Source organism: Pseudophryne corroboree, chromosome 12 (genome assembly GCF_028390025.1).
Source record: "Pseudophryne corroboree isolate aPseCor3 chromosome 12, aPseCor3.hap2, whole genome shotgun sequence".
In the NCBI taxonomy this organism is placed as follows: Eukaryota; Metazoa; Chordata; class Amphibia; order Anura; family Myobatrachidae; genus Pseudophryne; species Pseudophryne corroboree.
In genome coordinates this window covers 31,579,055-31,651,143 of record NC_086455.1, presented here as the reverse complement: position 1 = coordinate 31,651,143, position 72,089 = coordinate 31,579,055, and positions in this window count along the sequence as shown.

The window sequence follows — 72,089 nt, the reverse complement described above, 5'->3', positions numbered from 1 at the left end:
GTGGGGCAGTGGTTAGCATGCCAAATGACCTTGTTCTGCAATGGGCGACCCCAAGCATGCGAGTCAAAGGATTGTAAATTCTGCTAAAAAGTAGAAATTTGCAATCCTTACTGAATAGGGTCCACTGTGCATGGATTTCTTTTCTTTTAAACCGCCCCAAGTTAGACTTGGAGAGATCAGCAGCGATGTAAACACCAAGGAATTTCAGAGCGTTCAATCGCTCTCCCTTGGAAGAGGGGTGTATTTTTGCTGCACAATTCTCTGTTGCTCTTTGCTGTGTATTTAGGGGGTTATTCAGTAAGGGTTGCAGATTCTACTTTTCAGCAGGATCTGCAATCCTTTCTATCGCATGCTGGAGGCCACCCATCGCAGGGCAAGGCCGCCCAGCATGCTAAATGGCCTGCCCAGTGGCTGCGACCACAATTTAATTGCGGTTGCAGCAACTGTGGACGATCCCCTGACTCCACCGCTAGGCTGCGTATGCAGGCGGTTTGCCTCCATTTTCTTAATCTGAGCAGCCAATTGGCTAATTGATCTGTCAATCAGGCAGAGGTGTGTGCAGCCAATGCAATCAGATTATTGCAGTCGCATTGATTAGCGTTGAGACCTGAATAACCTCCTTAATACAACTGTCTGGAGGCTGGTTCTGTGCTGTATCCAAGGTGAAAAAAAACAACGTGAACAACTGTACTTGATGATGAAAAAATGTGGTAAAAAATCAAATACAAAAGCCAAAAAGATAAAGCAAAATATGTAGTAAACATTGCAGAATAGCATAGAGAAACAAAGTTATCTAAAGAAAAAGAAAACCTTTACTAAACGCAACCAGGCATGCAAAAAACAGACAAAGCTAAATCAAACGGCTGATATTCTGTATACTGTACTGTATATAATATTACAGAAACATAATGAATAATGAATAATATAATTTACTATGCGCACCCAGCTCCTTTTGGAATTAATGATTCATGGAAGTACATCTTTTATCTGTAATGAAATATTATTAATGTCCTCTTTCTCTTGTGGTAGAGACAGAAGTCACAACTCAGCTGGATACTATATATAATATATCTGCATAACTGTTGTTTGGGAGCACATTCTTTCTTACATCTTATTTTAGATTTATGTGTTTTATAAAAAGAACAAATTCAACACTTACAGGTTTCTCACTATTAGCATTGCAGGAAAGCTAGGAGCATACTCTACTAAATAGGCAATTATCATTTTCATGCATCAGTAGATTAATCGCTACATCTCTGAAAGTAGAAATGAAAGTCATGAAGTGGCAAAGTACCTAAGAAAGTGGTATTGGGTGAGAGTGAGGATCAGCTCATAAAATAATTCCAGTAACAGAGATTTATAATATACAGTGTGGCTATGGTCGCTCCAAAAACTTGTGGGGGAAGGTAATAGGGTGTACGAATCCGAAAGTGAGAGCTTTTGTGAGAGATCTCCATTTTTTTTTTTAAAGAGGAAATCATTTACAGAAGTATCTGCGCTCATTGGTGGTCATTCCGAGTTGATCGCTAGCTGCATTCGTTCGCTGTGCAGCGATGAGGCAAAAAAACGGCACTTCTGCACATGCGTATGCGGCGCAATGCGCACGCGCGATGTACTATTACAACGAACACAGGGTCTAGCGAAGCTTTTCAGACGCACTACTGACCGCAGAGTGATTGACATGAAGTGGGCGTTTCTGGGTGTCAACTGACCGTTTTCAGGTAGTGTTCGAAAAAACACAAGCGTGCCTGGAAAAACGCAGGCGTGGCTGGGCGAACACAGGGCGTGTTTGTGATGTCAAATCAGGAACTGAACAGTCTGAAGTCATCGCAAGCGCTTAATAGGTATTGAGCTACTCTAAAACTGCAAAAAAAAACTTTGTAGCCGCTCTGCGATCCTTTCGTTCGCACTTCTGCTAAGCTAAAATACACTCCCAGTGGGTGGCGGCATAGCGTTTGCACGGCTGCTAAAAACTGCTAGCGAGCGAACAACTCGGAATGACCCCCATTGTGGCTACATCTTGCTGCTATTGCGCCTTGTTAGAAAGGTCGACAGGGTCAAAAGATCGACACATGAAAATATCGACATAACAAAAGGTCAACCCAAAAAGGTCAACTTAATGTTTTAAAGTTTTTTTTGTATCTATATTGCCATCAAATCACAGGGAACCCCAATTAGTGCACCGTGTCCCCTTGCATGGCTTGCGTCACTTGCCATGCTGCGGGCAAGGTGCCTTGTTCCACTTGGCCCAGGTTACTATTCCCAATTGTAGTCCACGTGGATGGTAAAGTATGAAAACATTTATTGAAATGCTAAAAAAAACCAAAAAGCTATCAACCGTATGTGTGTCGACCATTTGAACATGTTGACCTATTGTACCCATTGACCATAAGCACTGTCGACCTTTTACATGTCAACCTATTGACCATGTCGACATTTTTACATTTCGACCTAATGACTGTTCACAATGAGTGGTCGACTTAATGACTGTCGACCTTGTCATGGGCGATCTATAGCCATCTCACTCGATCAGGCACTTAGACATGCGGAGGGATGCCCAGCACAGGGCTAGTCTGCCCCGCATGTCAGTGCCCCCCCCCCCCCCCCCGCAGAAGTGCAAAAGCATCGCACAGAGGCGATGCTTTTGCACTTCAAGAGTACCTCCCGGCAAGGGCAGCTTCTGCGGCTGGCCGGAAGAACCTCCACTGCCTGGGTCATAGCGGCTGCGTGTGACATCACACAGCCGCCGTGGCCCGCCCCTCCAACAGTCCTGCCACGCCTGTGTTGGCCAGACCACACCCCCTAAATGGCGGCTTAACACCACCGTCCAGCCTTCTCCTCCCGCCCAGCAACCGCCTCTGCCTGTCTATCAGGCAGAGGAGATTGCTAGGCGACGACGGCCTTGGCCGTCTGGCATGCGCCGGCGCACTGCGGCTTACACACTCAACTTGGTGGTACAGTTTTTTTTAAGAAATGACAGGGGCATGCAGGAGATGCTGTCTGTGCATTTTTTGGCATTCAGCAGCTGCATGCAGTAGACTACATTGCCTGCAAGAAAAGTTCAATCTGCCCTGCCACCAACTGAAGAAAGAGTTTCTCAGGCAACTGCTACTGCCGGGAAAAACTCAGCTTTCCCAAGAGACTCAGTGGAGATGCAGAGGAGTTAATGCTAAATTTTGATATCTGGTCGGGTCTAAAAGTATTGCCCAAAATTAGTGACACCTCTAACTTATCCTCATCTGATACAATCAACACCCAAAGAAGGGTGGAGGATTATTTTTATGACACCATACAAAATAGGCACGTCACAGAGTCCCTTTGACTAGTGGAAAGATACAAAGGCAATTTGGAAGCCCTTGTACAAACTTGCTTTGCATTAGTTGAGTTTCCTACCCTCCAGTGTGTACTCTGAAAGAGTTTTCAGCACAGTCGGGAACCATGTTAGCAATCAGCATAGGAGGCTACTTCCTGAAAATGTGAAAAAGATGATGTTCATTAAAATTTCCAAGAGGAAGACCTTTAACGGCAATTTCGTCAAAGTCCAGAGACTTCTGTAATTATGTTTTCCAGCTGGGATTATTTAATATTGTGTGAGGATGATGTACACACTGATGAGGGTGAGGAATCAAATAAGAATGACCTCTTCCAATTTAACAGAGGATTAGCTGCCTAAAGCCCATTGGTTGCTATAAAAGTGGTAATCCCTGTCGCCATAAAAGTAGCAATCCCTGTCGCTGAAGTGCTTGTTTTGTTAAACTGCGCATGTCCTTCCTTTTCAATTTCACAGATAAAGGTGGGTCGGAGGGCTCAAGTACAATTCCATCTTGCACCACCATTCTTTTCTGCCACTGCTGTCTGGCAAGGTTTCATATATGTTCTATAAACTGACGTGTGTTCATAAACAGGCAGCTTGCTGCAGTCTTTGACCTAAACTGGGTGAAAACAAAATTGTGAGCTGTGAGGTGGTATTTGACTGGAAATGACTGAAAATTAATGGTATTGAGGTTCATATTACTGTAGGAACAAAAATAGGCCAAAATTATGTTATTTTAGCAGTGTTTAACAATTTTCTCAGTATGAAAAATAGAATAAGTACTTGCTTTGAACCAAATTACCTAGCAAGTCCTGTCAGACAAGAAATGTTTGGACATGCTAGAGATGATTATAAACAACTCTCCCATTGATGGCTTGTCTTTGTGAATGTGGCGTTGGGTTAGTAAACAATGGTTTGGCTGTGTGCATATGATCAGTAGCCTTCCGTCAATGGTGAAAATACCCACCATTGCCATCAGACCATTGTTGGTTTCTAACCATCGATGGGTGATGGCCAACCCCAGGACCTGCTAGATCTTATAGAACTGCAAAGACCAGCATACCCACTGCATTCATAGAACAAAGTGTTTTGTTTTTTTGCTTCAGAAAATTATAAAGAATTCAGAAGCTGCCTCTCTGCTTTTCCATTTTACATCACTTCAAAAGGATTATGCCGTTTAAACATTTCCATGTGAGAGGGTAATATAATTTCTCACTGTTATCTCACCTCCCGAGAGTCCAACAGCTTTTCCAATTTATATTAAAATGTACCCATGGTAATGACTGAATTCATTTTTGGCAATGCTCAGAACCTCACATCACTGATAATTACTGTGTTTTGGAGCACTCATAAGGCCCCCCAGGGAACATACCATTCCCCCCAATGTGCAGTGACCATGCCGCTTCTAGTATCAACAACTTTCTTGAGCTTATAGATCAATGGGTCGACCTGGATTAGGTCAGCAGTCAATAGGTTAACCACTATTGGTCGACATTGACATAGTCAACACAGAAAAAGGTTGACAGGTTAAAATGGTCAATGTGAGACAGGTCGACACATAAAAAGGTCAACGTGACATTTCTAAACTTTTTTGTTGTCGATTATTGCATCACATGACCCAGAACCCCAATTAGTGCACCGCGTCCCCTTGCATGGCTCGCTTCGCTCGCCAAACTGTGGGCAAGGTGTCTCATTCTGCTACCACTGCACTTGGCACAGGTTACTATTACCAATCATAGTCCACGTGGATGGCAAAGTATGAAAAAGTGAAAAGAAATGTCATGTCGACTTCTCATGTGTAGCCGAATCAATTTAGGGGGTATTTATCCATTTACAAACTTTGTCCTGGAACTCAGAAGTGTATTCATATCTACTGTATGTCATTTGTTTTGTTTAGATGCAATGAAAATCATACCTGAATTTACGTCTTTTTTTACCCAGTGCTCCATTGAGACTCATTTGTCCCAATTTGTTCTGATTTTCATCTAAAGAAAATTATTGCAATGGTAAATTATTCATTTCTGAATACTTAATTTCATGTTAATAACCTTGTTTCTACACAGACAACTGAAGCTTCCGAATAAATAGAACTTGTGGGAATCTGAATTTATAAATGTTTCAATGCACTAAGTTTGCACTAAAAAAGTGAGAGATGGTTGTTACAGATTAAATTACATTATTAAAGAGATATCATGGTTTTCAAATACAAAAATATGGGTGCTGCTGCGGGATCAGTATGAATGACCGATGGATGGGATGCCGGTGGTCAGTATATCGACACTGGCATCACATCCATCATAATCCCAACAGTCCCCTAACCCTCAACCTTTCCCTACCCTAACCCTAACTTTCTCTTGTGGGTGCCTAACCTTAATCTCCCCAACGGTGCCTAACCCTAACCCTCCCTTCCACGCGGCCTAAACCTAACCCACCCTGCTAGGTGCCTAACCCTAACCCTCCCTTCCCCGCGGCCTAAACCTAACCCACCCTGCTTGGTGCCTAACCCTAACCCTCCCTTCCCTGCGGCATACACCTAACCCACCCTGCTTGGTTCCTAACCCTAGCCCTCCCTTCACCGCGGCCTAAACCTAACCCACCCTGCTTGGTGCCTAACCCTAACCCTCCCTTCCCCACGGCCTACACCTAACCCATCCTGCTTGGTGCCTAACCCTCCCTTCCCCGCGGCCTACACCTAACCCATCCTGCTTGGTGCCTAACCCTAACCCTCCCTTCCCCGCAGCTTACACCTAACCCATCCTGCTTGGTGCCTAACCCTAACCCTCCCATTCCTGCGGCCTAAACCTAACCCTCCCCAGTGCAATTACCTGCTTGATTCGGAATGAGGGCCATAGGCGGTAATTCTGAGTTGATCACAGCAGGAACTTTGTTAGCAGTTGGGCAAAACCATGTGCACTGCAGGGGAGGCAGATATAACATGTGCAGAAAGAGTTAGATTTGGGTGGGTTATTTTATTTCTGTGCAGGGTAAATACTGTCTGCTGTATTTTTACACTGCAAATTAGATTGCAGTTTGATCACACCCCACCCAAATCTAACTCTCTCTGCACATGTTAAATCTGCTCCCCTGCAGTGCACATGGTTTTGCCCAACTGCTAACAAAATTCCTGCTGCGATCAACTTGGAATTACCCCCATAGTGCAATGTATTGGGACACACAGCGGATCATGTAGATGAACACGCTACTTTCGTGGCATGTGATGCATAGGGCATTTGAGGCACATAGGGGAATATGGGCCCTCATTCCGAGTCGTTCGCTCGGTAAATTTCTTCGCATCGCAGTGATTTTCCGCTTAGTGCGCATGCGTAATGTCCGCACTGCGACTGCGCCAAGTAATTTTACAATGAAGATAGTATTTTTACTCACGGCTTTTTCTTCGCTCCGGCGATCGTAGTGTGATTGACAGGAAATGGGTGTTACTGGGCGGAAACAGGCCGTTTTAAGGGCGTGTGGGAAAAAACGCTACCGTTTCTTGGAAAAACGCGGGAGTGGCTGGAGAAACGGAGGAGTGTCTGGGCGAACGCTGGGTGTGTTTGTGACGTCAATCCAGGAACGACAAGCACTGAACTGATCGCAGATGCCGAGTAAGTTTGAAGCTACTCTGAAACTGCTAAGACGTGTGCTAATCGCAATATTGCGAATACATCGTTCGCAATTTTAAGAAGCTAAGATTCACTCCCAGTAGGCGGCGGCTTAGCGTGAGCAACTCTGCTAAATTCGCCTTGCGAGCGATCAACTCGGAATGAGGGCCATTACGCATGCGCACTAAGCGGAAAATCACTGCGATGCGAAGAAATTTACCGAGCGAACGACTCGGAATGAGGGCCATTGTCCAGTAGTATTCCCTTTTCTCAAAACTTTTGATAATCTGATTTTTTTAGTCTGGTAGGGTTTTTTTTGTTTTGAGTTTTGTGGGGGGGAGGTGGGGTTTGGGGGGGAGAAATTCCTGCCTTCCCCCGGGTGACGAAAATCCTAGTTTCTGCCCTGCAAGTGAGACAATACTCAGGTTAATGAAGCGTCATTTACCTTTTCAGTGTTGCACAGCGATTATTTTTGCCTGCAAATAATCATTTGAATGTTTCAGGTATTTGTCACAATCAATTATTTCTTACTTGGATAACAATTTCTAAATACGGATACCCTTTTGTTCACTGTTTATAAATGTATTATGCAGAAATATTTGTATGTCCAATTTTTTGGGACCTTAAGTGTCTCTTTCCTTTTCTTTTACAAGATGAAATCTGACATTATGTGAAAGTCGTAGCGTCTGATGCATTCTTGGCTGGAACTGTGTTGATTATGAACCTGTGCCTGTATTTGGCATCGTTGTTTACTGGCAGACGCATCAAGAATAATACATATTTATGCTGAAATAATGAGCAGTCTGGCTTGTGAGTCACCTTAATGTTCACGTGGCAGGAAAGCAAATGTAATACTTGGAGGTCTGCGTGTAAACAAAGCATCAAAAACAACATCTGTCCTGGTCTGTCCAAATGGCTGAGATTCACAGTTGCAGAACTCCTAGCCTGTGCCGCTAAGCTTACTATCAGAAACCACATCCTGCTATATCTGTGTGTCTGTCTCATGTGTTTCAAGAGCTGTTTTTCTGGGATAATGCCACTATTCTGGATATAGGCCCTCATTCCGAGTTGATCGCTCGCTAGATAGTTTTAGCAGCCGTGCAAACGCATAGTCGCCGCCCACGGTGGAGTGTATTTTCGCTTTGCAAGAGTGCGAACGCCTGTGCAGCCGAGCGGAACAAAAACATTTTGTGCAGAACAAGACCAACCCTGTAGTTACTTATTCTGTGCGATGATTGCTGCGATGAAGGTCCCGGAATTGACGTCAGATACCCGCCCTGCAAACGCCTGAACACGCCTGCGTTTTACCAAACACTCCCAGAAAACGGTCAGTTGACACCCATAAATGCCTTTTTCCTGTCAATCTCCTTGCGATCGGCTGTGCGAATGGAATTGTCGCTAGAAGCAATGCAAAACAAAAATGCACTTTGTACCCATACGCCGCACGTGCGCATTGCGGCCCATATGCTTGTGTAGTTTTGCCATTTTTAAAAAAAATTATCACTATGCACTGAACAACTGCAGCTAGTGATCAACTCGGAATGAGGGCCATAATCCAGAACAGAGATCCCGAACCCTACTCCAGTCAGTACAGGCAGTAGCGGATCTTGCCACGGGCAAGCAGGACTTTTGCCCGGGGAGCCGCCTTCCGGAGGGCGCTGCACCATGGCAAGATCCGCCACTACTGCCCGCTGTGTCCCTCGTCCGCTGTGTCCCCCGTCCGCCTCCGCTGCCCGCTGTGTCCCTGTGAAGGGAACTAGACGCTACGCGTCTAGTTTCCCTTCGTGGAGAGGATCTTTTGCTGTGCGGTGCGCGATGACGTCATTGCACACGGCTCAGCATACAAGCGGTGCTACTAATGTACAGGGGGCGTAACTGACCACGCCCCCTGTATTAAGCCACACCCCGTTTCCTGCCCGGGGCGCAGAGCGGGCTTGAACCGGCCCTGAGTACAGGATTACCTGGAGTATAGAAATGACATAATCCCAGAGCTCGCTGTGCTGCACTGTAGGTATCAGCAGTCCCTGTTTGTTGCCTGGGGAAACACTGTCAGAGATCTCCTGCAGCAGAGCATCCTTCACCACTGGAGACCATCTGCACAGCAAGCCACCCACAAGGAGAGGATTTCAATGAAAACTAAGGTGATTCTTAAAATAAAATACAAATGTATAAAATAAAATAACATTTTATCCAACCGACTTCCAAGTAAAATGAAATAGATTAAAAAGAAATTATTATCCTGTTCAGACATGTTTTATAGATTTTAGTACATGAAGCAGCCACATAAGAATATTTCGGCATAGTTAACTAAAACGTATTTATAAAATAAGAAAAAATTTGCTCTGGAGGTGACATAATTCTGGACCTAGACATTACATCACCAGCAGTCTTGGTGCTGCAGCAGCTGGGCAACAACTTCAAATTACAGTACATGTTCCGGCAGAAACTGCCTGCTGCCCGGTTTGCAGTTATTATTATTATTATTATTATTTATATGGCGCCACAAGGGTTCCGCAGCGCCCAATTACCCAATTACAGATTACAGTTGAGCAGCTCTTGCCTTTACTGTACTTGATATGCAGTGTGTTAGACGGGATGTAGTCACGATCCCAGCGGTCGGGATCCGGGCGGTCAGCATACCGATACTAGAATCCCGTCCGCCAGAATGCCGGTAGGGGGCTGAGCAGGGTCAGTGCTAGGGTGTTCAGCGCCCCCCTGCAAACTATAAATTTGTACCCTCCCATATTTCACAAAAGGTCAGCGCACACATTTGCTGTGCATCGGGAAAAGGGGTGTGGTCTCACAAGGAAGGGGCATGGCCACACAATAGTATCCCCATTTAAAATGACACCACACAGTAGCACAATCTTATTCACCTTATACGTAATGCGCCACCCGTAGTAGTAGCGTCCTTATATGTAATGGACCCCAGTAGTAGTAGCGTCCTTATATATTATGCCCCCCCAGTAGCAGTAGCATCCTTATATGTAATGCCCCCCAGTAGTAGTAGCATCCTAATACATAATGCACCCACAATAGTAGTAGAATCCTTATACGTAGTGCACCGCCATTAGTAGTAACGTCCTTATACGTAATGCCCCTCAATAGTAGTAGCGTCCTTATATGTAATGCCCCCCCAGTAGTAGTATTGTCCTTATACGTAATGCCCCCCCCAGTAGTAGTAATGTCCTTATACGTAGTGCACCCCTAGTAGTAGTAGTGTCCTTATACGTAGTGCACCCCCAGTAGTGGAAGCCTTCTCATACGTAATGCCCCCACAGTTGTAGTAACGTCCTTATACATAGTGCACCCCCAGGAGTAGTCGCGTCCTTATAAGTAATGCCCCCCCAGTAATAGTAATGTACTTATACGTAGTGCACCCCCAGTAGTAGTAGCGTCCTTATACGTAGTGCACCCCCAGTAGTGGAAGCGTCCTCATACATAGTGCACCCCCAGTAGTGAAAGCGTCCTCATATGTAATGCCCCCCAGTAGTAGTAGTAGTAGCGTCCTTATACGTAATGCCCCCCAGTAGTAGTAGCATCCTTATATGTAGTGCACCCCCAGTAGTGGAAGCATCCTCATACGTAATGCCCCCACAGTAGTAGTAACGTCCTTATATGTAATGCCCCCCCAGTAGTAGTAGTGTTCTTATACATAATGCTCCCCCCAGTAGTAGTAGTATCCTTATACATAATGCCCTCCCCCCAGTAATAGTGGCATCCTCATACATAATGCCCCCCAGTAGTAGCGTCCTTATACGTAATGCCCCCTCCCCCAGTAGTAGCGTCCTTATACGTAATGCCCCCCAGTAGTAGTAGCGTTCTTACATGTAATGTCCCCCCAATAGTAGTAGCGTCCTTACATGTAGTGCCCCCCAGTAGTAGTAGCGTCCTTACATGTAATGCCCCCCCCAGTAGTAGTAGCGTCATGGCCCCCCAGTAGTAGTAGCGTCCTTACATGTAATGCCCCCCCCAGTAGTAGTAGCGTCATGGCCCCCAAGTAGTAGTAGCGTCCTTACATGTAATGCTCCCCCCAGGAGTAGTAGTGTCCTTACATGTAATGCCCCCCAGTAGTAGTTGCATACTTATACGTAATGCCCCCCAGTAGTAGCATCTTTATAAGTAATGCCCCCTCCCCCAGTAGTAGTGTCATTACACGTAATGCCTCCCCTGTAGTAGTAGCGTCCTTACATGTAATGCTCCCCCCAGTAGTAGTAGTGTCCTTACATGTAATGCTCCCCCCAGTAGTAGTAGTGTCCTTACATGTAATGCTCACCCCAGTAGTAGTAGTGTCAATACACGTAATGCCTCCCCTGTAGTAGTAGCGTCCTTACATGTAATGCTCCCCCCAGTAGTAGTAGTGTCCTTACATGTAATGCTCCCCCCAGTAGTAGTAGTGTCAATACACGTAATGCCTCCCCTGTAGTAGTAGCGTCCTTACATGTAATGCTCCCCCCAGTAGTAGTAGTGTCCTTACATGTAATGCCCCCCAGTAGTAGTAGTGTCCTTACATGTAATGCCCCCCAGTAGTAGTTGCGTCCTTATACGTAATGCCCCCCAGTAGTATCATCTTTATAAGTAATGCCCCCTCCCCCCAGTAGTAGTGTCATTACACGTAATGCCTCCCCTGTAGTAGTAGCGTCCTTACATGTAATGCTCCCCCCAGTAGTAGTAGTGTCCTTACATGTATTGCCCCCCAGTAGTAGTTGCGTCCTTATACGTAATGCCCCCCAGTAGTATCATCTTTATAAGTAATGCCCCCTCCCCCCAGTAGTAGTGTCATTACACGTAATGCCTCCCCGCCTGCAGTAGTAGCGTCCTTACATGTAATGGCCCCCCCAGTAGTAGCATATTTATAAGTAATGCCCCCTCCCCCAGTAGTAGTGTCATTACACGTAATGCCTCCCCTGTAGTAGTAGCGTTCTTACATGTAATGGCCCCCCCAGTAGTAACGTCCTTACATGTAATGCTCACCCCAGTAGTAGTAGTGTCCTTACATGTAATGCCCCCCAGTAGTAGTAGTGTCCTTACATGTAATGCCCCCCAGTAGTAGTTGCGTCCTTATACGTAATGCCCCCCAGTAGTAGCATCTTTATAAGTAATGCCCCCTCCCCCAGTAGTAGTGTCATTACACGTAATGCCTCCCCTGTAGTAGTAGCGTCCTTACATGTAATGGCCCCCCCAGTAGTAACGTCAATAATGCGTGTGCACACAGACACACCTCACACACACACATGCACACATACACACCCTCACCCTACACACACGCACCCCACCATACACACAAACACACACACACACACACACACACACCATACACACACACATACAGTACATACATTTCTCTCTCACCCTCCACTTACCTAAGTCTGGCTGGCCGCCTCTGTAATTACTCTCCCTCTGTACAGCAGCATGGTTCATGTAGATCCGTCCCCTCCATCCCATTTTGCTCGGCACCCTGCACCTGTGTAGCTCCGCCCGCTCTTCAGATCTGTACACAGCCGCTGTCACACAGGTGAGGGGAGTAGACTTTTCATGCTGCCGGCGCCTCTGCCTGTCATACAGTGACAGCAGAGGCGTAGCTAGGGTTTCCGGAGCCCAGGGCAAGATGGAAAATGGCGCCCCCCCCAAAAAAAAAGAAAACACAAAAAGAAGCATGTGCGTGCGGCGGGGGGGGGGGGGGGGGGGGGGGGGGAATGGGCGTGGTCACACACCAGAAGGGGTGTAGCCATGCTCCAGAAGGGGTGTGGCCACTGAAAATGGCCCACAGTGCCAGTTACATTGCCCCACAGTGCCATATACAATGCCCCAGAGTGCCAGATACATGCCCCACAGTGCCAGATACATTGCCCCACAGTGCCAGATACATTGCCCCACAGTGCCAGTTACATTGCCCCACAGTGCCAGTTACTTTGCCCCACAGTGCCGGATACATGCCCCACAGTGCCAGATACATTGCCCCACGGTGCCAGATACATTGCCCCACAGTGCCAGTTACATTGCCCCACAGTGCCAGTTACATGCCCCACAGTGCCAGTTACATGCCCCACAGTGCCAGATACATTGCTCCACAGTGCCAGATACATTGCCCCACAGTGCCAGATACATTGCCCCACAGTGCCAGTTACATTGCCCCACAGTGCCGGATACATGCCCCACAGTGCCAGATACATTGCCCCACAGTGCCAGAAACATTGCCCCACTCACTGCCAGATACATGCCCCACAGTGCCAGTTACATGCCCCACAGTGCCAGATACATGCCCCACAGTGCCAGTTATATGCCCCACAGTGCCAGGCCCCACTCAGTGCCAGTTACATGCCCCACTGTGCCAGTTACATTGCCCCACAGTGCCAGTTACATTGCCCCACAGTGCCGGATACATGCCCCACAGTGCCAGTTACATGCCCCACACTGCCAGATACATTGCCCCACAGTGCCAGTTACATGCCCCACAGTGCCAGTAACATTGCCCCACAGTGCCAGTTACATGCCCCACAGTGCCAGATACATGCCCCACAGTGCCAGTTATATGCCCTACAGTGCCAGTTATATGCCCCACAGTGCCAGGCCCCACTCAGTGCCAGTTACATGCCCCACGGTGCCAGTTATATGCCCCACAGTGCCAGGCCCCACTGTGCTAGTTATATGCCCCACAGTGCCAGTTATATGCCCCACAGTGCCAGGCTCCACTGTGCCAGTTATATGCCCCACAGTGCCAGTTATATGTCCCACAGTGCCAGTTATATGCCCCACAGTGCCAGTTATATGCCCCACAGTGCCAGGCCCCACTGTGCCAGTTATATGTTATATGCCCCACAGTGCCAGGCCCCACTGTGCACCCCCCCGGGTCACTCACCAGCGCCTGTTGTGTATGTGAGGGGAGGAGAGCGCAGCACCTCTCCTTCCCCTCACTGCTCCAGGTCTCCGGCGGCTGTCTGTCGCCGGTTTGCTAGCCAATCAGAGCTCGCAGACCGGCAGCCAATCAGGAGCCGGTCCGCAAGCTCTGATTGTCTAACGCTGAAGACCGGGCGGACACAGCAGCACTGCTGGCAGCGCTGCTGGAAGCGCTGCTAGGGCTTCCAGTGGCGGTGAGGGGAGGGAGAGACGGTGCGCTCTCCTCCCCTCACATCTCGGGTTGACAGGGGCGAGTGGGGCATGATGCCCTGGACGCCGGCGGTGCCTCCATCTCCTGGGCCTGCCAAGGCGCCCAGGGCACGTGCCCCACTCGCCCTACCCTAGATACACCTCTGAGTGACAGGCACAGCAGCCGGCAGCAGTAGCAGGGGGGACAGGGCGGCGCAGCAGCAGGGAAGGGATGCAAAGCAGGGAGAGCACCTCTCCAACCTAGTGCCTCCCTGCACTGCATCCCTTCGCTGAGCAAGTAGCGCCGGGCCTGGGGCTAAGGACTATACCCACTCATGTGTGTCCACAACACCCATCAAGTGGGAATAGAACCTATTGCAAGTGCAGCGAGCCACCGAGACAGCAGCGTGACAAGCACAGTGAGCCCACAAGGGGCTTTGTTGAGCTCGCCCTCCTGCTTGCATTCTGGCAGACGGGATCCTGGCATCGGCATGCTAAACGCCGGGATGCCAACCGCTGGTATCCCGAACCCAAACCTGTTAGACAACCTCTTCCTTTCTTCATTCTGCCTCTCTGGCATGCTGCACAGGAATTTGGTGATTCCTGGGCTGATCTGCCATGATCTAATGCTACTAAACTGGAAACATGGGACCGGATGTAATGAAGTCCGAGTTGGCCAGAGGTGTGGGTTTCCGGCCAAACTTGGACTGTTTTCTTTTTAAAGCACAGTCATTTAAAAGACATGGTTTTGCCTTGTATATGATTGCCACTTTAAAAAAAATTGGCCGAGTTCTGCCGGGAACCCTGACCTCCAGCCAGCTTGGACTTCATTACATCCGTCCCATGGAGTCTAATGGACTTCATGTTAGCACAGAGCAAGAATGATAGGGGGCAAAATGGAACTGAGACTCTTTGAGGTATGAGGCATGGAGAATGAAACACTGTGGATAGGAGCTGACACATATAAGCAGGTTGTTGAAGGCATAACTGAAACTCATAGAGATCACAAAAGTATTGTGATGTTACTGGGATGCTGGCAAGTACAGCAGGGCAAGAGGTGTGAGTTAGCACTAGAAGGACTGGAGCTGGAGCACCCATTCTTGGTGAAGATACAGGAACACCAGGATGAGTTCAAGGAGAATATAAGTTCTTGCACATATTGACAGAACTAGTGGGTTAAATAGGGCTCAAAAATCTAGCAACAGCGGCAAAAGGGGTGGTCTTCAGTATGCCGGCGGTCGGGCTCCCGGCGACCAGCATACTGGCGCCGGGAGCCTGACAGCCGGCATACCGACACTTATTCTCCCTCGTGGGGGTCCACGACCCCCCTGGAGGGAGAATAATACAGTGTGGCGTGCGTAGCAAGGGGCTCATTTGTGCTCGCCACACTGTCGGTAAGCCGGCGGCCGGCCTCCCGGCGCCGGTATGCTTGTCGCCGGGAGGCCGGCCGCCGGCAGATCGTAGTGAACCTCGGCAAAAGAAGTCAGAATTGTATTGACAGAATATACTTTGCAGTGGCCAGATGGGTACCAGTGATTCAGAAAGCAGGATGCATTTGGGTTCGGAGAGCTGGGCTAAACCCAGCAAGCAGGAAACACTTGGAACTGGTTAGCTGGGATAAACCTTGTAAGCAGGATATACTTGGAACTAGTGCGCTGGGCAAAACCAAGGGATCAGGATACACTTGCTAAGCAAAGTGCTGAAGTAGTGTGCTAGCGGACCACATGATATAGGGCCTAATTCAGCATGGATCACAAAAGCAAAATCTATCTCTAATGGCCAAAGCCATGGGGGTCATTCCGAGTTGTTCGCTCTGTAAATTTCATCGCATCGCAGCGATTTTCCGCTTTGTGCGCATGCGCAATGTTCGCACTGCGACTGCGCCAAGTAAATTTGCTATGAAGTTAGGTATTTTACTCACGGCTTTTTCTTCGTTCAGGCGATCGTAATGTGATTGACAGGAAGTGGGTGTTTCTGGGCGGAAACAGGCCGTTTTATGGGCGTGTGGGAAAAAACGCTACCGTTTCTGGGAAAAACGCGGGAGTGGCTGGAGAAATGGGGGAGTGTCTGGGTGAACGCTGGGTGTGTTTGTGACGTCAAACCAGGAACGACAAGCACTGAACTGATCGCAGATGCCGAGTAAGTCTGGAGCTACTCAGAAACTGCACAGAGATGTCTTTTCGCAATATTGCGAATCTTTCGTTCGCAATTTTACTAAGCTAAGATTCACTCCCAGTAGGCGGCGGCTTAGCATGTGCAAAGCTGCTAAAAGCAGCATGCGAGCGAACAACTCGGAATGAGGGCCCTAGTGAGCTGGGCTATACCCAACAAGCAGGATACACTTGGAAATGGTAAGCTGGGCTAAACACAGTGAGCAGGATATACTTGGAACTGGTGAGCTGGGCAAAACCAAGGGATCAGGATACACTTGCTTAGCAAAGTGCTGAAGTAGTGTGCTAGCGGACCACATGATATACAGTAGGGCCTAATTCAGCATGGATCACAAAAGCAAAATCTATCTCTAATGGCCAAAGCCATGTGCACTGCAGGTGGGCCAGGTACTGTATAACGTGCAGAGAGAGTTATATTTGGTTGGGGTATGTTCAAACTGAAATCTAAATTGCAGTGTAAAAATAAAGCAGCCAGTATTTACCCTGCACATAAACAAAATAACCCATACAAATTTAACTCTCTTTGCACATGTTACATCTGCCCCACCTGCACTGCACATGGACACCCCCGAACTTCATGCTCCGAGCCCAGATCTGCAAGACTCGGAAACCAGAACAAGGCAAAACATCATCATACCGCTATCGGAATCTCATGTGTTTTGAATTCCATATAAAAAGCTGCGCATCACTGCCATTTTCACTCTGGACTTGGAGAGTGAGGGAGACAGACCTCTCTCTCTGTGGGTGGTTGCGTCGGGTGGGGTTAGTGTGTGCTCTGTAGTGGTTCTGCTGCATTCACAGTGGTGTACCTGTGCTGTACTGGCTGTCACCAGTGTTTCATGTGTTTCTGTCCTGGCTATGACTATGTTATACAGGGTGCAGGGGCACTGTCCTCCTGTATGCTGGAAAATATAGGCGTGCTGCTGGCCGTGTATGTTGTAAAAATTCAGGGGTGCAGTTTTTACAAATGAAAAGCACACTGCTGTATGCTGTAAAATATAGGGGTGTTACTGTTCAAATAACATTACACTGGCCCTGTATGTTGTAAAACTTTAGCGGTGCAGTTGTTAAAAATTAAAAGCATAATGATGTATGATGTAAGATATAGGGTGTTGCTGGACTCTGTTTGCTGTAAAAAATTCAGAGGTGCAGTTATTAAAAGTTAAAAGCACACTGCTGTATACTGTAAAATATAGGGGTGTTGCTATTTAAATAACGTTACACTGACCCTGTATGTTGTAAAAATGTGGGGGGTGCAGTTGTTAAAAATTAAAAGCACACTGCTGTATGCTGTAAAGTATAGGGGTGCTGCTGGCCTTGAATGTTGTAAAAATTCAGAGGTGCAGTTAAAAATTAAAATCACACTGCTGTATGCTGTAAATATAGGGGTGTTGCTGTTCAAATAACAGCACACTGACCCTGTATACTATAAAAATTCAGGGGTGCAGTTGTTAAAAATTAAAAGCACAATGTTGTATTCTGTAAAACATAGGGATGTTGCTGTTCAAATAACATTACACTGGCCCTGTATGTTGTAAAAATTTGGAGGCGCAGTTGTTAAAAATTAAAAGCACACTGCTGTATGCTGTAAAATATAAGGGTGCTGCTGGCCCTGTATGTTGTAAAAAAAATTCAGAGGTGCAGTTGTTAAAAATTAAAAGCACACTCCGGTATTCTGTAAGATATAGCAGTGTTGATGTTCAAATAATATTACACTAGCCCTGAATGTTGTAAAAATTCACGGGTGCAGTTATTAAAACTAAAATCACACTGCTGTATGCTGTAAAATATATAGGGGTGTTGCTGTTCAAATAACATTACACTGACCCTGAATGCAATAAAAATTCAGGGGTGCAGTTGTTAAAAAGTAAAACCACACTGCTGTATGCTTTAAAATATAGGGGTTCTGCTGGCCCTGTATGTTGTAAAAATGTAGAGGTGCAGCTGTTAAAAGTTAAAAGCACACTGCTGTATGCTGTAAGATATAGGGGTGTTGCTGTTCAAATAACATTACATTGGCTCTGTATGTTGTAAAAATTCAGAGGTTCAGTTGTTAAAAAATAAAAGCACACTGCTGTATGCTTTAAAATACAGGGGTTCTGCTGGCCCTGTATGTTGTAAAAATGTAGAGGTGCAGTTGTTAAAAGTTAAAAGCACACTGCTGTATGCTGTAAGATATAGGGGTGTTGCTGTTCAAATAACATTACATTGGCTCTGTATGTTGTAAAAATTCAGAGGTGCAGTTGTTAAAAAATAAAAGCACACTGCTCCTGTATGCTGTAAAATATTGGGGTGCTGTTGGCCCTGTATGTTGTAAAAATTAAGAAGTGCAGTTGTTAAAAAATAAAAGCACACTGCTGTATGCTGTTAAAAATAGGGGTGCTGCTGTTCTAATAACATTACACTGGCCATGTATACTGTAAGCATACAGGGTTGCTGTGAAAGTACAGGGGCACTGTTCTGTGTGCTGTAATATTAAAGGGGTGCTGTCCTGTGAAATGGAGAACAACAATGTGGAGAAAAAATTGTGGAAGATCAGGAACCACTTCCAGTTCCTAGTACTAGTGCTGAAACTGCTGCTGCCATCAGTCATGACATTGACGATGCAATTTCATCAACGTCATCTGCTAAGGCCGATGTCCAATATCATAGAGGGCATGTACAATCCAAGAAGCACAAATTAATAATCAGAAAATGAAGAAATTTTCTGACGAGAAACGTAAATTGGCAAAATGGCATTCACGACACGAAGTGGCAAGGAAAGGCTAAGGCCTTGGCCTATGTTCATGACCTGTGGCTGAGCTTCTCATGAAGATGGAAGCCCTCCTTCCTCTCAAAAAAAAAAAGTAAGCTTGTTAAAGCACAAGAAAATACAACTGTACATTCAGAGATATCACAAGTCCCCAAGAAGAGTCCAAGTGTGTGCGCGGTTGCGATGTCTAGGCCTGACCTTCCCAAGACTGTATGTAAAGAGGAGGCTCCTACCACCATTTGCATGCCCCCTGCAAGTGCTAGGAAGAGCACCACCAGTCCAGTTGCTGATACTGAGATTGAGGAGGTCACTGTAGACATACACCAGGATGAGGAGGATATAGTTGTAGCTGGCACTCAGGAGGAAGTTGATGATGAGGATTCTGATGGTGATGTCTGTTTTAATATGGCATTATTTTATGTCCATGGGATAAGAAAGCCCATTGTCAAGCCTGGGCAAAATACCAAAAAAAGCCACCTCTTCAGTGTGGAATTATTTCTCCATAAATCTGTACAACAGGTGTCAAACCGTGTGTTGCCTTTGTTAATCCATAATAAGTAGGGGTAAGGACATTAACCACCTAGGAACATCCTCCCTTATATGTCACCTGCAGCGCATTCATCAGAAGTCAGTGTCAAGTTCAGAAACTTTGGGTAAGAGCGTAAGCTGTCCACTGACACCTAAATCCCTTCTTCCTCTTGTACCCAAGCTCCTGCAAGCCACAGCATAAACTCCTCAACGTCAATTGAACATCAGTAGTCATGCAGTCCATGTCACTGGCATGACTGACGAGTCCTCTCCTAACCAGGATTCCTCAGGAGGATCCTTGAGTTGTACACCTACAGCTGCTGCTGTCGCTGCTGTTCTTGCTGCTGGGAGTTGATCATTATCCCAGAGGGTAAGTTTGAAGACCATTTGTACTATTTCAACTAAGCAATTGACTGTCCAACAGTCCTTTACGAGGAAAATGAAATATGACAGCAGTCACCCTAATTCAAAGTGGATTATTGAAGCTATAACAACTATGCTGGTGTTTAACGTGCATCTGGTATCCGCCATTAGTGCAGTGGGATTTAGATAGTTGACGGACATACTGTGTCCCCAGTACCAAATCCCATCTATATTCCACTTCACTAGGAAAGCGATTCCTGGACTATACAGGGACATTAAGAAAAGTGTCTTCAGTGTCCTGAAAAATGCGGTTGTACCCAGTGTCCACTTAACCACGGACATGTGGAGAAGTGGAGCAGGGAAAACTAAGGACTACATGACTGTGACAGCCCACTGGGTAGATGTGTTGCTTCCCACTGCAACAAAAGCAGTGGCAGAAGTAGCAGCATCTCACAAATGCCAACAAACGTGTAATGCACACCAGTGCCTGCAGGAATGTACTGGTGTCTGAACTGTTATGCACACCAGTGCCTGCAGGAATGTACTGGTGTCTGAACTGTTATGCACACCAGTGCCTGCAGGAATGTACTGGTGTCTGAACGGATAGGGATGCAAAACAAATGAACTCACAGACAGACTGGGGAATATGACATTACGTACACAGAAGGTGATAGGGTAACAAAATAAACACAAAGTGAACAGAGAGGCCCAGAGGCTAAGAAACTGGGTGTCTCCCTAGTATTAGGAATGCTCAGATGGAAAAAGCAAGATGTTGTGTTTTAATACGTAGAGAACCCGAAATGCTGTTGCTAAGGGCAACAGCAAAACCCTAAAGGGTTACCAACGGGTGTGGCAGTAAACTCCTTGGTCAGAGATGGAATGATAGACACAAGGAGAGTCTCCACAATCCTAATCCTCACTTGCAGTGCACAGGTTCAGCTTACTGCCACTAAACTGACACCTGAACACCTTGCACAGTGAGAAAGGATTTAGGCAGGCAAGTCTGAGAATACAGCCGCAAACTTGCTAAGTTCACAGAGTAGCAAAAGAACCCCAGTAAGTTAAACGACTGACTCCAGTCTTACTGCTAGGTCTGGATTGGCAGAGTGTAGTACCAAATCCCCAGGCCTATTTGCAGTAAGCAACAACAAATACAAAGCTACACAGTACTGGCTAACTTTCAGGAACTAACTAACCAACAAAGATTCAGCAGCATCTGCTTAACCTGAGAAGAGGGTTTATAAAGCAGGTGCTGTCCACGCCCCACTCAGACCTCACAGACTGTGAGCACAAAAACCAGCACTGGATCCCCTGCCGTGCACAGAGCCTGTAACCACTGCACAGCAAAAGACCCGAACCGGAGTATCAGCTGCGCTCAGGTTACTCCGCTAGCACTTGTCTCCCGGTTGCCATGACGACGTGGCAGCACAGGGCTGGAGACCCTAACAAAACGCTGTGCATCACCGGTTTCCGTAAGAGGCACACTACTGACAACCTCTTATGGAAACTGAGGGACATCATTGCAGAATGACTTACCACACTTAGACTCTCCTGGGGATTTGTGATATCAAACAACGCCACCAATATTGTGCATGCTATACATCTGGGCAAATTCAAGCATGTCCCTTGTTTTGCACATACAATTAATTTGGTACAGAATTTTTTTTTTTATTACAGAGGCATGCAGGAGATGCTATTGGTGGCCTGAATAATTGTGGGCCACTTTCAACATTCAGCAACTGCGTGCCGAAGACTGGAGCACCAACAAACACTTGTGAACCTTCCCTGCCATCATCTGAAGCAAGAGGTGGTAAAGAGGTGGAATTCAATACTCTACTGTATATGCTTCAGAGGATAGAGGAGAAGCAAAAGGCCATTAAAGCCTATACATCCACCTATGATATAGGCAAATGAGGGGTAATGCACCTGACTCAAGCGCAGTGGAGAATGATTTCCGTGTTGTGCAAGGTTCTCCAACCCTTCAAACTTGCCACACGTGAAGTCAGTTCACACACTGCCAGCTTGAGTCAGGTCATTCCACTCACCAGACTTCAGCAGAAGCAGCTGGAGAAATTGAAGGAGGAGCTAAGATGTAGCAACTCTGCTAAATTTGTGTATATGGGACTTGTGGATGGAGCCCTTCATTTGCTTTGTCAGGATTCAGGGGTGGTCAATCTATTGAAATGAGAACACTACATTTTGGCCACCGTGCTCGATAGTAGTTTTAAAACCTACATTGTATCTCTCTTTCCAGCAGACACAGAGGTGCAAAGACCTGCTGGTGAGAAAATTGTCAACTCAAGCGGAAACGTGACCTGTCAACAGCTCCTCCTCCATTTTCTCCTGCAACTTGGGCTGCGAGGAAAAGGATAAAATTTCCTAGCACACCCGCTGGCGGTGTTGCAGGGCAGTCAGGAGCAAATGTTGACATCTGGTCTGGACTGAAAGACCTGCCAAGGATTACTGACATATCTACTGTCACTGCATATGGTGCTGTCACCATTGAAAGAATGGTGGATGAGTATATTGTGACAGCATCCAAGTAGGCATGTCAGACAGTCCGTATGTATACTGGCAGGATAAAGAGGCAATTTGGAGGCCCTTGCACAAACTGGCTTTATTTTTCTTAAGTTGCCCCCCTCCATTGTGTACTCCGAAAGAGTGTTTAGTGCAGCTGGTAACCTTGTCAGCAATCAGCGTAGGAGGTTACTTCCACAAAATGTGGAGAAGATGATATTCATCAAAATGAATTATAAATTCCCTCAGGAAGACTTTTACTAGCAATTGCCTCCAGAAAGTACACATGGACCTGTGATGGTGGATTCCAGTGGGGACGAATTAATACTCTGTGAGGATGTACATGCTGAAAGGGGTGAGGAATCATAGGATGAGGATGACATCTTGCCTCTGTAGAGCCAGTTTGTGCAAGGAAAGATGAATTGCTTCTTTTTTGTGGGGGCCCAAACAAACCAGTCATTTCAGCCACTGTCATGTGGCAGACCCTGTCGCTGAAATGATGGGTTTGTTAAAGTGTGCATGTCCTGTTTATACAACATAAGGGTGGGTGAGAGGGCCCAAGGACAATTCCATCTTGCAACTCTTTTATTTTCTTTGCATTATATGCTCTTTGGGGCCTAGTTTTTAAAACTGTCATCCTGTCTGCCATTGCAGTGCCACTCCTAGATGGGCCAGGTGTTTGTGCCGCCCACTTGTGTCACTTAGCTTAGTCATCCAGCGAACTCGGTGCAACCTTTTGGCCTAAAAACAACATTGTGAGGTGTTCAGAATAGACTGGAAATGAGTGGATATGAATGTTATTGAGGTTAATAATACTGTAGGATCAAAATTACCCCCAAATTCTGTGATTTTAGCTGTTTTTCAAGATCCGAAACCAAAACACAAAACACGAAATACACTACTCCAGCACTGTGCTCAGAAGTGTATCCTGCTCATTGAGAATATACCTCAATATACCCCATCTCTATACATGGACTGCGCAGGAGAGCTACTCACAATAACATACTGTATCCTTGGCACAGCACTGCACACAAAGGGGTATGTTTACTATGCCTTTGATGGAGATAAAGTCCCAGACAATCAGCACCTAACTTCCATGTCACAGGTTGGGTTTGAAAAATGTCAGTTAGGAGCTGATTGGCTGGTACTTTATCTCCATCCACTTTATCTCCGTCCAGGTCTTAGTAAATAGACCCCAAAGTCCCCTGCGCAGTAAAGTCCACACATTTACACTTACCCATGGTAAGATTAATAACACCCACAATGCACACACAAATCCTATCTAACCAACTGTACAGAAGGGATCTCACAACACAACATGTGTATATGCATGCAATATAGGAGAAAGGAGAGAAATGAGTAGTGTGGGGTAAGTCCACTCCTAGTAGAAACATGATGCAACTCAGTTATCATATATGGATCCCAACCCCCCTTTAGGCCAGGGTCAGTCCCGATAATCACCTAGCCCAGGACCTTGGTTCCCTCACAGCTACACATGCAACTCCAAATCTCATGCGACAGTCCAAATGTGTAACAGACATAACAAAATATAAAATAAAAATATATAAGTTGTGGCAAATGGGGCTCCCAGGAGTCACTGAGCCCTCAAGAGCTTAAATCACATACTGGATTATCCAGCTCTTGTAATGGTTGGCACTTATTTTTAAGAAAAAACTAAACTAGTTTTGCCTTCAAACAAATTGTCACTTGGACTCCATTGACTACCTAGGATCACACTGGCTCACACAACTCACAGGTTATAACATTTGGCCCATTGACTGCATCCATCTTCCATTATCCAGGAGGGGAGAGATGACTGATTTCAGATGGTTCCCGAGCACAAACAGACGCTCAATGGAGGGCCTTACAAATTGTACATACATACATGGGGATCCGGACTGAAAGTCGACAGTAACTAGGTCGACAATGTCTAGGTTGACCACTATTGGTCGACAGTAACTAGGTCAACATGGTGTCTAGGTCAACAGGGACTTTAGGTCGACATGTTCTAGGTCGACTGGTCAAAAGCTCAACATGAGTTTTTAAAAAAAAAATCTTTTTTTAACCTTTTCATACTTCACGATCCACATGGACCACGATTGGAACGGTAATCTGTGCCGAGCGAAGCGGTAATGGAGCGAAGGCACCATGCCCGAAGCATGGTGAGCGAAGCGAGCCATGCGAGGGGACGCGGTGCACTAATTGGGGTTCCCGGTCACTCTACGAAGAAAACTACACCAAAATAACATTAAAAACTCATGTCGACCTTTTGACCTGTCGACCTAGAACATGTCGACCTAAAGACCCTGTCGATCTAGACACCCTGTCGACCTAGTTACTGTCGACCAATAGTGGTCGACCTAGACATTGTCGACCTAGTTACTATCGACATTCAATACCACACCCACATACATTTACCTACCATATGGGTCACTCTCTGACATTTTTCCAAGGACACTTTACATTTCATAATGCATCCCTGAAGTCTGGGTTGTTGGATTTAGAAAGAAGAACATTTTTCAATAAAGAGTTGAATTAGATTTTTACTTTTCTTTGTATTACAGGTGGAGTTCTTTTGTGCACATTCCATTTCATTAATGCCTCGATAAAATCTTTTATACTTTTGTGATATGCTTGTCTCTTTTTATATTTAGACAATAATTATCAGCAACCATCTCTTTCCCATGCATCACTACAGCTGAATTGTTATACAATATACAGCTCCATTGAATGATTAATAAGTTAGTGTCCATTATTAGCAATAACTCTCCTTTTTACCAAAACACAGGGGTAAATTTACTAAGATGGGAGTTCTATTCAAGATGGGATGTTGCCCATAGCAACCAATCAGATTCTACTTCTTATTTATCTAGCACCTTCTAGAAGATAATACCTGGAATCTGATTGGTTGCTATTGGCAACATCCCATCTTAAATAGAACTCCCATCTTAGTAAATTTACCCCACAGTTGTTGAAATTTAAATGTAAATATAATTAATCAAACCACATACCTCATTAAACCCGTACGTTACAAGACACTTTGTGTGCCTCTTTTAATGAACAAGTTAACTGAAGTGCCAGCTTAAGATACCACATAATGCTTGTAACAAGGAGTGCTTATATTTATTAATGCAGTGGGGCACAAATTGTACATAAAACCAACTTTTCTATTTTTTTCACAAATGACAACTCACAGTGCTTATATTTATTAATGCAGTGGGGCACAGCACATATTGGCATTTATTAAATGCAAAAGTTGTACAAAATGTGTTTTTTTTTCTCTTTTCTGTTTTTCCACCTTCACTGAAAGCATTTACAGCCACCAGCATGCACTGTGCACCAATAAAGGATTAATGCTGCCCTGTATTAGGAGCTCTGGGCTGCAATATAGGCAGTGAGAAAAAACACCAGTGTGCACCAAAGGTTGATGTTGCCCCTGTATTAAGAGCTCTGGGATGCACTGCAGGCTTACAGCACTATTGTGACTGACTGTGCACCAACAAAAAAGAGGGTTAATATTATGGTTGGAATAAAAATAATGGTGTTTAAATAAAAATAAATAATGCTGCCCTTAGTAGCTCTGGGCTGCAATGTAGGTAGTGCCAAAAACACCAGTGTGTACTGTGCACTGGGGGTTAATGTTGCCCCTGTATTAGGAGCTTTGGCCTGCATTGCAGTGTGAGTGTCTGTTATGGTAGAAAAACAAATAATGACATTAAAATAAAAATAAGTAATGCTGCCCTTAAAGCTCAGGACTGTGTCCAGTGCTCCAGTAAGGCAGATAATATTGTTGATATTTGCCCTAGCAGTCTAGTGGCTGTGCTCTCAGACTGGCGTCCGCTGGGAAATGGCACCCGAATTCCAGCAGGAGGTTCTTCAGACAAATCCAAAACACGCGAGATCCATCGCCAGAAAGATGATGTTTTGCCTCATTTTGGAATCCGAGCCACTGCAGAATTCCTGAGCCAGACCTCAGATTCCCTCAGATCCCAAATCGATGGGCCCAGATCTTGGAAAACTGAGCCCGCTCATCTCTAATTATTTATTTTCTTAAATGAAGGACTTTGCAGACATCATTACAAATGATAAAGTTCTGCTTGTTAGATGACCAATCATAGACAGTGGTTATCTGACTGTTCAATTTCTCGAAATGATCTAATCATTCTTTGACATCAATCTGGCTCCTGGGCTAAACACAACTTAACAGAGGAATTTGCTTATATTATCAGTAGTGATGTGCACCGGAAATTTTTCGGGTTTTGTGTTTTGGTTTTGGGTTCGGTTCCGCGGCCGTGTTTTGGATTCGGACGCGTTTTGGCAAAACCTCACCGAAAAATTTTTGTCGGATTCGGGTGTGTTTTGGATTCGGGTGTTTTTTTCAAAAAACCCTCAAAAACAGCTTAAATCAAAGAATTTGGGGGTCATTTTGATCCCAAAGTATTATTATCCTCAATAACCATAATTTCCACTCATTTTCAGTCTATTCTGAACACCTCACACCTCACAATATTATTTTTAGTCCTAAAATTTGCATCGAGGTAGCTGTGTGACTAAGCTAAGCGACCCAAGTGGCCGACACAAACACCTGGCCCATCTAGGAGTGGCACTGCAGTGTCAGACAGGATGGCACTTGAAAAAAATACTCCCCAAACAGCACATGACGCAAAGAAAAAAAGAGGCGCACCAAGGTCGCTGTGTGACTAAGCTAAGCGACACAAGTGGCCGACACAAACACCTGGCCCATCTAGGAGTGGCACTGCAGTGTCACGCAGGATGGCCCTTCAAAAAAATACTCCCCAAACAGCACATGACGCAAAGAAAAAAAGAGGTGCAATGAGGTAGCTGTGTGACTAAGCTCAGCGACCCAAGTGGCCGACACAAACACCTGGCCCATCTAGGAGTGGCACTGCAGTGTCACGCAGGATGGCCCTTCAAAAAAATACTCCCCAAACAGCACATGATGCAAAGAAAAAAAAGAGGCGCAATGAGGTAGCTGTGTGACTAAGAAAAGCGACCCAAGTGGCCGACACAAACACCTGGCCCATCTAGGAGTGGCACTGCAGTGTCACGCAGAATGGCACTTCAAAAAAATACTCCCCAAACAGCACATGAGGCAAAGAAAAAAAGAGGCGCAATGAGGTAGCTGTGTGACTAAGATAAGCGACCCAAGTGGCCGACACAAACACCTGGCCCATCTAGGAGTGGCACTGCAGTGTCACGCAGGATGGCCCTTCAAAAAAATACTCCCCAAACAGCACATGACGCAAAGAAAAAAAGAGGCGCAATGAGGTAGCTGTGTGACTAAGATAAGCGACCCAAGTGGCCGACACAAACACCTGGCCCATCTAGGAGTGGCACTGCAGTGTCACGCAGGATGGCCCTTCAAAAAAATACTCCCCAAACAGCACATGACGCAAAGAAAAAAAGAGGCGCAATGAGGTAGCTGTGTGACTAAGATAAGCGACCCAAGTGGCCGACACAAACACCTGGCCCATCTAGGAGTGGCACTGCAGTGTCACGCAGGATGGCGCATCAAAAAAAATACTCCCCAAACAGCACATGACGCAAAGAAAAATGAGGTGCAAGATGGAATTGTCCTTGGGCCCTCCCACCCACCCTTATGTTGTATAAACAGGACATGCACACTTTAACGAACCCATCATTTCAGCGACAGGGTCTGCCACACGACTGTGACTGAAATGACTGGTTGGTTTGGGCCCCCACCAAAAAAGAAGCAATCAATCTCTCCTTGCACAAACTGGCTCTACAGAGGCAAGATGTCCACCTCATCATCATCGTCCGATTCATCACCCCTTTCACTGTGTACATCCCCCTCCTCACAGATTATTAATTCGTCCCCACTGGAATCCACCATCTCAGGTCCCCGTGTACTTTCTGGAGGCAATTGCTGCTGGTGAATGTCTCCACGGAGGAATTGATTATAATTCATTTTAATGAACATCATCTTCTCCACATTTTCTGGAAGTAACCTCGTACGCCGATTGCTGACAAGGTGAGCGGGGGCACTAAACACTCTTTCGGAGTACACACTGGAGGGAGGGCAACTTAGGTAGAATAAAGCCAGTTTCTGCAAGGGCCTCCAAATTGCCTCTTTTTCCTGCCAGTATACGTACGGACTGTCTGAGGTGCCTACTTGGATGCGGTCACTCATATAATCCTCCACCATTCTTTCAATGGTGACAGAATCATATGCAGTGACAGTAGACAACATGTCAGTAATCGTTGGCAGGTCCTTCAGTCCGGACCAGATGTCAGCACTCGCTCCAGACTGCCCTGTATCACCGCCAGCGGGTGGGCTCGGAATTCGTAGCCTTTTCCTCGCACCCCCAGTTGCGGGAGAATGTGAAGGAGGAGATGTTGACGGGTCACGTTCCGCTTGACTTGACAATTTTCTCACCAGCAGGTCTTTGAACCTCTGCAAACTTGTGTCTGCCGGAAAGAGAGATACAACATAGGTTTTAAATCTAGGATCGAGCACGGTGGCCAAAATGTAGTGCTCTGATTTCAACAGATTGACCACCCATGAATCCTGGTTAAGCGAATGAAGGGCTCCATCCACAAGTCCCACATGCCTAGCGGAATCGCTCTGTTTTAGCTCCTCCTTCAATGCCTCCAGCTGCAAAAGCCTGATGAGGGGAATGACCTGACTCAGGCTGGCAGTGTCTGAACTGACTTCACGTGTGGCAAGTTCAAGAGGTTGCAGAACCTTGCACAACGTTGAAATCATTCTCCACTGCGCTTGAGACAGGTGCATTCCACCTCCTTTGCCTATATCGTGGCCAGATGTATAGGCTTGAATGGCCTTTTGCTGCTCCTCCATCCTCTGAAGCATATAGAGGGTTTAATTCCACCTCGTTACCACCTCTTGCTTCAGATGATGGCAGGGCAGGTTCAGGTGTTTTTGGTGGTGCTCCAGTCTTCTGTACACGGTGCCTGTACGCCGAAAGTGGCCCGCAATTCTTCTGGCCACCGACAGCATCTCTTGCATGCCCCTGTCGTTTTTTAAATAATTCTGCACCACCAAATTCAAGGTATGTGCAAAACATGGGACGTGCTGGAATTTGCCCAGATGTAATGCACGCACAATATTGCTGGCGTTGTCCGATGCCACAAATCCCCAGGAGAGTCCAATTGGGGTAAGCCATTCTGCGATGATCTTCCTCAGTTGCCGTAAGAGGTTTTCAGCTGTGTGCGTATTCTGGAAAGCGGTGATACAAAGCGTAGCCTGCCTAGGAACTAGTTGGCGTTTGCGAGATGCTGCTACTGGTGCCGCCGCTGCTGTTCTTGCAGCAGGAGGCAATACATCTACCCAGTGGGCTGTCACAGTCATATAGTCCTGAGTCTGCCCTGCTCCACTTGTCCACATGTCCGTGGTTAAGTGGACATTGGGTACAACTGCATTTTTTAGGACACTGGTGACTCTTTTTCTGACGTCCATGTGCATTCTCGGTATCGCCTGCCTAGAGAAGTGGAACCTAGATGGTATTTGGTAACGGGGGCACACTACCTCAAGCAATTCTCTAGTTCCCCGTGAACTAATGGCGGATACTGGACGCACGTCTAACACCAACATAGTTGTCAAGGCCTGAGTTATCCGCTTTGCAACAGGATGACTGCTGTGATATTTCATCTTCCTCGCAAAGGACTGTTGGACAGTCAATTGCTTACTGGAAGTAGTACAAGTGGTCTTCCGACTTCCCCTCTGGGATGACGATCGACTCCCAGCAGCAACAACAGCAGCGCCAGCAGCAGTAGGCGTTACACTCAAGGATGCATCGGAGGAATCACAGGCAGGAGAGGACTCATCAGACTTGCCAGTGACATGGCCTGCAGGACTATTGGCTTTCCTGGGTAAGGAGGAAATTGACACTGAGGGAGTTGGTGGTGTGGTTTGCGGGAGCTTGGTTACAAGAGGAAGGGATTTACTGGTCAGTGGACTGCTTCCGCTGTCGCCCAAAGTTTTTGAACTTGTCACTGACTTATTATGAATGCGCTGCAGGTGACGTATAAGGGAGGATGTTCAGAGGTGGTTAACGTCCTTACCCCTACTTATTACAGCTTGACAAAGGCAACACACGGCTTGACACCAGTTGTCCGCATTTCTGTTGAAATAATTCCACACTGAAGAGCTGATTTTTTTTGTATTTTGACCAGGCATGTCAATGGCCATATTCCTCCCATGGACAACAGGTGTCTCCCCGGGTGCCTGACTTAAACAAACCACCTCACCATCAGAATCCTCCTTGTCAATTTCCTCCCCAGCGCCAGCAACATCCATATCCTCATCCTGGTGTACTTCAACACTGACATCTTCAATTTGACTATCAGGAACTGGACTGCGGGTGCTCCTTCCAGCACTTGCAGGGGGCGTGCAAATGGTGGAAGGCGCAAGCTCTTCCCGTCCAGTGTTGGGAAGGTCAGCATCGCAACCGACACAATTGGACTCTCCTTGGGGATTTGTGATTTAGAAGAACGCACAGTTCTTTGCTGTGCTTTTGCCAGCTTAAGTCTTTTCTTTTTTCTAGCGACAGGATGAGTGCTTCCATCCTCATGTGAAGCTGAACCACTAGCCGTGAACATAGGCCAGGGCCTCAGCCGTTCCTTGCCACTCCGTGTCGTAAATGGCATATTGGCAAGTTTACGCTTCTCCTCAGACGCTTTTAATTTAGATTTTTGGGTCATTTTACTGATCTTTTGTGTTTTGGATTTTACATGCTCTGTACTATGACATTGGGCATCGGCCTTGGCAGACGACGTTGATGGCATTTCATCGTCTCGGCCATGACTAGTGGCAGCAGCTTCAGCACGAGGTGGAAGTGGATCTTGATCTTTCCCTATTTTTTTAACCTCCACATTTTTGTTCTCCATATTTTAATGCGCACAACTAAAAGCCACCACAGGTATACAATGTAGATGGATGGATAGTATAGTATTATATTACTTATGGAGGACGAGTGCACTGACGACACAGAGGTAGGTACAGCCGTGGCCTACCGTACTGCTATATATATATATATATAATATACTGTATAATAATAACGGACCTGGTGGACACTGTCAGCAGACTGCTAAACTAGTATGAAGAAAAAAAACCCACCACAGGTATACAATGTAGATGGATGGATAGTATAGTATTATATTACTTATGGACGACGAGTGCACTGACGACACAGAGGTAGGTACAGCCGTGGCCTACCGTACTGCTATATATATATATATAATATACTGTATAATAATAACGGACCTGGTGGACACTGTCAGCAGACTGCTAAACTAGTATGAAGAAAAAAAAAGCCACCACAGGTATACAATGTAGATGGATGGATAGTATAGTATTATATTACTTATGGAGGACGAGTGCACTGACGACACAGAGGTAGGTACAGCCGTGGCCTACCGTACTGCTATATATATATATAATATACTGTATAATAATAACGGACCTGGTGGACACTGTCAGCCGACTGCTAAACTAGTATGAAGAAAAAAAAAACCACCACAGGTATACAATGTAGATGGATGGATAGTATAGTATTATATTACTTATGGACGACGAGTGCACTGACGACACAGAGGTAGGTACAGCCGTGGCCTACCGTACTGCTATATATATATATATATATATATATATATAAAATATACTGTATAATAATAACGGACCTGGTGGACACTGTCAGCAGACTGCTAAACTAGTATGAAGAAAAAAAAAGCCACCACAGGTATACAATGTAGATGGATGGATAGTATAGTATTATATTGCTTATGGAGGACGAGTGCACTGACGACACAGAGGTAGGTACAGCCATGGCCTACCGTACTGCTATATATATATATATATATAATATACTGTATAATAATAACGGACCTGGTGGACACTGTCAGCAGACTGCTAAACTAGTATGAAGAAAAAAAAACACCACAGGTATACAATGTAGATGGATGGATAGTATAGTATTATATTACTTATGGACGACGAGTGCACTGATGACACAGAGGTAGGTACAGCCATGGCCTACCGTACTGCTATATATATATATAATATACTGTATAATAATAACGGACCTGGTGGACACTGTCAGCAGACTGCTAAACTAGTAGTATGAAGAAAAAAAAAGCCACCACAGGTATACAATGTAGATGGATGGATAGTATAGTATTATATTACTTATGGAGGACGAGTGCACTGACGACACAGAGGTAGGTACAGCCGTGGCCTACCGTACTGCTATATATATATATATAATATACTGTATAATAATAACGGACCTGGTGGACACTGTCAGCAGACTGCTAAACTAGTATGAAGAAAAAAAAACCACCACAGGTATACAATGTAGATGGATGGATAGTATAGTATTATATTACTTATGGACGACGAGTGCACTGACGACACAGAGGTAGGTACAGCCGTGGCCTACCGTACTGCTATATATATATATATAATATACTGTATAATAATAACGGACCTGGTGGACACTGTCAGCAGACTGCTAAACTAGTATGAAGAAAAAAAAAGCCACCACAGGTATACAATGTAGATGGATGGATAGTATAGTATTATATTACTTATGGAGGACGAGTGCACTGACGACACAGAGGTAGGTACAGCCGTGGCCTACCGTACTGCTATATATATATATATATATATAATATACTGTATAATAATAACGGACCTGGTGGACACTGTCAGCCGACTGCTAAACTAGTATGAAGAAAAAAAAACCCACCACAGGTATACAATGTAGATGGATGGATAGTATAGTATTATATTACTTATGGACGACGAGTGCACTGACGACACAGAGGTAGGTACAGCCGTGGCCTACCGTACTGCTATATATATATATATATATATATATATATAAAATATACTGTATAATAATAACGGACCTGGTGGACACTGTCAGCAGACTGCTAAACTAGTATGAAGAAAAAAAAAGCCACCACAGGTATACAATGTAGATGGATGGATAGTATAGTATTATATTGCTTATGGAGGACGAGTGCACTGACGACACAGAGGTAGGTACAGCCGTGGCCTACCGTACTGCTATATATATATATAATATACTGTATAATAATAACGGACCTGGTGGACACTGTCAGCAGACTGCTAAACTAGTATGAAGAAAAAAAACCACCACAGGTATACAATGTAGATGGATGGATAGTATAGTATTATATTACTTATGGACGACGAGTGCACTGATGACACAGAGGTAGGTACAGCCGTGGCCTACCGTACTGCTATATATATATATAATATACTGTATAATAATAACGGACCTGGTGGACACTGTCAGCAGACTGCTAAACTAGTATGAAGAAAAAAAAAACCACCACAGGTATACAATGTAGATGGATGGATAGTATAGTATTATATTACTTATGGACGACGAGTGCACTGACGACACAGAGGTAGGTACAGCCGTGGCCTACAGTACTGCTATATATATATATATATATATATATATAAAATATACTGTATAATAATAACGGACCTGGTGGACACTGTCAGCAGACTGCTAAACTAGTATGAAGAAAAAAAAAGCCACCACAGGTATACAATGTAGATGGATAGATAGTATAGTATTATATTACTTATGGAGGACGAGTGCACTGACGACACAGAGGTAGGTACAGCCGTGGCCTACCGTACTGCTATATATATATATAATATACTGTATAATAATAACGGACCTGGTGGACACTGTCAGCAGACTGCTAAACTGGTATGAAGAAAAAAAAACCACCACAGGTATACAATGTAGATGGATGGATAGTATAGTATTATATTACTTATGGACGACGAGTGCACTGATGACACAGAGGTAGGTACAGCCGTGGCCTACCGTACTGCTATATATATATATAATATACTGTATAATAATAACGGACCTGGTGGACACTGTCAGCAGACTGCTAAACTAGAAGTATGAAGAAGAAAAAAGCCACCACAGGAGTGTTTTTCAGGCAGACAAACGTATACTGGACTGGTGGTCACTGTCAGCAAAACTGTGCACTGTACTCCTGCTATAACTGCTCCCCAGTCCCCACAATTAGGCAGTGTGAGCAGTGCACTCAGCACAGATATATCATGCAGCAGTGCAGCACACTGAGTGAGAACAGATATGGTGGAGCGTTTTTTTCAGGCAGAGAAACAACGGATTAAACTCACTGGTGGTATTATAATCAAAACCCTGCACTGTACTCCCTAACAGCTGCTCCCCGTCCCCAATCCTCCCCACAATTATAACTAAGTCACTCAGTCTTTTCTACTGTAACGGAGAGGACGCCAGCCACGTCCTCTCCCTATCAATCTCAATGCACGTGTGAAAATGGCGGCGACGCGCGGCTGCTTATATAGAATCCGAATCTCGCGAGAATCCGACAGCGGGATGATGACGTTCGGGCGCGCTCGGTTTACCCGAGCCACACGGGAGAATCCGAGCACGGCTCGGACCCGTGTAAAAAGGCTGAAGTTCGGGTGGGTCGGTTTCCGAGAAACCGAACCCGCTCATTACTAATTATCAGTAACATTGCCACTTGTGCTCAACTTGGATCCCTATAATTCTGTCAGTATTTGAAAAAAAGGAAACATTTTAAAGTCTACCCAATATTACTCATATTTATAATGTATCACATCACACACACTTTAAAAGTTAAAATGAAATAAACTCAAATTTATCTGTAACCACAAATGGAAATAGTGTCTCTTCTTGCCTGGAGACAGTGACATTTCAATATGTGTATCATTCATATTATTCTGATGACCTCTATCAAAGATGCATTAATGCAATCTTAAACAAGGATATGGCATTTGCATCACAGTATAGCATTATATGTCAATTTTACTACCTGCGCATATGGTACAAATGTGAGGAAGAAGAATGTCAGCGGCTGAGTATATATTTACATTACAGAAGATAGGACTATCTAGATGTGAGAAAAATTTGCTTGGAAAATACATTAATTAAAATTTCACGCCTGCATATTCTCAAAAAGAACTGAGCTAACCAGAGAAAAATAGCTTTGACTATTAATATGAATATTATTTTACATATTTTTTATTACCAATATGACTGTAGTTATGATGATGATTATTATTACTATTATTATTATTATTATTATTATTATTATTCAGAAATGTGTTTTGGTTTTTCACCATGTTTTGGTTTTGGCAAAACTACCCTCAAGTGTTTTCGTTTAGATTTGGATTTTGGCTTGTTCTGAAATTGCTAAAAATAAAAATAAAATAAAAATAAACTGATAATCGTTGATAAAACTGATAATTATTTTTATAAAAACAGTTAAAATCATGTAATTTTTGCAATCCAAAACCCCAAATTTGGATTTAAAATATGAATTCTGAACCATGCAAAGATTCGATCCCCTGGGGATCCGGATTGGGTTTTGGTTAGGTTCAGATCCACAAAGTTAGGTGGATTGGGATTTCTGTAAATCCAAATAGCACATTATTATTATTATTATTATTATTATTATTATTATTTTATATTTTATTTACATAGCATCACAGAGCATATTTGTCAGCAACATCTGTCCCTGCCCCATTGGAGCTTGCTGTCTAAAGTTCCACACAAACGAATACTGTAATCTCTAAGGTTAATTTTTGTCAGAATCCAATTAACCTACTAGTATGTGTTTGGAGTGTGGGAGTAATAATGATAATAATAATAATAATAATAATAATAATTATTATTATTATTATTATTATTATTATTATCTGTATTTTCTGTGTTACAGTATATATATTCTGCCTGTAAACTGTTTCTGTATATATTCTGCCTGTAAACTGTAGGTCACGTAACATCTGTTGGGCCACTTAACAACAATAAGCTTAATTTTTCCTTTCAGTCCAGCAGCTGATCAGAAAGCAGAAATCAATGTCAGAGACTAAATGCATTAATTTCCTGCACAGTGGTGGCACCAGCCTGTCGGTGATTTAACATAGCGGGTAACAAGGTTTCAGTAAGTCAAAATATCATTAATTAACCCCATCCATGTGTTCATGTTCACTATATAATTCTCTTTCCAAGTTTGTGCCCTTTAAGTTTGATATGCTGAAATTTTGATGACGGCCTTTAAATCTCTACCAGGTTTAGTAAATAATTGCACAGACAGACTCTTTCATATTTTTAACTAATAAATCAGTGTTTAGAAGTACTTGTTAATGACTTATAAATGAAATGTATAACACAGAGAGATCATTAATACATCTTTATCCTACTGTACTAGGAGATACATTCCTATTATTGCTTAGCCAAGAGCGTCACAATCCATTGTAATTATGGGAAGCGGGCACCATACCGGTAGTCAGGATCCCGGACATTGCAATGCCGATGCCAGAATCCCAACTGGCGGTGAAATTAGAATGCCGGAATCCCGTTGCCACAGGATTTCCTCCCTCTATGTGTGTCCACGACACCCATAGAGGGAGAATAAATCCTGTGGTGAGTTCAGCAAGCCACTGTGCCCACAAGGGGCTTTCTAGCACTCTACCCATTGCCGGCATACCAGTGGTCAGGATGCCACTGTCGGTATACTGATGGCCGGGATCCCGCCCACTGGCTTTACATACTGATCCCGTAATTATTATAGTGCTGGATACAGTATAAAAGACATCGGAAATGTCATTTTATAAAGACCAGACTTTTGGCATATTTGCGAGTATTGAATAAAGTAGAAGTTCTAAAAATGAAATCTAAATGCCAGCCATAAACTTTGTGAAAAGTTTTGGAAACTTTCTTTAGGATTACAAATCAATATGTTACAAATAATACATACATGATAGATGTTATTACTTGTCTATATCAGACACTCACATCATATAAAAGCAGAGTCTTCTCTTTTCTTGCAGGGTCCCTTAAAGTGGTTTAATCCTTAAATGACTTCAGTCAAATAATAATAATACCCCTATTCTCGGGAAATTGTTGGGTCTTTAAACCAGCAAATTTCCAGGTCTCAGCCAGACCCCTCCAGAGTCCCGTGATGACGGCCCTTCACTGCGGACAGAAATCACTCGGAAAATGGCCACCGTGGCCATTTAGAAAGTGATTTGCGCATGCGCACTGGACATGTCCCCAAGAACAAGGCGTAGGGCGTCATGTTCCTGGAGACCTGTGCATGCATGGCATAATGCAGCGGTGGCCAACCTGTGGCTCTTGAGCCTCATGCGGCTCTTTCTTTATTCAAATGTGGCTCCCGACACTCGAAGTCACGTGACCACAACAGATCCAGAAACTGCTGCAGTACAGACAGGCAGCAGCAGCAGCACTACGGAGACTGAGAACTGAGAGAGCCAGATACTAGAGGTGAGACACCCACTGGCAAACAGAGGACACATAAGGGGCTGCTGCAATGGCACGAGGTGTATTTTCGGGGGGGGGGGGGGGGGGCTTTAGTGACACATGAGGGTCCTGGCAGGAGTGACACAGGAGAGTGCTGGCAGGAGTGACTCATGGGGGAGCTGGCTGTAGTGACATACTGTATGAGTGTGCTAGCAGGAGTGACACATGAGGTAGCTGGCTGAAGTGACACAGTAGGGTGTGTGGAAGTGGCTTTTTAAATGTATTTTATGTTGGATCTGGCTTTAAAAATTTATTTTGTGGATCTGTCTTTTTAAATGTATTTTATACCAGAGGCGTGGCCTAGCAGGCACAAGGCCACACCCCATTTTTGCATGTGCGCCTGTGGCTTTATGTCAGCTCTTTGACGTGCCTAACAAGATTTTTTGGCTCTTTGTTTCTGACTGGTTGGCCACCCCTGGCATAATGCATCTACTGCTGCCGGGGAGGAGGGGGACTGCAAAGAAGGCTGCACGTGGGTTGATCCTGGCCGACAGTCATTGCTACATTCAAGTAACTGAAGGTCTGCTCCGGGGGGTGCCTTCAGTGCCTGGAGCACACTCATATGCTCCATCTATGCTGTATATATATATATATATATATATATATATATACATTTTAACTGGCTGCTCATCTTACACTGCATGGAGTCAGACTGCTTTTTTATGTACGTGAAGGCTACAAAGAGCACTGGGATACAGGGCTTACTGGGGTAGAGTGTACAGAACAGTACAAACAAATTATGCAGCATCTTTTCCTATTCTTTTTTAAACTGGCAGCTTGGCTCACACTGCATGGAGTCAAACCGCTTTTACATGTATGTGAACAAGCGCACTGGGGTACGGCGCACACAGGTTGTACAAACTTTACTTTTTACCTTTTTTTAATTTATTTTTTTATTTTTTGGCATTGGCCAATATGGAGTCACACTGTGAACGTAGTGAGTGGGGCATGGCCTGTGGAGTCAGTGCAACACCATTGTGTGACGGAATTAGGCTAAAGGGACTGGGCACAGCACGTAGATGGACACAGCACAGTTACTTGTATATGAGCACTTCACAGCCACTTAATGGACATAGCACAGCCACTTGTATACTAGATGGACAAAGCACAGCTTGGATGATGTGGATGGAGAAAGGTATGAGGACAGGGTCAGACACTGGAATGGAAATGGTGAGCCTGCTCAATCATGTCCAGGTACAGTAACTAATCATGGTCAGATAATGGATAAATGAACTGTGATTTGATAGGAATATCAGATATAGAAATTTAATAAAACCCTGCCATCTTGAATGTACTGCCCACTGGAAGTTTCTAAACACCGCAAAGTTAACATGAGAGCAATAATAAAGAGAGCCCTTATTTTGTGTGTGTATACTGTATCTTTGAATGCAATAAGTACCATTTACCTTTTCAAAGAGCGGGTTAAGCATTAAGTCATAAGTAATTTTATTCATTGCGTGGTTAATGCACTTGTACTTAATAAATTAACATACATCTTTTGTATTTCTTAAACCTAATGAATATATTTATTGCTTAGTGAAAACACCTAGAACTGCAAGAAACCACATTTTCCAGTTATTCTAATCGGAGAAGACAGTTATACAGACAGTTTAATAGGTGGTTGTGGTTTGACAAGAAGGTTTTTGAAATGTGTTATTAGTATAATGTTTCAATCAAAATGGATTGCTAAATGCAACATTACTGCAGTGACATACTGTAGCACAACATTTGAAAATGCCTTCCATAAAGGCTTAAGAAAATATAACATGTCTATTCAACGTTGTCACCTTGTTATAAAAATGCCTGTACCGATGAGCCATCAATAGCATACTTCACATAGCATTAATCATATATTTCTTTCGTCAGGCAAGTGTTTTATTTATACTGTATTTCTAGCTGGGAGTCTACTGCATAATAATTTTAATTGGGCAGTAGGTAAGAAGAACAGATTGCAGAACTTAGACTATTTTCACATGGAAAATATATATATATATATATATATATATGTATGTTTTTAGACAGCTGGAAAATAAGAAAAATCTTACAGTAGTTTTGTATATTTGCACCAGGAATGTATTTACATATCTTTGAGCTGGAAGCAGCATTTCAGTAATTTAAAATTTCTAAGACCATCAACATGCCATTGTAGCAAAACTGTTTTGCCAGTATTGTGGTGGGAAAAGTTGTTTTGGACAAAACTAGTCTGTAGTGGAAATTTACTAAATGTTGGATTTGATTTCCTGGTGAGAAACTATATTTTAGAACAGAAATTACTGACCTGATTTTCCCTCATTAAAAGTATAGAAACTACCAGATTTACTAAGTGGTGGAGTTGAAACTGCCACAACCCCTACAGCAGAGGTTCTTAAACGTGATCCTCAAGACACCCCAAAGGTCCAGGTTTTAAGTATAATTATGCTTGGCCACAGGTGACTTAATAAGTAGAGTACCTCAGTAAATTTGATTTAACCATCAATATACTTAAAACCTGGACTGTTGGGGTGCCTTGAAGACCGCATTTGAGAACATCAGCCCTACAGAAAATGCCCCAAATAATGATTTGCCATTGACAGGCATTCTGTGTGAAATGCTGCACAGATTCCTATGTTAGCTTCAGAATTCTCCAAACGCTTTTGTTAAAAAAATACATACTCTCTAACCTCCTCTCTCGGCTTCTCCTAATGGACTGACTCCTCTACTCAACAGGAGGGCAACTGCCTTGATCTAGTATTCAACAGACTATGATCTGTTTCTGAACTCACTAACACTCCTTTACCTCTCTCAGATCACAACCTTATCACCTGCATGCTCTCTTCCATTAATTCAAACTCCATGTTGCTGAAGTCCTCCAATCCTCCTCAAACCCGCAGAAATATTAACACAATTAATCTTCAAGAACTTTCCACCTCACTCCAACAACTGTTTCATCTACAGTATTTCTGCATTCACCTCTCCTGAGATGGCTGTATCACACCTGAATTAATAGCCCTTGATGTAGTGGCTCCAGCTACTCATCACACTCCACGTAGGCCTAGATGTCAGTCATGTAAATCTCGTATTTCAAGCGACTTCCTCACATATAAGACTGTCTACCACTCTTATCGAAATACCCTGGACACTGCCAAACAAACATATTTCTAACCTCTCATCTCTGCTCAAGCCTCTAACCCCAAATGACTCTTTAATACATTTAAGTCACTTCTAAATCCTCCCTCACCTACCCCACCAGCCACTATCAATATCTTGCTTCCTACTTCAAGGAGAAGATTGATAAGATCTGAGATGAAATGGTATGCTTTTCATCAGCTAGTGACCTGCTCAGTCTGAACCCTCTGGCACTCTCTCTTCATTTGATCCCACAAATGAAGATGAAGTATCATCACTCTTCTCATCCTGCTTCTCTACTACCTCTCCTCTTGATCCTTTACCCTCACAAATAAGTAAAGGTCTGTCTCCGGTGCTCATCCCTACCTTAACTAACATCTGTAATCTCTCTCTCGCTCTACTGGTATTTTTCCTTCACTGTTCAAGCATGCAGTGATTACTCCCATTTAAAAAAAAAAGACTTCTGACCCTAACTCTCTCTCAAACTACTGCCCCATCTTTCAGCAACCTAGCCTCTCTAAGCTACTTGAGAGACTTGCCTACATTCGACTCACACACTTTCTTAACTCACACAACGTATTGGACCCACTTCAGTCAGGCTTCCGTTCCCAACACTCCACAGAAACAGCACTGCCAAAAGTGGTTAATGATTTGGTCACTGCGAAGTCTAAAGGCCATTACACACTTTTTATTCTTTTACATCTGCTGCTTTTGACACTGTTGACCACTCTGTTCTCATACAAACACTACAATCCCTAGGTCTTAAAGACACATCCCTTTCTTGGTTCCTATTCTACTTATCTAATTGCTCCTTCAGTGTTCGCTTCTCTGAATCTACCTCCTCTTCGCTACCTCTTTCAGTTGGAGTACCGCAAGGCTCAGTCTTGGGTCCTCTGCTGTTCTCAATCTATACCTCATTTCTTGGTAAACTAATCAGCTCTTTTGGATTTCAGTATCATCTGCATGCAGATGATACTCAATTCTACCTATCCTCCCCTGATTTGTCTCTATCTATACTGGGCCATGTTACTAAATGCCTTTCTTCCATTTCATCTTGGAAGACATCTCGCCAATTCAAACTTAATACTTAATATTTCAAAAACAGAGTTAATTATATTTACACCAGCCAATAGTAGTTACCAACCTGATGTCTCTATCACTGTTGAAAACTCGACAATCAACCCTACTCCACAAGCTCGCTGCCTAGGTGTCATCCTTGACACTGATTTGTCCTTTGTTCCCCACATTCAATCTGTCTGAAAATCATGTTACATGCATCTAAAAAACATAACCAAAATACGACCATTCCTTATACAAGACACCGCTAAAACTCTAATCCATGCTCTCATTGGGGGTCATTCCAAGTTGATCGCTCGCTGCCATTTTTGCACAGTGCAGTGAACAGGTTACTACTGCGCATGCATATGCACCGCAATGTTCAGGCGCGTCGTACTGGTACAAAGCGGATCATTGCTTGGCAATGAATTTAATGAAGAATCCATTCGCACAGCCGATTGCAAAGAGATTGACAGGAAGAGGGCGTTTGTGGGTGTCAACTGACCATTTTCAGGGAGTGTGGAAAAATGCAGGCGTGTCCAAGCGTTTGCAGGGCGGGTGTCTGACATCAATTCCGGGACCAAAAAGACTGAAGTGATCGCAAGGGCTGAGTAAGTCCAAAGCTACTCAGAAACTGCAAAAAACTTTTTCATCCTGCTCGGCTGCACACGTGTTCGCACACTTGCAAATTGAAAATTACGACTATGCATTTGCACGGCTGCTAGGCCCATTATGTCCTGCATTTATTATTGCAATAGTCTCCTAACTGGTCTTCCCAAAATGAGACTCTCATTACTACAATCCATTCTGAATGCAGCTGAGAGGATAAACTTCCTTGCTAGACTTTCATCGTCTGCAGATAGACTCTGTCAGTCCCTCCATTGGTTACCTGTATTCTACCGCATTCAATATAAAATACAATGTCATTAACCAAACTACACCAACGTACATCACTTTGCTTATCTCAAAATATCATCCAACCCATCCTCTTCTCTCTTATCCATACTCATTGGCCCTCATTCCGAGTTGTTCGCTCGGTATTTTTCATCGCATCGCAGTGAAAATCCGCTTAGTACGCATGCGCAATGTTCGCACTGCGACTGCGCCAAGTAACTTTACTATGAAGAAAGTAATTTTACTCACGGCTTTTTCTTCGCTCCGGCGATCGTAATGTGATTGACAGGAAATGGGTGTTACTGGGCGGAAACACGGCGTTTCAGGGGCGTGTGGCTGAAAACGCTACCGTTTCCGGAAAAAACGCAGGAGTTGCCGGGGAAACGGTGGGAGTGCCTGGGCGAACGCTGGGTGTGTTTGTGACGTCAACCAGGAACGACAAGCACTGAAATGATCGCACAGGCAGAGTAAGTCTGGAGCTACTCAGAAACTGCTAAGTAGTTAGTAATCGCAATATTGCGAATACATCGGTCGCAATTTTAAGAAGCTAAGATTCACTCCCAGTAGGCGGCGGCTTAGCGTGTGTAACTCTGCTAAATTCGCCTTGCGACCGATCAACTCGGAATGAGGGCCATTACTCGCTCCCACTCATAATTGCAGGACTTTCTTTGGGCTGCACCTACTCTGTGGAATGCCCTACCATGCACAAGAAGACTCTCCTCTAGTCTCCAAACCTTCAAGCGTTCCCTGAAAACTCACCTCTTCAGGCAAGCGTATCAAATTCCAGAACCGCCTACATATTTTTCATAAACTTTCCTATCAAATTATTTCCACTCTGCATAGCCCACACATATCCTCACATGTCTTCTCATTCTTCACTTTCCCTTCCTCCCGACCCCGGTTCATCATTCTGTGCAACCATATCATACAGCCCACCAAGAACCTTTGCAATCTGGTGGACAACTATGCAATAGATAGCGCCTATCCTTGTGTATCGATGCCTATTACCCTATAGATTGTAAGCTTGCAAGCAGGGCCTTCCTAACTCTAAGACTGTTTGTTATTACCCAGTTTTGTTATATCATTGTTATTTCCAATTGTAAAGCGCAACGGAATTTTCTACACTACATAAGAAACTGTTAATAAATAATAAAATGGATAATCTGAAAAAAGAATGTGTGGTCCTCTTGCAAATTCATAACCGGCACTAGGCTTTTAAGCCTAGGCTAGCAGTGGAACAATCAGGTTGACAAAGAGCGTGGGATCCACCAACTTTCAACTAGCCAACACTAGGCATTACTAGCTAGGTTCACAATCTTTATTATTTTACAGTTGCACCAAACATTCCTTTTTAGTGCTAGGTCCCATGTTTCTCAACTTATTTGCAAAGTTATTTACAAGCAGGGGTCATTTGTGTGAGGAAATGGAGAGTGGTGGCAAAAATATCAGGCATGTCATGACTGTACTGGTTTTGAGACATGCCTGCTGCTGTGAATCCGTAAATTTGTTGCCAGCATCTCTGTTCCCACTGCTATTCTGCACGACCATAGAGTTATCAGGACTTATCAAATTAATTAGCACAGTCTTCAGGTGCGACCTGGTCCCATTGTGTTACGACTAAGATGCATTTTTGGCAAAAATGACAACGACATAGAGCACTGGATCTAGCAGCTCCCTCGCACCATGCATATCATGCTGTGTGGCATATTAACCACTTGCCTGGCATGGTCGCATCTGATTTGACCACACCAGCAAGTGTCTTATCTGATCTGGTCGCACAGGATGTGACCAGGCAGATAGACAGCGTGTACAACTGCAGGGAAAAGAAGCTTCTTGCAGCTGCAGCTCTCAGAGGAACTGGACTATCCCTATGCCTCCCTGCACCCGCCCCTGGTGTTTGAGGTGCTGCCAATCACTGCTAATCAGTCAGCATGACAGGACCCCCACACCCGGTGGCTTCAGACAATAGCAGCCCCTTTGGAAGTGTAAATTAACCCCCTCCAGACCCCACCTAGTGGCTTCGGGGGCTGTTAAAATAAGTTCTGATGTTAGACAAAAAATATTTTTTTTTTACAATTATAAAAATAATAATAATAATAATACAGGTTGAGTCTCCCTTATCCAAAATGCTTGGGACCAGAGGTATTTTGGATATCGGATTTTTCCGTATTTTGGAATAATTGCATACCATAATGAGATATCATGGCGATGGAACCCAAGTCTAAGCACAGAATGCATTTATGTTTCATATATACCTTATACACACAGCCTGAAGGTCATTTTAGCCAATATTTTTTATAACTTTGTACATTAAACAAAGTGTGTGTACATTCACACAATTCATTTTATGTTTCATATACACCTTATACACACAGCTTGAAGGTCATTTAATACAATATTTTTAATAACTTTGTGTATTAAACAAAGTTTGTGTACATTGAGTCATCAAAAAACAAAGGTTTCACTATCTCACTCTCACTCAAAAAAGTCCATATTTCGGAATATTCCGTATTCCGGAATATTTGGATATGGGATACTCAACCTGTAATAATTTTGGATAAGTTTAAATACATGTTCTTCACCTAATTCACTCATAAAATACAACAATTTCTGAGCAGTTTTTGGAAAAAAATGTCAGTTAAGTGGTTAAGGCTAGATGTATGAGGACACATCTGTAAGTTACAATGGCAAACCCATCAATAGATAAAGTTAGCAGTTGGAGGTCTAGATACAAAAAGCTATATACTGTATTATTATTATTTTTTTTCAATAAATGTTTATTGATTTGTAAAGTAATAACAGATTATAGAAGACAGCATACATCTTTCAACTAATAATACAGAAAAACACAATCCGATAGGTATGAGCAAAGACAGTTAACATAGCTATCGTGGCCAGTAGTACTTCAATTCCATGTCTAGGTCATTGCCTCTAATTCGAGGTGAAAGCCGGTCTCTAAAAAAAAAACTGTCTTGATACAACATTTCTTAACATTAAAAGAAATAAAGAAGAAGGAACAAAAAAGAGTACAGGGTGGAAAATAGAGATTCAAGAAAAGAGGGGTCGGGGAGGGGGGGGGGGGGTGTGACTGTGTGGACCCTTCCGGTCCAGTCAGGTTAGGAAGCTAAAGTAATAACATCTGTCTCCAATTGTCAATACTAAAATAGTTAGGAATCGGAAGTAGAAGGTGACGTGCAGGGCTCAAGTTAGGACATCAGCGACAGGTAAGCATGTGAGGTTTTAAATTCCAACCAAGGGGACCAAGTGGTCGTGAATCTGCTATGTGTCTCCGGTGTCACCCGCAAATCCTCCATAGTCATATACCAATCTACTCTAGCAACCCATTCCCTCATATTTGGAGGTTCAGTAGACCTCCAGCGAACTGGAATGACCGCTTTGGCTGCGCTATTAAGAAACTTTAATAGGGAATTTTTATATGTCGACAGGGGCCATGTAACACAGTTAAGAAGCCAAAAGGCTGGCTCAGAGGGGACCTCCGGACCCACTATCAATTTTGAGGTTGCAATTACTTTATCCCAAAAGGGCCGAAGTTTAGAGAGGTCCCACCAGATATGCTTCGGGGAACCTGTTTGAGTATTGCATCTCCAGCATTTATCTGATACATTGGGGGACATTTTAGCCAGTGTTTGGGGACATCTGTACCATCGAGACAGAACTTTGAAATGTGTTTCGAGGACTGAATAACTTGAGGAACTTACAAAGGTGGCTTGAAAACACTTCTCCCAGTCCTCATCTGACAGATCTATTAGTATGTCGGGGGCCCAGTCCCTGGCATATTTAGGGAGATCCGGGAATTTGTTCACAATCAAAAATCTATAACATTTTGAGAGGAAATGCAGTGGGCGAGAGGGTTCTGAGCATAAATTCTCGAAAACCGTTAATGGTCTAGTCATGCTTTATATACTGTATTTTGAAGCATGATACATTGGCCATTTCATAGACCCCAAAGAATATATATGTAGGAACTATAAATAGGAACTATTTGCAATTGATACTCAAATGTACTGTGCTGTATGTAAACACATCTTGCCAGCTATTTAATTGCTAATCAAAGGCAGTGTCGGACTGGAGCATGTAGGGCCCACCGGGGGGATGCACTGGTAGGGGCCCATATTTTGGTGTGTGGCCACTCTACAGAGGGGTGTGGCTAGCTGCCACAAAGGCTGGCCTAACCACTAAAGAGTGCACGGGCTGGACCCATTGATAAATGTATATAGTAAATACTGTTTTTTTATATATGTATATTCAATTGAAGTTGGATCCATTCCGACATGAATTTGTCAAAATGGATCCGATAGGACCTATTCAATGACCATCTCAATCTGACTTTAAAAAGTTGGATTGAGATGAAGGTGCTGAGAGGGGGAGGGCAGCGGGGAGACAGGGGAGAGGAGCATCTACAGCAGCTTAGCCAGGGGATGGGGAACCGCCGATAGACCTCACAGCAGCATCCACCCGGCTCCGGCAAGTGGGACCTTGCTTGCTGGAGCTGGGTGGATGCTGCCATGAGCGGCAGCGGTGCCCCATCCTCTGGCTACACTGCACTGCATGTATTTAAAATGTGTGAACTCCTGTAACAAGCCAAACCTCACAGCAGCGTCCACCCTGCTCCAGCAAGCAGGACCTTGCTTGCTGGAGGCGGATGGATGCTGCCGTGAGCAGCGGTGGTGCCCTATCCTCCGGCTACGCTGCTGTAGCCGCTGCCCTCCCCCGTCTCCCCGCTACTCTCAGCACCCTCATCTCCATCCGACTTTTTTTAAAGTCGGATTGAGATGGTTGGAAACGGGGCCAAAACCTGTCAGATTTGGCCCCGTTTCCGTCAGAAGCACGTGCATCGGCAGCTATTCCGCCGATCCACGTGCTTTCCGTCAAGTCGAATTCCCCGACTTGTCAGATAAAAAAGTTGGGGACTGAATAGGTCGGAACCCCTCCTGACCTGAAAAAGTCGAAAACTGCCGTCTTTCTGACAAGACGGCAGTTTCGACTTCAATTGAATACACCTCATAATGTACCAGATTAAGAACAGCAATGCACTATAGAAAATACACCATAGTGCAGAATACAGTAATATATGTAATGTATAATTCAAGCACACATTCTGGATCCTTATCCATAGATGAGGAGGAGGGGCCCCCAGGCAGTGGGGCACACGGGACAGGGGGCGTGGGGGGGGGGGGGGTTCCTGTACTCCTGTGGGACAGTCCAACCCTAATCGAAGGTACTGTATGTAGCACATCTTGCCAGCAATCTAATTGATGCAGCATATCTTGTCAGCTATTTTGGGAGGCTTGACCTTACCTTTACAGAGCAATGAAGTTAAATATTACCTAAACTAGGTGATTCATTGCGCCCTGCGGGTGCTCTTCACACTGTCGCAAGGGGCTATACCCCCATAACCCTTATTTTTCTTATAAGGAGTATTACCTCCAATCATAATTTTGTGAGTGGTTGAATATTGCACGGACAAATGGCATGCGCTGGTTAAGGGTCTGTATGAACTTGCGACGGTGTGAACAGCGCACGCAGAGCACAATGAATCACCTAGTAGGTACTGTGGTTGAGGGAGTGGGGTGTGTGGGATAGACTCGGATGGAGGAGGGGTCCCGGGGTGCCGTGGGTGGGGGAAAGAGTCCTGAGTCACCGCAGTTGGGGGGCGGTTGTGGGTGGGGTAGGGGCAGTTGCTGAGGTGCCATGGGTGGTGGAGGAGCGGTTGTGGTGGTGCCGTGGTGGGGGAAGGGCAGTTGTGGGGGTGCTGTGGTTGACGGAGGGAGTCTGGACCCACCGTAGGTGCGGGAGGGGCAGTTGTGGGGGTGCGACGGGGGAAGGTGCGGTGGTGCTGCGGTTGGGGGAGGGGTGGGTGCGGGGCTGTGTGAGGTGCATCCAGCTGACCCATATGACGTTTCCCCAGGCCACTTCCCCCTGACCACGCCCTTTCACACCAAACACGGCCTCATCATCCCGAGTCATCCAATCCGGCTAGCAGCCGGCTCCAGGACTAACCGGCTATAAAGTGAGTGACGGGAGAGGCAACTAATGAGAGCGACCTTATCAAGGTGTGGGGGTGGGTCCAGCTGTCACATCACACGCCCCTGGCTCTCATGGACCCCAGGGACCGCTGAGTGGGCATCACCCACCTGCTGGAAGCACGGCCTCCCCAGCACGAACGTAGGTTAGTCTGCCATTTCCTCCCCTGCCCCAGTGGCTTCGGGGAGCTGCTGTCCTGACAGGGATTCCCCGGATGCTCCTGCCCTGACTGGGGGAGAAGCCGGCCGACCGGAGCTGCTCAGCTGCTGCCTGCAGCGCGTGATGTCATACGCTGCCCCGGGGGCCAATGGGAGTTGTAGTCCTGGCATCGCCCCTCTGGATGCGGCGCCTGACCTACTGCTTGGCCGTGGCAAGATCTGTTCCCGGTGAGCTTGTCTACCCCGCAGCCACACCCTATGTGATAGACCTGCTCTCCTATATAATAGCCCAGAGTGACCGTGTGGCTAACACTGGGCGTGGCGAAGTGACCACTGACATCACCAGGGGGAGGATCTTCCTTGGCGCTAACCCAATGAGAGATCCTAGCCACACCCAGCGTATTATATAGGAGATAATAGTGGTAAAGAATATATTTATAACATGCAAGACAATGCAGACACTACTGTATCTCAAATGACTAAATAAAATCAGCCAGCACTAACAGCAACCAATAATCTATTTGGGTGGCACTGACCAAAGAGAGGATGCTTACTAAACATCTGGTTCAGATAGTTTGTGAACAGAATATGCCGCTTTCAATGTACCTATAATGCCAGAATTTTTAACTTAACAATGTACATTTCCATTAAAGAGGAAAAAAAGACATTTTAGCAAAATACTCTAAATAGCGGAGTAATGGTGCTTATAGTCTTTGAAAGAGAGGACTGAAAACAACATAATTCAGTAATATCTGACTAAACATAGGAGGGGTCATACAAGAAGAGCTGTTAGACTTGCCACTTATTGTGTCCTTTATCAAATGAACATACAGTATGCAACAGCCAGAATTTAAATCAGAATGCTAAGCCTGTAAATTGCAGTAAACACTATCATCTGGTTTATTCCTGAACATAATTTCTTTCTCAACTATTGACACATACGATAAACAGATTTATCAACAAACATAAATCATAATACACTATGGGGGTCATTCCGAGTTGTTCGCTTGTTGCCGATTTTCGCTATGCTGGTATTTGTTGCAAACTGCGCATGCGCAAGGCACGCAGGGCGCATGCGCTTAGTTATTTAACTAAAAATTTTGCAGATTTGCTGAGGATTCTGCGCCGCTTTTCAGTCGCACTGCTGTTCGGTAAATGATTGACAGGAAAGGGGCGTTTCTGGGTGGTAACTCAGCGTTTTCCCGGCGTTTGCAAAAAAACGCAGGCGTGTCAGGGAAAAACGCGGGAGTGTCTGGAGAAACGGGGGAGTGGCTGGCTGAACGCAGGGCGTGTTTGTGACGTCAAACCAGGAACTAAACGGACTGAGCTGATCGCAATCTGTGAGTAGGTCCGGAGCTACTCAGAGACTGCAAAGAATTATTTATTAGCAGTTCTGCTAATCTTTCGTTAGCAATTCTGCTATGCTAAGATACACTCCCAGAGGGCGGCGGCCTAGCGTGTGCAATGCTGCTAAAAGCAGCTAGCGAGCGAACAACTCGGAATGAGGGCCTATGTACCAATAAAAAATACTGTATAAAATATTAAGGATCATTTCCTCAGACAGTGGAAAATTATGGGCTAGAAATAAGAATTATAATAACATTGGGAATATGGCAGTATTATAGATTAATAACCAACTGTGCGATCAAATTTTTTTTTTTCAATTAACGTTTATTCCATCCCAAAAAATATATTGGCTACCAGCCTATTTGTGATGCAGCGTGGCCAATTGCATGAACAAAAGCTTCAATCCAAAAGCTTTGAGTCATACTCCAAAGCGATCACACTTATAGTTTGTAATACAATAGCAATTTAAATATTCATAAGCAAACATACGGATTTCCGCAGATTAGGCAGAGTTAAGCAAATAAACTGAAAGGACCTAATTGTCATTTGCTTTGAAGCCGCTGAGTCACTGGTGTCATTCAGTTTTGCCTTCTTTTTTAAGAAATGTTTTGATGCTTGCCGCCCAGAATCAGGTAATGAGTATGACCTCCTGCTGCATGAGAAAAAAGACTCTAAGGGGGACATGTACTAAGCAGTGATAAAAGTGGAGAAGTGAGCCAGTGGAGAAGTTGCCCTTGGCAACCAATCAGCATTGATGTAACATTTAGAATTTGCATACAATCAAAATATACAGAGCAACTGATTGGTTGCCATGGGCAACTTCTCCAGTGGCTGACTTCTCCACTTTTATCACTGCTTAGTACATGTCCCCCTAAGGGGTAAATTTTCTAAGATGGGAGTTCTATTTAAGATGGGATGTTGCCCATAGCAACCAATCATATTCTACTTCTCATTTATCTAGCACCTTCTAGAAGATAATTCCTGGAATTTGATTGGTTGGTATGGGCAACATACCATCTTAAATAGAACTCCCATCTTAGTAAATTTACCCCTAAAATAGCTAAAGTGACAGCTGAAAATAGAAAAATATCAAGCTAACATAAATTCATTACTTATTTATAAGAGAATATCAATGTATATGTATTCTTCAGATTATTTCAAAGATATCTATTGGCTGAATACAAATGCCATCAATATCACACTTTTTCTTTTTCTTTTAAAAATATCTATTGGCTGAATACAAATGCCATCAATATCACACTTTTTCTTTTTCTTTTACAGAAGCCATCCCTTTCACTAGTTGCCCATTCATCATAAATGGCGGAACCACGTGTCTGTACATTACTGTAGCACCATGGATGCCAAAGACACAGATATCATTCGCTTCTGAACCACTGGTGAAAAGAGGGCTATTACCATTAGCTCACTAACTTAATCCATTAGACAATGTAATACGGATATAGATATATTTAGTGGCATAACTACTGAGGGTGCAGCTGCTATGGGGCCCGGGCTGCTTCCCCCTGCACCCAGTTACAGGCTGCATACAAGTCCCGCACCTCATAGCTCCCCCTTTACCCCCCTACAGGAACAATGGCTGCCACCAATAGCACCTACCCCCAGGGCCTAATGCCGTGAACTGCCCGCCCCCATCAGAGACCTCTGCTGTAGTCAGGTAATGTACTGTGGGGTAGATGTATTAAACTGGAGAGGGCATAAGGAAGTGATAAACCAGTGATATCTGCAAGGTGATAAAGGCAGCAGCCAATCATATCTTAACTGTTAATTTACATATTGGAGCTGATTGGCTGGTGCCTTTATCACCTTGTACATATCACTGGTTTATCACTTCCTTTTGCCTTCTCCAGGTTAATACATCTGCCCCTGTATCTTCTGTTTCCTCTCTCTCTCTCTCTCTCTCTCTCTCTCTCTCTCTCTCTCTTTCTCACCCTATCCCTGACACTCTATCTTGCTCCTCTCTCTCCCTCTCCCTGATGCCGTCTCTTTCTCTCTCTTACTGACACTATCTGTCACGATCCGGGTATCTGGACGCCATTACTTACCCTTCAGATGCCTCCTAGGGCGGGCTCAGCGTTCCAGGACCGGATTCCGCTGTTCCTGAGTTTCCACATGCAGAGTGGTCTTTTCGTCAGCCGCGGCCTCCGCTGTGCCCGCGTGGTTGAATGTGCATCTGTCAGCCTGGCGTCTCCTGTCTCCGGTGGCCGGCGCCGCCATTGCTGTTTCCCAGACCACATGGATTACAAACCAAACTTCCCTCCAAGTGTCTGCATGGGCGCAGCCATCTTGGATTCTGTCATCTGATCATTTCCACCAATCTGCTGTCTGTGTTGTTGATTTGCATAATTGCCTAGCCAACCCCTTCCTTGCTGCAGGTATAAGTAAGCTGTACCTGAGCAAGGAAGACGTCAGTGCTTTGGTTGTCAAACCTAGTTCCTGTTTGTCTCTCTTCTATGATTGTCTTCCAGGTTCCAGCTCCTGTCTCAAGACTTCCACCATAGAGACCCGCACCAGCATTCCACCTGCGGTGTAGCCTGACTCTCCAATCCATTGTGGATTCATCTGTTTCCAGCTACAACACTACCTGCTTCCAGCCTCAGCTTCCAGCAGAGTACAGCTTCCCTTAAAGGGCCGGTGTCCTTTCTACACTTTACCACTCTCCACCGGAATTATTATTTCTCCGCTCTCAAGTTCTACATTTCAGTTCACATTTCATCGCTCCCAAAGTTCATTTATTAGTTAACTGGTTCCAGCCAGTATCCACTCCGTGCTAACAACAGTCTGGTTCCAGCCAGTATCCACAGCAGCTGTTTTACCTTCAGCAACCCAGCTCTTCCTGGAACACCAGCTGGTACAATCCTGGGTTATCTCCATTGCTACAGCCGGGCCTGGTAAGGACTTTCCATCTAGAAGATCATAAGAACTATCTCACACTACCAGTGCCCTGTGGCTCCTGCCATGCTGTAGTACTCAGGAACTGTATTTATTCTTTGCTGACTTTTACGTTTTCTTTTATTGCTGCTGTGATGCGGAGTTGTCATAATAAACATCATTGACTTTTATCTAAGTTGTCGTGGTCACGCCTTCGGGCAGTTATTATTCATGTTACTTACATGTCCAGGGGTCTGATACAACCTCCCAGGTTCCGGTACATCTCAGCCCCTACAACTGAGGCTGCCTCCCGTCAGCTCAGGCCCTCAGTTGTGACAGTAAGCACTGACCTAATGAATCCAGCCGGAGACCAGGATCAAGCGGCCAGGCCGATGCAAGAACTGGCAGCCCGACTAGAACATCAGGAAGCTGCACAGGGCCACATCATCCGCTGTCTCCAGGATCTCTCTACTCGGCTGGATGGGATTCAGACAACTCTCCGTGGATCAGGCGCGTCTGGTGCGTCAACCACAGTGACTCCAGCTATAACCCCACCCACCTTACCCATTTCTGCTCCACGTCTTCATCTTCCAACGCCAGCAAAATTTGACGGATCCCCAAGATTCTGCAGGGGATTTCTCAACCAGTGTGAGATTCAGTTTGAGCTACAACCTGGCAATTTTCCCAGTGACCGTACAAAAATTGCCTACATTATTTCTCTTCTCAGTGGCTCAGCCCTTGATTGGGCATCACCGTTATGGGAGAGGTCCGATACCCTGCTATCTTCTTACACTGCATTTGTGTCAACATTCAGGCGCATCTTCGACGAGCCAGGCCGGGTAACTTCAGCTTCGTCTGAGATTCTCCGTTTACGCCAGGAATCACGTACTGTAGGACAATATCTTATACAGTTCCAGATCCTGGCATCCGAACTGGCATGGAACGACGAGGCCCTGTATGCTGCATTCTGGCATGGTTTATCCGAGCGTATTAAAGATGAGTTAGCTACCAGAGACTTACCCTCCAAGTTAGATGAGCTAATCTCACTTTGTACGAAAGTTGACTTACGTTTCAGAGAGAGAGCAACTGAGCGTGGAAGATCATCTGCTCCAAAATCTTCTACTCCTCCTCCTCGCCAACTGTCACCAACTACAGATGAACCCATGCAAATTGGCCGTTCCCGTTTAACTCCTGCTGAGCGCCGAAGACGTCTCTCCGAGTTTCTCTGTCTGTATTGTGCAGCTCCGTCTCACACCATTAATGCCTGTCCCAAACGTCCGGGAAACTCCAAATCCTAGCTCGCCAAGGAGAGGGCCGGCTAGGAGTAATGATCTCCTCTCCATCTCCTCAAGATTGTAACCTCCCAGTCTCGCTTCAAGTTGCTCAACGTTATCAGAACGTCATTGCCCTCCTGGATTCCGGAGCAGCTGGGAACTTTATTACTGAAGCCTATGTTAAACGGTGGTCCCTACCCACCGAGAGACTTCCTTCGTCCTTTTCCTTAACTGCTGTGGATGGCAGTAAAATTTTTGATACAGTTATTTCTCTAAGGACTCTACCAGTTCGTCTGAGAGTGGGAGTTCTTCATTCCGAACTTATTTCATTTTTAGTGATTCCAAGAGCCACACATCCTGTGGTCCTGGGCCTTCCATGGCTCCGTCTTCACAATCCTACAATTGATTGGACGACTACGCAAATCCTGGCATGGGGTTCCTCCTGTACTAAGACATGTTTGTTTAAAGTGTTGCCTGTCTGTTCTTCCTCCCCCAGGTCGTCTGATGTTCCACCTCCTCCATATCAAGATTTCACGGATGTGTTCAGTAAAGCTTCTGCTGATATCCTTCCTCCTCATAGAGAATGGGACTGCCCGATTGATCTCGTTCCAGGGAAGGTTCCACCTCGAGGCCGAACTTATCCGTTGTCTCTCCCCGAGACACATTCTATGGAGGAATACATTAAAGAGAACCTAGCAAAGGGGTTCATTCGACCTTCTTCTTCTCCAGCCGGCGCAGGCTTCTTTTTTGTAAAGAAGAAAGATGGTGGTCTGCGGCCGTGCATCGACTACAGAGGTTTGAACGACATTACCATCAAGAACCGCTATCCTTTACCCCTGATTACTGAGCTCTTTGACAGAGTTAGCGGAGCTACCATCTTTACAAAGCTGGACCTGAGAGGTGCATACAATCTCATCCGGATCCGTGAGGGTGACGAGTGGAAGACCGCATTTAACACCCGTGACGGACATTATGAGTACCTCGTCATGCCCTTCGGATTGAGCAATGCTCCAGCTGTCTTCCAGCATTTCGTCAATGAGATCTTCAGAGACATTCTATACCGTCATGTCGTGGTCTATCTAGATGATATCCTCATTTTTGCCAACGATTTAGAGGAACATCGTTTCTGGGTAAAGGAGGTTCTGTCCCGTCTCCGTGTCAATCATCTCTACTGCAAATTAGAGAAATGCGTCTTTGAAGTCAAGTCCATTCCGTTTCTAGGGTACATTGTGTCCGGTTCCGGACTAGAGATGGATCCTGAGAAACTACAAGCAATCCAGAATTGGCCGGTACCCTTAACCCTCAAAGGGGTCCAGAGGTTCTTAGGGTTCGCCAATTATTACCGAAAGTTTATACGAGACTTTTCCACCATTGTGGCGCCTATTACTGCTTTCACCAAGAAGGGTGCTAACCCGTCCAAGTGGTCTGAAGAAGCCATGCAAGCTTTTCATCTTTTAAAACAGAGGTTCATCTCTGCACCTGTCCTGAAACAGCCTGACATCGACTCTCCTTTCATCTTAGAGGTGGATGCCTCCTCCGTTGGAGTAGGAGCGGTGTTATCTCAGAGGGCTAAAGATGGTCATTTACATCCTTGCAGTTTCTTCTCACGGAAGTTCTCCCCAGCGGAGCGCAACTATGCCATTGGCGACCAGGAGTTGCTAGCCATCAAGCTCGCTCTAGAGGAGTGGAGATATCTGTTGGAGGGAGCTTCTCATTCAATCACCATCCTTACAGACCACAAGAACCTTCTATATCTAAAAGGCGCACAATGTCTCAACCCTCGTCAGGCCAGATGGGCACTTTTCTTTTCCAGGTTCGACTTTAAACTCCAGTTCTGTCCGGGCTCTCAGAATCGCAAGGCCGATGCCCTTTCCCGCTCATGGGAGCAAGAAAATGAGTCAGAGTCTTCAGACAAGCATCCTATTATAAATCCGTTGGCGTTCTCCACGGTAGGGATGGACTCTACGCCCCCATCAGGGAAAAGTTTTGTGAAGCCGACACTAAGGAAGAAGCTCATGCATTGGGCCCATGCTTCCCGTTTTGCCGGACATACAGGTATCCAAAAAACCCTGGAGTTTATCTCTAGGTCCTATTGGTGGCCAACTCTGAAAAAGGACGTTTTGGAGTTTATTGCATCTTGCCCAAAGTGTGCTCAACATAAAGTATCCCGCCAGTCGCCTGCGGGGCAACTGGTTCCACTATCTGTTCCCCGTCGACCATGGACCCATTTGTCGATGGATTTTATTACAGATTTGCCCATGTGCAACAAGTTCAATACCATCTGGGTGGTAGTTGACCGGTTCACCAAGATGGCACACTTCATTCCTCTCACCGGTCTTCCGTCAGCTTCCAAGTTGGCTCAAGTATTCATACAAGAGATCTTCCGACTCCACGGTCTTCCAGAAGAAATTATCTCAGATCGAGGAGTTCAATTCACAGCCAAATTCTGGCGAAGTTTATGTCAAGTCCTCCAAGTCAAGTTAAAGTTTTCCACGGCTTACCATCCTCAGACCAATGGTCAAACTGAGAGGGTGAATCAGGACTTGGAGGCCTTCCTCCGCATCTATGTGTCCTCCTCTCAAGATGACTGGGTTCAATTACTTCCCTGGGCCGAGTTCTGTCATAACAACCAGTATCATTCTTCATCTTCCTCAACACCATTCTTCACCAACTTTGGATTCCACCCTAAAGTCCCTGAGTTCCAACCGCTTCCAGCAACTTCTGTTCCCGCAGTGGATATCACCTTGCATCAGTTTGCCAATATCTGGAAGAGCGTACGATCAGCTCTGCTCAAGGCATCGTTCAGGTACAAGAAGTTTGCGGATAAGAAGCGTCGAGCAGTTCCTGCTCTCAAGGTGGGTGATCGGGTATGGTTATCCACGAAGAATTTGAGGTTAAGAGTTCCCAGTATGAAGTTTGCACCTCGCTACATCGGTCCTTTTAAAATTGATCAAGTCATCAATCCTGTTGCTTACAGACTCCAGTTACCTCCCTTCTTAAAAATACCCAGGACATTCCATGTTTCCCTGTTGAAACCGCTAATCTTGAATCGGTTTCATTCCTCACTTCCACCAACTCCGAAAGTCCAAACTCAACGAGGCGTTGAGTATGAAGTGGCCAAGATCCTGGACTCACGTCACCGTTACGGTCAACTTCAGTATCTCATTGACTGGAAGGGCTATGGTCCTGAAGAACGCTCTTGGACCAATGCCTCTGACGTCCATGCTCCTGCCTTGGTCCGAAATTTCCACGCAAAGTTTCCTTTAAAGCCTAAGAAGTGTCCTGGGGCCACTCCTAAAGGGGGGGGTGCTGTCACGATCCGGGTATCTGGACGCCATTACTTACCCTTCAGATGCCTCCTAGGGCGGGCTCAGCGTTCCAGGACCGGATTCCGCTGTTCCTGAGTTTCCACATGCAGAGTGGTCTTTTCGTCAGCCGCGGCCTCCGCTGTGCCCGCGTGGTTGAATGTGCATCTGTCAGCCTGGCGTCTCCTGTCTCCGGTGGCCGGCGCCGCCATTGCTGTTTCCCAGACCACATGGATTACAAACCAAACTTCCCTCCAAGTGTCTGCATGGGCGCAGCCATCTTGGATTCTGTCATCTGATCATTTCCACCAATCTGCTGTCTGTGTTGTTGATTTGCATAATTGCCTAGCCAACCCCTTCCTTGCTGCAGGTATAAGTAAGCTGTACCTGAGCAAGGAAGACGTCAGTGCTTTGGTTGTCAAACCTAGTTCCTGTTTGTCTCTCTTCTATGATTGTCTTCCAGGTTCCAGCTCCTGTCTCAAGACTTCCACCATAGAGACCCGCACCAGCATTCCACCTGCGGTGTAGCCTGACTCTCCAATCCATTGTGGATTCATCTGTTTCCAGCTACAACACTACCTGCTTCCAGCCTCAGCTTCCAGCAGAGTACAGCTTCCCTTAAAGGGCCGGTGTCCTTTCTACACTTTACCACTCTCCACCGGAATTATTATTTCTCCGCTCTCAAGTTCTACATTTCAGTTCACATTTCATCGCTCCCAAAGTTCATTTATTAGTTAACTGGTTCCAGCCAGTATCCACTCCGTGCTAACAACAGTCTGGTTCCAGCCAGTATCCACAGCAGCTGTTTTACCTTCAGCAACCCAGCTCTTCCTGGAACACCAGCTGGTACAATCCTGGGTTATCTCCATTGCTACAGCCGGGCCTGGTAAGGACTTTCCATCTAGAAGATCATAAGAACTATCTCACACTACCAGTGCCCTGTGGCTCCTGCCATGCTGTAGTACTCAGGAACTGTATTTATTCTTTGCTGACTTTTACGTTTTCTTTTATTGCTGCTGTGATGCGGAGTTGTCATAATAAACATCATTGACTTTTATCTAAGTTGTCGTGGTCACGCCTTCGGGCAGTTATTATTCATGTTACTTACATGTCCAGGGGTCTGATACAACCTCCCAGGTTCCGGTACATCTCAGCCCCTACAACTGAGGCTGCCTCCCGTCAGCTCAGGCCCTCAGTTGTGACACTATCTCTCTCTGACACTCTTCCTGAACTCAGACTCTCTCTCCCTGCCACTCTCTCTCTATCACTTTCTCTCCCTCTCTCCCTGAACGGGTGGTAGTCATGTGACCGCCGGTCGGCTGACCGACAGTCACATGACCTCCTCCGTGAGCCCGACGGCTCACTATCCCGATGGTCGTCATGCCGACCAACAGGGACTATTTCCACTCGTGGGTGTCCACGACACCCATAGAGAGGGAATAGAACCCGTGGCGACCGCAGGTCGCCACCGAGCCCGCAGCGTGGCGAGCGCAGCGAGCCCGCAAGGGGCTTGCTGCACTCGCCCCTCCCGCCGGGATGCCGGCATCGGTATGCTGCCGGGATCCCGGCGTCGGTAAGGTGACCGTCGGTCAGGAGACCGTCGGTCACCCGTACTACACCCCCCTGAACCTGTGTCTCTCTCCCTGACACTCAGACTCTCTCTCCCGCTGACGCTCTTGGACACTGTCTCTTTCTCTCTCTCTCTGACACTCACACACACTCTCTCTCTCCCTGACATTGTACCGTGCTCGGAGCGGGCCGCAGTGGCTGCGTGACATCACACGCAGCCGCTGCGACCCTCACAGCGACGAGTAGCTCCCTGCCAGCGTGCAGGAGCTGCGCAGGTGGGAAGCTTCTCTTCAAGTACAAAAGCATTGCTGCTGTGCGATGCTTTTGTACTTGTGCGACGGGGCAGAGCCAAACATGTGGGGCGGACTAGCTCTGTGCTGGGTGTCCCCCCCGCATGACAAAGAAGCTGATTGTAGATGTGAAAATTTAGCACATCTAGGATCAGGTCTGAATTAGGACCATAGAGTGTAAGGTCCACTGGGGAAGGGACTGATGTGAATAGCTAAATATTCTCTGTAAAGCGCTGCAGAATATGTGTGCGCTATATTAATAACTGGTAATAAAAATAAATAAAAAAACAAAAAAAAATCTAATTACAACTTGTTTACAAAGTGGATACACAATTACTTCAGCGTTGGTCACAATTATAAATTATTCCTTTAGTGAAAAACACAAAAGCATTTCCTATATAAAATGTATTACAATCTATTATTACATTAAATATAGTGTTCATTTAGCTTTAAGCACATTCATTTATTTATGATTGCTAATGTTATGATACTGTATGTATGTATGTATGTATGTATGCATGACTTGACATTGACAAAATGCTAACTTATAAGCCCTGTGTTTTATTTAACCTTCATCATTTGAATTATTTATACCATTTAAATAATTTAATTATTTTGTTAGAAAATACTGACAAAAACACCATGAATAGTAAATTATTTAATATGACTATTCTATTATATCTTTTTGTTTGCATTTGAACTGAATGGAACAGCAGTCACTGATGCATCTATTTTATTGTAAATTAAATTTTAATGAGTAAAACTATTGCTGATTGTGCTAAAATCCACCATTAAACTGCACTCTTTGATGTTCCGTTGATACTGGGCCTGACTGAGAGATGTACAAAATGTCAGTATTGTACAATGTGGAGCAATTGTTTGCCACTGTGCATGAGTATAAGACACACAGCGCATGAGTATAAAACACAGAGCATGGGTGTAAGACACACTGCGCATGGGTGTAAGACACACTGCGCATACTGTAGGTGTAAGACACACTGCGCATGGGTGTAAGACACACTGCGCATGGGTGTAAGACACACTGCGTATGGGTGTAAGACACACGGCACATTGGTGTAAGACACACTGCACATGGGTGTAAGACACACGGCACATGGGTGTAAGACACACGGCGCATGGGTGTAAGACACACTGCGCATACTGTAGGTGTAAGACACACTGCGCATGGGTGTAAGACACACTGCGCATACTGTAGGTGTAAGACACACTGCGCATGGGTGTAAGACACACTGCGCATGGGTGTAAGACACACTGCGTATGGGTGTAAGACACACGGCACATTGGTGTAAGACACACTGCACATGGGTGTAAGACACACGGCACATGGGTGTAAGACACACGGCGCATGGGTGTAAGACACACTGCGCATGGGTGTAAGACACACTGCTCATGGGTGTAAGACACACTGCACATGGGTGTAAGACACACTGCACATGGGTGTAAGACACACGGCACATTGGTGTAAGACACACAGAGCATGGGTGTAAGACACACTGCACATGGGTGTAAGACACACTGCACATGGGTGTAAGACACACTGCGCATACAGATGGGTCCATGTTTATCTTGACCTTTAATAGGATTAACTAAGACTGGGCAGTCAGACTTAATCCCCTGCTGTAATGACTTAGGTGGTCATTCCGAGTTGATCGCTAGCTGCAGTCGTTCGCTGTGCAGCGATGAGGCAAAAAACCGGCACTTCTGCGCATGCCATACCATCCAGCCTCTCTGCACAGCTCCTGCCTGCCCACCCCCCCACCACTCACTACATCTTTATCTGTTCCATCCAGCCTCTCTGCACAGCTCCTGTTTGCCCTACCCTTCCACTTACTACATTATATATATAGTTATATACAGTATATATATATATATATATATATATATATATATATATACATATATATATATATATATATATATACATATATATATATACAGGTTGAGCATCCCATATCCAAATATTCCGAAATACGGTATATTCCGAAATACGGAATTTTTTGAGTGAGACTGAGATAGTGAAATCTTTGATTTCTGATGGCTCAATGTACACAAACTTTGTTTAATACACAAAGTTATTAAAAATATTGTGTTAAATGACCTTCAGGCTGCATGTATAAGGTTTATATGAAACATAAATGAATTGTGTGTATGTACACAAACTTTGTTTAATGCACAAAGTTATTGAAAATATTGGCTAAAATGACCTTCAGGCTGTGTGTATAAGGTGTATATGAAACATAAATGCATTCTGTGCTTAGACTTGGGTCCCATCACCATGATATCTCATTATGGGATGCAATTATTCTAAAATACGGAATAATCCGATATCCAAAATAATCCTGGTCCCAAGCATTTTGGATAAGGGATACTGAACCTGTATATATATACTGTGTATGTGTATATATATATATATATATATATATATATATATAGCAACAGGGTTTTACAGGCCCTGAGGACGGAGAGTGGTCTCTGAAACATGTCGGTCTGTGGTTATTAAAATGACTCTTGCTTAACCGCCTGCTTCAAGTCTGCTGAGTGCCGCCTGTAAAACCCTGTTGCTACATAGTGGAGTTACCATACCCCATGAGGAGGGCACCGCAGCGATGACAACTCTAAAGGTTTGAGTGCCGGACACACCATTGCATTTATATATATATATATATATATATATATATATATATATATAGTGCTAGGAAAGAAGAACAAGCGCCTTACGGTGCAGTAATTTTGTTAATAGTGTATTTACAAACACAAATAATGGAGAGATCCGTACCAGATAGCAACTTGTGTCAAGGCCTATCAATTCCTTATCCAGTGGCTGTTCTCCACCAGTGCAATGCCTCACCCACCGGTGTGATCTTCACCTCCTGTGACACGATCCTACCAGCAGTAGGATCCAGCCAATTCACTGAAGACAGTGACGGTTTTTGAGACTTTATAAACCGCTAGTGACTGACCCCTAGAGGGAATTTCCGATTGCAGGATAAGCGCACTGATCTATAAAAAACTTTTTGTATATATATATATATATATATATATATATATAGTAATTGATAGGGGCCCCCACAAGTTTGTTACCCAGGGGCCCTCACAGACTTTAATCTTGCATCTATGGCATGAATGGAAATCTTTGTGCTCTGCGCTATGCAGTGTATTTACACAAATACACTGGTTGTGAACCCGTTATATTTACAGGAATGTGTACCCTTAAACTTGTAGTATCATACATAGGCCCACACATGGCAAAGAGCAGCTACCTGATGTATAGTATCACCAACATGTAATTGGCCAGGCATCTAAGAACATGACTGGCATTAATGCTGAGTGGGTATCATTACCCAATTTTTCATTACATTAACTGTCTGAAAATTGGTATTTGAGACTTTAGCATGAATTTATTCTCAAAATGACATCTATAGCTTGAATTTTCACTCTAATGTCACTGTCACATTACTGAGACCAGCATTATTAACATCAGCAGCTGCTATTTGATTTTTTAGTCTAATATCAGGCCATACTATGATACATTCGTTATCCATACTGAAGCAGAACTGAGACAGTAGAGACAGGGGGTCATTCCGAGTTGTTCGCTCGCTAGCAGTTTTTAGCAGCCGTGCAAACGCTAAGCCGCCGTCCTCTGGGAGTGTTTCTTAGCTTAGCAGAAGTATGAACGAATGCATCGCAGAGCGCCTACAAAAAAAAATTGTGCAGTTTCTGAGTAGCTTCAGACCTACTCAGCGCTTGCGATCACTTCAGACTGTTCAGTTCCTGTTTTGACGTCACAAACACACCCTGCGTTCGCCCAGCCACGCCTGCGTTTTTCCTGGCACGCCTGCGTTTTTTCGAGCACTTCCAGAAAACGGTCAGTCGCCACCCAGAAACGCACACTTCATGTCAATCACTCTGCGGCGGTCATTGCGACTGAAAAGCTTCATTAGCCCTTGTGTGAAAATACATCAGCCATTGTGAAAGTACATTGCGCATACGCACTGCGCCGCATACGCATGCGCAGAAGTGCCGGTATTTCACTTAATCGCAGCGCAGCAAACATTTTCAGCTAGCGATCAACTCGGAATGACCCCCACTGTGTGAGCAATTTGGCCAGCTTCTGTGTTCTCCGATTTAACATCTTGAAACCTGTGAGACTAGGGGTTAAACTTACTAAAACAGAGAATTGGTGATGTTGCCCATAGCAACCAATAAGATGCTGTCTATCATTTCTCTGTTGCCTTTTAGAAAAAGATAGACAGTACCTGATTGGTTGCTATGGACAATATCACCAATTCTCTGTTTTAGAATCTTTAGCAAATATACCCCTAGTTTTTTGGTTTATCCCTGGACTTTCTACCAAATGTAACATTAATGAGTGTTTTTTTAAAAATAGGCATATGTAACATGTAATTTTTATTTTTTAGTAAAGAGATGCTTAAACTAACACTGTCTATTGTTTTGTATTTGTTTTTTTCTTTATTGCTAAGTGAGGGTCAGCTCCTCAATTTTGAAACAGCCATCTAGTTTATATCAATTTTCACAGGCTTTTGGATTGACTAGAGAGACCATTTTTAATTACATACACCGACTTGTGGGTATATGTAATAAGGTCTGAGTTTGCCAGTCTCAGAGTTTTTTTTAAAGCAGCAATCATTTACAAGGGAAAACCATGCACTGTAAACTGCCTTTTAACTGTCAACCTTTTGACCTGGTCGACCTTTTGATTGTCAACGTTTTGACCCTATCGACCTTTTGACCGGCGACCTTTTTGACCACGTTGCCCTCTTGATTGTTGACCTTTTGACCCTGTTGACCTTTTGACCCTGTCGACCTAATGCATGTCGACCATTAGTGGTTGACCTTATTGACTGTAGACCTGTTTATTGTAGATCTACAGACCGGATACCCCTCCAAACTCTATGTGAGTTTTGCCAGTGGTTGGCTTGTTCACCAAGTGTAGCAGTGTGGTGTCCTATACCCCATCATTTACCTTAGGTCATACCTTATTTACTCCCACCCCTGGGAGAGAGATATATTTCCTTTCAGACTAATCCTATCAGTTGTATAAAAGGTTTCTTTGGTACCCAAATGTTGGACCAATCATTTTTATTACTGTCCATACCTTATTCATGGAAAACAATAGAAAAGGTACAATCCAGATTATTGATTTGGTGAGGGCAAATTTAATCCACCAGGATATGAAGTAGAAGTGCATTCAGCACCTGATCAGATAACTGCAGATCCTGCCCAATCATTTGTTGACTACCTCATTCCATTCTTGGGAGAAATATTGTTCCAGATTTCAGCCCTCAAAGCAGCAAGTTTCTGCCTGTCAAAGCAGAGCAGGTGAATGATTTAGGTTCATATGCGGTTTCCAGGAGAGGTTAATTCTAGAGATGTGCGGCATGTTTTGTGTTCTGGTTTTGGATCTGGAACCTTGCTCGTGTTTTGGATCTGGATTGGTTTTGCCAAAATCACCCTTTCGGGTTTTGGTTTTGGATCTGGATGATTTTTGAAAAAAACCTAAAAGCAGCTACAATCACAGAATTTGGGGGTAATTTTGATCCTACAGTATTATTAACCTCAATAACATTCATTTCCACTCATTTCCAGTCTATTCTGAACACCTCACACCTCACAATGGTGTTTTTAGGCCAAAAGGTCGCTGGATGACTAAGTTAAGCAACTCAAGTGGGTGGCACAAACACCTGCATCTAGGAGTGGCACTGCAGTGGCAGACAGGATGGCAGTTTTAAAAACTAGACCCCAAGAGCACATAATGCAAAGAAAAAAAAGAGGTGCACCAAGGTCACTTGGTGACTAAGCTAAGCGACACAAGTATGCAGCACAAACACCTGGCCCATCTAGGTGTGGCACAGCAGTGTCAGACAGGATAGCACATTTAAAAACTAGGCCCCAAACAGCACATGATGCAACAACAAAAAAAACAATATGTGTAAGGTGGAATTGTCCTTGGGCCCTCCCACCCACCCTTATGTTGTATAAACAGGACATACACACTTTAACAAACCAATCATTTCAGTGACAGGGTCTGCCAAACGACTGTGGCTGAAATTATTGGTTTGTTTGGGTCCCCACAAAAAAATAAGCAATTAATACCCCAACCAAAAAAGAAGCAATTCATCTCTCCTTGCACAAACTGGCTCTACAGAGGCAAGATGTTGTTGTCATCCTCCGATTCCTCACCCCTTTCAGCATGTACATCCTCCTCCTCCTCACAGAGTATTAAGTTGTCCCCACTGGAATCCACCATCACAGGTCCCTGTGTACTTTCTGGAGGCAATTAATGGTGAATGTCTTCCTGGAGGAATTTATAATTCATTTTGATGAACATCATCTTCTCCACATTTTCTGGAAGTAACCTCCTACGCCGATCGCTGACAAGGTGACCAGCTGCACTAAACACTCTTTCGGAGTTCACACTGGAAGGGGGGCAACTTAGGTAAAATAAAGCCAGTTTGTGCAAGGGCCTCCAAATTGCCTCTTTTTCCTGCCAGTATACATACAGACTGTCTGACATGCCTACTTGGATGCTGTAACCCATATAATCCTCAACCATTCTTTCAATGGTGACAGCATCATATGCAGTGAAAGTAGATATGTCAGCCCCAGTTGTGGGAGAAAATGAAGGAGGAGCTGTTGACAGGTCACATTCCGCTTGAGTTGACAGCGGTCTCACCAGCAGGTCTTTGAACCTCTGCAGACTTGTGTCAGCTGGAAAGAGAGATACAACGTAGGCTTTAAACCTAGGAGCGGGCAGGTGGCCAAAATGTAGTGCTCTGATTTCAACAGATTGACCACCCTTGAATCCTGGCAAAGCAAATGAAGGGCTCTATCCACAAGTCCCACATACTTAGCAGAATCGCTCCATCTTAGCTCCTCCTTCAATTTCTCCAGCTGCTTCTGCAAAAGCCTGATGAGGGGAATGACTTGACTCAAGCTGGCAGTGTCTGAACTGACTTTCACGTGTGGCAAGTTCAAAGGATTGGAGAACCTTGCACAAGACGGAAATCATTCTCCACTGCGCTTGAGTCAGGCGCATTCCCTCTCGTAGGTGGATGTATAGGCTTGAATGTCCTTTTGCTGCTCCTCCATCCTCTGAAGAATATAATGTGTTGAATTCCACCTCATTACCACCTCTTGCTTTAGGTGATGGCTCGGCAGGTTGAGGAGTGTTTGCTAACGCTCCAGTCTTCAGCACGCAGTGGCTGATTGTCGAAAGTGGCCAGCATTTTTTCTCCTGCACGGCCCTCTCGTTTCTCCAAAAATTCTGTACCACCAAATTAATTGTATGTGCAAAACATGGGACGTGCTGGAATTTGTCTAGATGTAATACACGCACAATGTTGGTGGCGTTGTCCGATATCACAGATCCCCAGGAGAGTCTAAGTGGGGTAAGCCATTGTGCGATGATGTACCTCAGTTTCCATAAGAGGTTGTCAGTGGTGTGCCTTTTACGGAAACTGGTGATACAAAGTGTAGCCTGCCTAGGAACAAGCTGGCGTTTGTGAGATGCTGCTACTGGTGCTGCTGCTATTGTTGCTGCAGGAGGCCATACATCTACCCAGTGGGCTGTCACAAACATGTAGTCCTTAATTTGTCCTGCTCCACTTATCCAAATGTCCATGTTTAAGTTGACACTGGGTACAACCGCATTTTTCAGGACACTGAGGACACTTCTCTATGTCCCTGTACAGTCCGGGAATCGCTTTCCTAGTGAAGTGGAATCTAGATGGGATTTGGTACCAGGGACACACTACCTCCATCAATTGTCTAAATCCCACTGCACTTATGGCGGATACCAGATGCACATCTAACACCAACATAGCTGTCAAGGACTCAGTTATCCACTTTGCAACAGGATGATTGCTGTCATATTTCATCTTCCTCGCAAAGGACTGTTGGACAGTCAATTGCTTAGTTGAAGTAGTACAAGTGGTCTTTTGACTTCCCCTCTGGGATGACGATTAACTCCCAGCAGCAACAACAGCAGCGGCAGCAGCAGCAGTAGGCGTACCACTCAAGGATCCTCCGGAGGAATCCCAGTTAGGAGAGAACTCGTCAGTCATGCCAGTGACTTGGCCTGCAGGACTACTGATGTTCCTGACTGAGGAGGAAATTGACTTTGAGGGAGTTGGTGGTGGGGCTTTTAGGAGCTTGGGTACAAGAGGAAGAAGGGATTTAGGTGTCAGTGGACTGCTTACGCTCTTACCCAAAGTTTCTGAACTTGAAAATGAATTCTGATGAATGCACTGCAGGTGACGTATAAGGGAGAATGTTCCTAGGTGGTTAATGTCCTTACCCCTACTTTTTGATTGATACAGGTAACACACGGCTTGACACCTGTTGTCCGGATTTGTGAAGAAATAATTCTACACTAAGAGGTGGCTTTTTAGGTATTTTGCCTAGGCATGACAACAGGCTTTCTCATCCCACAGACAACAACTGTCTCCTCCGGTACCTGATTTAAAAAAACCACATCACCATCAGAATCCTCCTCGTCAACTTCCTCCTCAGTGCCAGCAACACCCAAATCCTCATCTTGCAGTTGCTGGAAGATAAGCAGTGCTGACTATTAATCTTTCCTTTAATACACTTAAGAGTCAAAATATCTATGTCTCCTTTTTTCCTATTTCTCTCTAAGAGGTTCAACAATGTTTAGCTCAAGAGACAGGTTAACGTCAAATTCCTCCTCAGCACCAGCAACACCCAAATCCTCATCCTGGTGTACTTCAACAGTGACATCTTTATTTGAATATCACAAACTGGACTGTGGTTGTTCCTTCTAGTGCTTGCAGAGGGCATGCAAATGGTGGAAGGAGCCACCTCTTACTGTCCAGTGTTGGGAAGGTCAGGCATCGCAATCGCTGACACACTTGGACTCTCCTTGGGGATTTGTGATACCATCTTAGAATGCACAGTTCTTTGCTGTGCTTTTGCCAGCTTAATTCTTATCCTTTTTCTAGCAGGAGGATGAGTGCTTCCATCATCAGGTGAAGCTGAACCACTAGTCATGAACATAGGCCAGGGCCTTAGCCGTCCCTTGCCGCTCCGTGTCGTAAATGGCATATTGGCAAGTTTATGATTCTCCTCAGACCATTTAATTTTCTTTTTTTGGGTCTTATTACTGAACTTTGGCTTTTTGGATTTTACATACCCTCTACTATGACATTTATCATCGGCCTTGGCAGACGATGTTGATGGCATTTCATCATCTATGTCATGACTAGTGGCAGCAACTTCAGCACTAGGAGGAAGTGGTTCTTGATCTTTACCTATTTTATCCTCCAAATTTTTGTTCTCCATTATTTTTCTGGAGTTATATAACAATATAACACAGGAGAGCATACTTCTACACCACAGAGGGCAAACCCTGAGAAAATTATTTGGATTAAATATTAATAACACCTTTGTTTTGACTAAATAATACACAGCACACAACACCACCGCTGAACTTATATGGCAGCACCACTGGACTTATACGGCAGTACCACTGGACATATACAGCAGTATCACTGGACTTATATGGCAATTCCACGGTACTTATATGGCAGTGCCACTGTACTTATATGGCAGTACCACTGGACTTACATGGCAGTACCACTGGACTTATACAGCAGTACCACTGGACTTATACAGCAGTACAACTGGACTTATACGGCAGTACCACTGGACTTATACAGCAGTACCACTGGACTTATATGGCAGTACCACTGGACTTATACGGCAGTATCGCTGGACTTATACGGCAGTATCACTGTACTTATACGGCAGTATCACTGGACTTAAAGAGCATCACAGGGACACCACCACTGAACTGAGGCAGGACAACAAAGCACCACTCAATGTACTGGACTTATACAGCAGCACTGGACATATGGTAGCAGAGGACACTACCACTGTGACTGGACTGATGTAGCAGAAGACACTACCACTGGACTGATGCAGCACAGCACCACTGGACTGGACTTCTACAGCAGTACTGGACATATGGCAGCAGAGGACACCACCACTGTGACTGAACTGATGCAGCACAAGAAACTACCACTGTACTGATGCAGGACAACACAGCACCACTGCACTGGACTTATACAGCTGCACTGGACATATGGCAGCAGAGGACACCCCCACTGTGACTGGACTGATGCAGCATAAGACACTACACTGGACTGAGCAGCACAAGACAGCACTGGAATCGCGACCCCACTTTCCCGCACAGACACTGAGGACGGAGACACATCCTCTCGCTACACTCTCCAATTCCAGAGTGAAAATGGCGGCGACGCGCGGCTCCTTATATGGAATCCAAAACCCGTGAAAATCCGACAGTGTGATAATGATGTTTTGCCTCGTTCTGGTTTCCGAGTCTGGCGGGAAGTCCTGAGCCGGACTCGGACCCAAGCTCGGGATGTGAAGTTCGGTAGGGTTCGGTTCTCAGGGAACCGAATCCACTCATCCCTAGTTAATTCAACTAATATCTACAATGATGGTGGCAAAAGAGAATATGGGGAGTTGCCATAAATATGTTTGGGAATCCAAAGTGTCTAACAGTCAAAGAGACAGCTAGGAGCATATGCCAGTAGATTATGAATACATTGAGGCAGTAAAACATAATGAGCATCTCTTAATTCAGTCATTTGCATGACAATTGCTCTGTATCAATGTTTTTGAAAGTCATAATAAAAGAAATGTAGCCATGATTAAAAATGAACATTACTACTCTGGGTATAATAAATTCAGTTATGCCATGCTCAATTTTGTATTTGCTTTTAAAAAAAGTCAATATTATTATCCAGAGTAATCAATGCATTTATATTTATGGGAGGTTAATCTGAAATACAACACAACATATAAATAAAATAACACAGAGAGGAGATAATAGACAAAATTCAACCAAATCATAAATTATAAACCGATTAATTTAATGAAGAGTAAACAGAACATTTTGAATTCCATTATAATAGGAAACTATTAAAGTAATTTGTCTGCTGTTTCTCACATTTTTGCTTTGAAATGTTTTGTGTTGGTTTGAAAGCGAAAAATCCAATCTGACATTTTTTTCCCATGGGAAAATATGTATATATATATATATATATATATATATATATATATATGCAGAGTCCAACAGTGTGGAGGTGCACTCATCCAATTAGAAATTCTTCAACAGCTTCAATTTTATAGTAGCTTTATTTCAGTCAAAGTCAGGCTTATTATTGTCGACGTTTCGATCTGGTATCACGGATCTTTATCAAGACAAGCTCCTGCTTATACAAAGCGATTATAACGAATCACATATCAGTACAAAACAGAAAATACATAAAAAAATATATAATAAACATACACAAAAGCAATCTCCCAGGTCCCTACTTTATCATGCTAGATGTCATAATTTATACTGTATTCACACCACATGCGTCTATATGAATACAGAATATAGATTCAAACTATACATATCCAAAACATAGGCTCAACACGTGTGCAAGAAAACACCATATTAATGTGACCCTAAATGGTAACCGCTTAGCATGGAAATACAACCATGCTATAAATCTACTACAGTGTTGTGATCAAAACACCAGCACAAGTAAGGCCATCTGTAAATACAAATACTCCACTTACTATCATGGTTAGGTATGTCATATTCAGACAAAAGTGGCAGCGCGGTGTACGATCCATATTTCTAATATCTACTCTGCTGTGATGGATCAAATAAGATTCATAAGAGGGATTCAACAACTCATCAATCTCAAACATATACTAAGTATAATACTCACAATGTATAGAATAAACTTTCAGTCAATGGCCCTCATTCCGAGTTGTTCGCTCGCAAGCTGCTTTTAGCAGCATTGCACACACTAAGCCGCCGCCTACTGGGAGTGAATCTTAGCTTAGCAAAATTGCGAACGAAAGATTCTCAAAATTGCGAATAGAAATTTCTTTGCAGTTTCTGAGTAGCTCAGGACTTACTCTGTCACTGCGATCAGTTCAGTCAGTTTCGTTCCTGGTTTGACGTCACAAACACACCCAGCGTTCGCCCAGACACTCCTCCGTTTCTCCAGCCACTCCCGCGTTTTTCCCAGAAATGGCAGCGTTTTTTCACACACTCCCATAAAACGGCCAGTTTCCGCCCAGAAACACCCACTTCCTGTCAATCACATTACGATCACCAGAACGAAGAAAAAACCTCGTAATGCCGTGAGTAAAATACCTAACTGCATAGCAAATTTACTTGGCGCAGTCGCAGTGCGAACATTGCGCATGCGCAATTAGCGGAAAATCGCTGCGATGCGAAGAAAATTACCGAGCGAACAACTCGTAATGACCACCAATATGTCAACCTGACAAATGGAGACAAGACATCACTGCTAATGTTTATTGATGTTGTGAAAATAAGTGAGCTTGC